A 68,549-nucleotide genomic window follows, 5' to 3' on the forward strand; every position below is an offset into this window, starting at 1 on the left:
GGCGCTCGATATATGGGAATGGAGAAGGGTAAGGATAAATAAAATATTATTATTATTATCATTATCATTATCTAACAGGCTAATGCTTAAATGTTAGACGTATTCAAGTTAGTTACATGAAGAAGACAAAAGACTATAACAATTGGCTTGGATGATTGCATACCTTTATTCCATAGAAAAATAAATTCCACAAATTTCAGGCAAGGATTATTTCAGCAGTATGGGGTAGCTGTATCGTAAAGCTTAATCTATATTGGACCAAAGATCTCACACAAATGAATCAACTATACATCTACTCGACAAATAAAATGAGTTTTGTCACGTTACCTTAACGATCGATCGTAATTTTCATCAATTGGAGGTGCCGTGGCCGAGTAGTCTAAGGCGCCTGGCTATACATGAAAATCCGGGGTTCGATCCCCGGCCGCGGCCGCTATGCCCGTGAGCAAGGCATTTAATCTACAATGCTCTTTTATCCTGCTGTCAAATAAATGGAAATGCTATATGCATTATTGGTAACTAGGTGTGAACTTGTTTTAAAACAAATAATAAAAAATAAATGGTGCCGTGGCCGAGTGGTCTAAGGCGTCTGGCTATACATAAAAAGTCCGGGGTTCTATCCCCGGCCGCGGCACCTATGCCCGTGAGCAAAGTATTTAATGTACAATGCTCTTTTATCCTGCTTTCAAATAAATGGAAATACTATATGCATTATTGGTAACTTGGTGTGCACTTGTTTAAAAATAAATAAATAATTGGTTTATCATCGTTTTAAAGTGTACCTCGGATATTCAATAATCATAATTAGACCTATTGAATGTCGAGTTCAACTTCGAACCGAAACGATGACACTTATCTTCCTGAGTTTACGAAGGGCTATACAAGAGATTTTCTTCTCTTTTTTTCACATCAGACTACTTCCAGGGCGCCGTTTCGTAAAGCTGTTCGTAAGTTAAGAGCGACTTTAAGAACGATTGGTGATCCTTTCTTGTGATGGTAAATGGTATAATAAATTGGCGATGGTTTAGCGCGTAAGAAAGGATCACCAGTCGTTCTTAAAGTCGCTCCTAACTTTTGAACAGCTTTATGTAATGGCACCCGGATCAATAACTGTATATAGAGGCGTACAAAAGGGTGGGACTTGGGGCCATCGACCCCCCCCCCCCTCCCCCCCCCAAAAAAAAAAAACATGACCAAGAAAGAAAAGGTTGAAAGAGAAGAACAGGAAAAAAAGGGGGAGAAATTTGATTTTTTTTTTTCTGAATATAATGTCAAAATCTATAACATAATCAAATTTGTATTTTGGAATGGTCAAAATATTTGCTCGCTCGTATCTTTTTAGAAAATCTGCCCCGTGTGCCATGTCTGGCTCCCGCGAAATTCTGATTCTTCATGCCACTGCTACAAAGAGTACCTTAAGATTATCTAACTTCCAGGAGAGCAAACACTATAAAGCAAAATAATACCGTTTTGAATACATGAATCGATAATCTGATAATGTATTAGAATATACAATGGATAGTAGAAAATACTCACGATGTTGGTACAGACATTATTTCTCATTTTCATGATGCGACATGCAGTAACCGATTACGACTCACATAGCTCCATGTAAAATTTAAATTAAAGAGCACCAAAATCAAATTAGTGTATGATATAAAGCAACATACACAAAGAAGATGGTTACAAAAAGTATGAGAGAAATAATCATTAATGCTCCATCCATCCATCCATCCTATTTTTTTTCTGCTCTGTTTTGTTATGTTCATCTTCTTGGAACGGAACTGCTTCATGTTCTCTGGGATTTAGGAAATCTTTTCCCGCCAAATCCACTTCATCCGGGCATTCCAGGATCGCGGCGTTGGGAACCTTGTAAATGAGAAACGATTTTCATTTTCTAGTTATATACTGCATTAATTGACATCACCTTTAATCAAATCACCTCATCCCCATCTCCAAACCATTTTCCCCACGAGCATGACGAGCGCCAATTAAGGATTTTAGAAAAAATAATGGTATTATAAGAGGTAGGCCTATGTTTGATACATTTTGCTAGTCAAAACATACCGTTTCCAATGCCATTTTCAAGTTGAACATCCATTTTTAGCCTTTCGATTGAGATTGGGGCGATTTTGAAGGCAATATTGTTTTTGTGCCTCCGATTCTTATTTTGGTTTTTGTTAACCCTACATGTTTGCTACACCAATTAACCTTGGCCCCTAGTTCCCCCCCCCCTCAACAAAAAACCTAACATCACCACCCCCCCCCCCGAAAAAAAAGAATCACTGAGCTTTTGATTTTTTGTCGCAAAGCCGTCTATTACAGGGGCCGCGGAACTGGGGGCTGAAGCCCCCCCCCCCCTAATTTTTTTTTTCAAAACCGTACGTGTACCAAACTTAAAATTGACCACCTGATTTTGGCCCACTTGCGTCATTTTGGGAAAACTGGGACCCGCTGCATAAAAGTTAGCAATATGGTAACTATGAATTTTAACTACCATTGTAACGATGATCAATGGCCAATCAGAATCAAGGATTCCATGCAAGTTACAATTGCATGGCAAGGTTACCATAATACTTTTATGCAACGGAGTTCTGGTCTGATCGTCGTCTCATGCTCAGGCGGTTGGCGTCTTAGATTGCATCTTCGCAAATTATCACAAATAAAAGCAGGTTTCCAGCACGATGCGAGAATTGAGGAGCGGCGCGCAAGTCATTTTGCGTCAATCTAAGCGCAAGTAATTTTGCGTCAATCTAAAAGAAGGAGTTAGCATGATTTATCGTTAGGGTAAAGATTGCGTGAGGCCTATATACTCACAATTTCCATTGGTGTATAAGAAGGATGGTGATGAACCCATAGGGGGTCATTATCCTTTCTGTTATAGCACATAATGAAAGACCAACGCCGTCTGTCACTGTTATTTGGACTGCTACAATGCAGAACATTGCAGTGAAAGAAAAGGGCGTCCCCAACTTTCAGTTCGACGTGCAAAAGGCCGAGTTTTTGCTTGGCGAACTCTACGCGTTCCATGTCGGCGCCTGTCTGGTCCTGGATTTTAACGTGGTCAACACGACCCATTTTGTGAGAGCCAGGGAGGATCTGTAACATGTTAAAAGAAAAGGACAGTATCAAGAAGTGTTCCATTTTTATTAATTTATTTATTCATCTATTAATTAATTTATTTATTCATTTATTTTTTAAGAGAGTAAGAAGGTCATAAGTGCCACATTATATTTTTCTTCACTATGGCATCGCCTTGTTTGATTATTTTGATTTTATTTTATAACTTGATTTAGGGAGGGAGGCAATCCTCATCAATTTAGTATTTTTTTCCTACCCATCAAAATAGTGACGCGATATTTGCTCCTGCCACATGTTGTTCCTACCTCAATATCTCAGAGGGCATAAAGTTTGAGTTAGGGTATTGTAATAGAGTTTTTGGTTCAGAATTACGTAAAGATGAGGATTAGGGTTTATTTAGTTTTGGAGGTTAGGTTTTATGTTTAGCTTAACGCACAGATTTTCAATTGGAGCAATTGTCGCTGGAGTAAATGTCATGCAACCTCAATACCCTAGCTCTATTCATTGCAATCGATCTGTTATGCACTTGACCCCAACGGAAATAAAACAAAAGATATCGAGGCTAGGGGGTACGTGTTTCACAGAGATGACTTAAATCGCACTTAAATCCCGACCTGGGTCCCGTAACACAAAGGTTAGCGATTGATCGTACGCTTGATTTTTACGATTGATCGTACATTGTAGTCAATGGAATCAATCGTAGAAAAATGTTTTACGATCATTGCTAATTTTTGTGTTACGGGCCCCAGATCACGACGCATGTAACGCGCAATCTTATTGATCAATACGCAGTACTGCGCGTCCTCTTGGCATGATCCGCATGATCTGACAAATGCGGTCATGCATTTTATAACACATGAAACTAGGCATTTAAGGACGTTCCACAGTTATATTTGTGCGCATTATGATCTGCGCATAGTTTACACTCTGCGCGCTGACGTCACAATGGATGAACAGGTGATTAATTAGCTGCGGGTATGAGCTGATTTTTCTTATCTTCTGCACTTGAACTGCAGATCCGATGCGTTATTTTATGAAGCTAAAAAATTGAATTATTCCATGGACCATTCAAAAAAATATTTTCTACAATTTCAAAATACTTTACTCTGCATAGTATGAGGCGCCGAATGTACCAATATTATATAGAACAATTATTTGTTATATAATCATTATTTATTAAATAATAACTATTATTTATATATAATTTACATTTTATTTGTAAATAACTACTATTATATAAAATATCATTTCTAATTATTTATATATAATTCCAAGTAATACTTCATTATTTGTAAATAATAATAGTTCGACATTCCATTATTTATAAATAATGATTATTTGTTTTTCATTATTTATAAATAATGATTATTTGTTTTTCATTATTTATAAATAATGATTATATGTTTTTCATTATTTATAAATAATGATTATTTGTTTTTCATTATTTATAAATAATTTGTTGAGTTTTCCATTATTTATAAATAATGATTATTTGTTAAATAATGAAAACGTCTACTTCATTATTTATAAATAATTTTTTCGAATGCACCATTATTCTCATTATTTATAAATAATCATTATTTAATATTCGAGTTTTCCATTATTTATAAATAAAGATTATTTGTTGAATAATGAAATATCTACTTCATTATTTATAAATAATAATTTTGTTTCAATATCCCATTATTTATAAATAATCATTATTTATAAACAATTTTTACAGTTTGCCATTATATACAAATAATCATTATTTATATACAAATAACCATTATTTATTAAATAATGCCATTATTTATTAAATAATGGAAAACTCGCTATAACATGCAAATGTGGGACCGCCCATGATATGAATATTCATGATGCGATTTCCTTTACGTGATTTTTCTTCACAAATTTTTGTCCATTTCCTCTTCATAATGACATTTCTTGAAGCAATTTTCTAGGGATATGGTCTGATTGTAATATTCTTCATTTTCTATATAACTTCGTCTTCGTAGAAATATCAAAAAGTGTAATTTTATACGATTTTTCCTACAGTTCACAATCCCCATAGGCGCGCGTGTACGGTAGGGACAACCGGTGAATCGACGGAGTGCTCTTCATCGAAATACTACGTTGGTTGGTCCCCGGAAGTGGCGGGCGGAATTTAGCCCGAATCCTCGATGGAAGTCGATCAAGTGCATATGAGCTGAGAGAGTGAAATATCAGTGTACTTGTACAGGCCCTTCTACTTTTTATAAATATTTCTTGTTGCTTTTTTTGTTAAGTTAATTTTTCCTGGTGTAGAGATAAGTTTCAGTTCTAATAATGCACTTCAAATACATTTTGGAGTGTCTGTTTGAGGCGTTTGGGGCGATTTCACCCTGGCCCCAAAATGTCCGGGGGCATGATATGACCCCTAAATTTTTTTAAACTTATTTTTCTATTGAAAATTATCACAAAATTCACCAAAAGTGTGCACGAAAGCCTTCGTATTTCACTTTTAAAACTCCAAAAAGTGCCCAAATGACGAGCTTGGTCGCTTCGCTGTGTCGCTTTCAACCTGAGAACGTTTACGCGTCTGCTTCCCCCCCCCCTCCTCCGAAAGAAATTCTGTATACGGCCATGCTCTAAAGAGCCTGGCACATTGATTTATGTATACTTTCATTTTCATTATTTTTATCTCATTATCAACATGGCCTTACGCAGAATTTTTTCCAGGGGGGCCGGGGCCGGAGCATGACGCGCGTAAACTTTCTCATAAAAATCTTGAAAAAGCGAAGCGACCAAGCTTGTCATTTGAGCTTGGTCGCGTCGCTGTCTCGCTTTCAAGATTTTTTTGAGAAACTTTACGCGCGTCCTAGCTGCTCCCCCCCCCCCCGGTAAAAATTCTGTGTAAGGCCATGATGATAATGTGATAAAAATAATGAAAATGAAAAGTACATATAAATCAATGTGCCATATGCTCTTTTGAGCATGGCCGTTCACAGAATTTCTTTCGGGGGTGGGGGCAGACGCGTGTAAACGTTCTCAAGTTGAAAGCGAGACAGCGAAGCGACCAAGCTTGTCATTTGGGCTTGGTCCCGTGGCTGTCTCGCTTTCAAGATTTTTTTGAGAAAGTTTACGCGCGTCATGCTCCGGCCCCGGCCCCCCTGGAAAAAATTCTGCGTAAGGCCATGTTGATAATGAGATAAAAATAATGAAAATGAAAGTATACATAAATCAATGTGCCAGGCTCTTTAGAGCATGGCCGTATACAGAATTTCTTTCGGAGGAGGGGGGGGGGAAGCAGACGCGTAAACGTTCTCAGGTTGAAAGCGACACAGCGAAGCGACCAAGCTCGTCATTTGGGCACTTTTTGGAGTTTTAAAAGTGAAATACGAAGGCTTTCGTGCACACTTTTGGTGAATTTTGTGATAATTTTCAATAGAAAAATAAGTTTTAAAAAATTTAGGGGTCATATCATGCCCCCGGACATTTTGGGGCCAGGGTGAAATCGCCCCAAACGCCTCAAACAGACACTCCAAAATGTATTTGAAGTGCATTATTAGAACTGAAACTTATCTCTACACCAGGAAAAATTAACTTAACAAAAAAAGCAACAAGAAATATTTATAAAAAGTAGAAGGGCCTGTACAAGTACACTGATATTTCACTCTCTCAGCTCATATGCACTTGATCGACTTCCATCGAGGATTCGGGCTAAATTCCGCCCGCCACTTCCGGGGACCAACCAACGTAGTATTTCGATGAAGAGCACTCCGTCGATTCACCGGTTGTCCCTACCGTACACGCGCGCCTATGGGGATTGTGAACTGTAGGAAAAATCGTATAAAATTACACTTTTTGATATTTCTACGAAGACGAAGTTATATAGAAAATGAAGAATATTACAATCAGACCATATCCCTAGAAAATTGCTTCAAGAAATGTCATTATGAAGAGGAAATGGACAAAAATTTGTGAAGAAAAATCACGTAAAGGAAATCGCATCATGAATATTCATATCATGGGCGGTCCCACATTTGCATGTTATAGCGAGTTTTCCATTATTTAATAAATAATGGCATTATTTAATAAATAATGGCATTATTTAATAAATAATGGCATTATTTAATAAATAATGGTTATTTGTATATAAATAATGATTATTTGTATATAATGGCAAACTGTAAAAATTGTTTATAAATAATGATTATTTATAAATAATGGGATATTGAAACAAAATTATTATTTATAAATAATGAAGTAGATATTTCATTATTCAACAAATAATCTTTATTTATAAATAATGGAAAACTCGAATATTAAATAATGATTATTTATAAATAATGAGAATAATGGTGCATTCGAAAAAATTATTTATAAATAATGAAGTAGACGTTTTCATTATTTAACAAATAATCATTATTTATAAATAATGGAAAACTCAACAAATTATTTATAAATAATGAAAAACAAATAATCATTATTTATAAATAATGAAAAACATATAATCATTATTTATAAATAATGAAAAACAAATAATCATTATTTATAAATAATGAAAAACAAATAATCATTATTTATAAATAATGGAATGTCGAACTATTATTATTTACAAATAATGAAGTATTACTTGGAATTATATATAAATAATTAGAAATGATATTTTATATAATAGTAGTTATTTACAAATAAAATGTAAATTATATATAAATAATAGTTATTATTTAATAAATAATGATTATATAACAAATAATTGTTCTATATAATATTGGTACATTCGGCGCCTCATAGCAGTGCTGCCAAGAATCACGAATATTAGCCCGAGTTTGAATAAATGGTAGAGTGGTTTTGATTTTTTTTTCACATAGATACTAAGCATTCGGCCCATTTTTGGTGTTTTAAAAAGCACATTTGCTCTAATAAAAATGCTGATAGTTTAAAAACAAGCACATGAACCCCTATTTTTTAATGTTTGTACCTCTTAGGTATACCTTCCTCTACAACTCTACAAATTTTTGTGAAAATGACATGGATTTTGAATAAAGTGCAGCATTTATTGTACGTTTGTAGTTTGTTACTGAAATTTTACATTTTTTAGATTGGGATTTTGTTATCTTTTACGCCACTTTTAAGAACTGACAGTGCTGTTAAACTTAAAATTGCAAACAAATAGCACTATTAATAGATTCTCCATTCTAACGATACAATTATTAACTCTCTTGCGAAATTTGATGACTTTTTCATGTATTTTGAATGAGTAATGGAGGTTTAAACTCATTATAGTAATCTTGGGCGGTCTAAAAATGCCAAATTCTTTTGAATGCGCAATTCTTAAGAACATCAATTTGGGTGAACTTTGAAGTTCTATAGCAAAAAATCAAGCACATGGACCTATGTTAATTTTTGCATATTTCGAATATTAAGGTTCTAAAGTATCTATTTGCAAAGTTTGGTGAAAATGACATGGATTTCACTTTAACTGTGGAACGTCCTTAAGTCATACTTAAATCTTTGTGAACCCCCCCCCCCCCCCGGTGTCATTACCTGAAGGCAACCATTTTCTTTGTCGCATTTATCGAAAGCAATGAAGACAGATCCCATGTTGGGATAGAGACATCCATTATTATACCATATCTGTACGAAGGAGAGTATTTCAAACATAATAACGAACATTTATTCTTATTCAAATTCAGGGTTTCCGGTTTCATTTAAAAAGCCATCAATTACTAACAAATTATTTCATGACAACCTGCTCTACTACAATATAACAAATACTGAAATAATATTAGTAATGGAGATATGAAACCGGACCAAGACTGGCAGCGAATGAGATGTAGCTGGTGTATGTGAGAGAGGGAAATGAAAGAGGTGGGGAAGAGCCACTGAGAGATATAGGTTACGAAGAGAGAAGGAGGAGGAAAGAAAACAGGGTAGAAAATGGGAGAAGAATGGTTTGACAGATGAAGAGGAAGAAGAAGAGATAGAGTTACAGAATAGTATGTATGACTGTAAACATAATTATATTATTATTCATTATATATAATATAATTATAGGCCGCCCCCCCCTATATAAATATATATATCATCGGCTTCTACACATCTAAGGATATATATATATATATAACAGATTAATTTACACTCTGGAGGAGTGACAACCTGACAAATTGACCAAACCTTGTTTTCGATATAATTTTATACACTGTTTTTTTATGGCTTCTTGTCAAGTCGAAGGTGCCGATTCCAAATCTGAATGATATGCCACTCTGGTAACAAAATTATCCTTGACCATTTTAAATTGGCAAAATCCTTTATTTGCAAATTACTCATGGAAATCACAAAATGACACACACTTTGACAATAAAATACCTGTAATTGTGAAGCAGGAGTGAAATAACGTCTGAAAACTTGATATTTTACAAAATATTTATATTCTTGATATTCAAAATGGTCACGATAGACCCCTGTATACTCTTTTATCATGTTTATATACAATATGAATGGGGAAAATAATTTTTCAAAGGAGAGGGCACTAAATAATTTTCTACTAGAGTGGGCACCATATTGAATGCAATTGTGATTTATATATGAGTAAATATTGCCTGAAAACATGATTTTAATAAGATATATAACTTCTTCTGCAATGTAGGTGATAAATACTGTATTTTGAAATTCAAGATGGCCGCCATGGGCCCTAACAGTATTATGTACAATGTGAATGGGGACAAATAATTTTGATAGAATTTGGTTTTGCTTGGCTATGAAATTAATCATAATTTTTTTTAATGAGTGACAATAATTGTTATATATTGATAATGATGTCATACATGATGTCATACCATGACTCACAATTGTAGCTGCTAGCTGCGCAGGCGCAATGCGGAATAAACTTGCTTTGGAATCATATACCAAGAGTATCAGACGTGTGCTTATTTATGTGCCTTAATTACTAATTACTGTAGATTAATTAGGAGTACATAACAACAAATCTGGCGACGAGGATTAACTTTTGTGTTTGTTCTTCACTTTGGGAAAGTTCGAGTACCTGAGGATGGCTACTTTTGGAACAATTGGTGAATTTCGGGAAGACGAAGGGAGTTGGTCCGAGTACATTGAGCGTATGGGACACTACTTCGACGCCAATAACATCATTGATGAGGGGAGGAAAAGATCCATTTTACTTAGTGTTTGTGGAGCCTCAACCTACAAGTTAATGTCAAGTTTGGCGGCACCAAGGAAACCAGGTGAAGTTGAGTTCAAGGAACTTGTGAAATTAATGACTGATCATCGAGATCCAAAGCCATCGGTGATCTTCCAACGATTCAAGTTTAACAGCAGGTCGAGGAGACCAGATGAATCGTTGTCAACTTACATTGCTGAACTGCGACGATTGGCTAATGAATGTAAGTTTGGTACTATTTTAGAGGAGATGTTGAGAGATAGGATTGTGTGTGGAGTGGCGGATGATAGAATACAAAGGAGATTATTGGCTGAACCAACTCTAACTTTCGAAAAAGCTAAAGATATTGCATTAGCAATGGAATTAGCTGATAAAAATACAGCCGATCTCAGAGATCAGAACAAAGGCGAGATGGTGAACAAAATCGCTCATGGTGTTCGTCATCGTAAGTCGTCACAACGTCCTAATTCCAAGAAACATTCCTCATGTGGTCGCTGCGGAAAGGGACAGCATCAAGGAGAGGCTTGTCCAGCAAAAGACGGAGAGTGTTTCCACTGCGGGAAAAAGGGACATTTTGCCGTGGTATGCAGAGCCAAAGGAGAGAGGAAGGACCAGAGAAAAGTTTTCCAGCAGCAAGGGAAACGGACCGCCTCCAATAAATCTCGCACTCTGCAGATCGAAACAAGAGAGGATGATGAAAGCGAAAGCTACGGGTTGTATACACACTCGACGAAAGCTTCCAAACCTCCTCCGATTATGACTCAGCTAACAGTGAAAGGGAAACCTATAAACTTCCAAGTGGACACGGGCTCGGCAGTAACGCTCATCAATGAGAAAACGTGGCTCTCTCAGTGGAGTGACAAAGAGAGGCCTAAGCTGAGCGAACCAAAAACGCGGCTTCGTACATACACCGAGCATTTAGTTGAAATTATCGGAGAATGTGAAGTCGCCGTATCCAAGGGCAACAAGGAGGAACGCTTGCCTTTGATAGTTGCGAGAGGCAGAGGGCCGAATATCATGGGACGAGATTGGCTGCACGAAATAAAGTTGGACTGGAGGGAGATAAACTTGGTCAGGGTCAATGACGCAGTAGACAGAGTGTTTTCAGACTACGCGGGACTGTTCACACGAGAACTTGGAAAGTTGAAAGGTGTAGAAGTAGATCTGGATATTGACCCCGATGCATCACCTAAGTTTTTGAAGGCCCATCCAGTTCCATTTTCGCTTCGAAGTCGTCTGGATCAAGAGCTGGATCGCCTTCTAGCAGATGACATAATTGAACCAGTTCAATATTCAAACTGGGCAGCTCCAGTGGTCCCAGTTGTCAAAGGAGATGGATCCATTCGAATTTGTGGGGATTATAAAACCACGATTAACACAGCAGCTCGATCGGATACCTATCCGATTCCGAGAGTAGAAGAGCTATTTGCAAGGCTTGCAAATGGAAAGAAATTCACAAAACTGGATCTTTCTCATGCCTATCAGCAGCTAGTCCTGTCTGAGAAATCCAGGGAGTTCGTCACCATCAACACGCATAGAGGGTTATTTCGATACAAGAGACTGCCTTTTGGAGTTTCGACTGCGCCCTCGGTGTTTCAGCGGACAATGGAGTCATTGCTGGCCGGTATACCAGGTGTGGCTGTCTACCTAGATGATCTTCTCATCACAGGAGAGTCAACAGATGCCCACATGAAGAACCTGAGAGCAGTCCTGGATGTTCTTCTGAAAGCTGGACTAAGACTGAAGAAAGAGAAATGTGTGTTTCTCAAGGACGAGGTTGATTACCTCGGACACACAATCACTGCCAAAGGTCTTCGTCCCACGGGGGACAAGGTGCAAGCTATAACAAATGCGCCCGAACCAAAGAGCGTAAAGGAACTCCGGTCGTTCCTGGGTTTGCTAAATTATTATGGTAAATTTCTACCCGACCTTGCATCGAATCTAGAACCTCTTCATCGGTTGTTGAGGAAAGACGCAAGATGGCAGTGGGGTAAAGAGCAAAAACAGGCTTTCGTAAGAGCCAAAAAGTTGCTTAATTCAACTCGAGTGCTAGCCCACTACAATCCGGAAGAGCGACTGATACTAGCTTGCGACGCTAGTCCGTACGGTATCGGAGCCGTACTCGCACATAGATTTTCGGATGGGACCGAAAAACCCATCGGTTTCGCGTCGCGAACACTGAATGTTGCGGAACGCAGATATTCGCAATTAGATAAGGAAGGTCTAGCGATCGTATTTGGCGTGAAACGGTTTCACCAATATCTGTATGGCCGTAAATTCGAAATAATTACGGATCATAAACCGTTACTTGGTCTTTTTGGAGAGAGGAAAGCCATTCCACAGATGGCTTCTCCACGCGTCCAACGCTGGGCGATTACACTTGCGGCATACGAATATGAAATAAAGTATAAAGCGGGAGAGAAAAATTCAAATGCTGATGCACTCAGTAGATTACCGCTAGAATCAACCATTCCGGATCCTCCGATCCCGGGAGATATCATACTTCTCATGGATACGTTAGATAGGACAGGGGGGTGAAACTCCGCTTCTGCATCCGGTCAGAATTGAAGAAAATTTTGGAGGGTCAAAAGTGCACACTGCTCCCATTTTTCGTGTACAAGTCTATGGACACCGCCACTGTTTTGGTACACCAGCGAAATGGAGGCGTGGTCATGGAACGTCCTTCGCGCATAGCGTAAAAATATGTAAATTAGCATTTTGTCACTAATTAGCATAATGCGCGACCTGATTGAATATCGTGGTGTCTGTAATTACATCATGTCAGATCATTCGTTCTTTTTTTTCCTCCTCAGAGTATTATTATTCATCTATTTTAATGATTTATTTGTTATTGCCTACCACGATTTTTACTGCATCTTTGCTTTGTTTTAGCTGCAAATGGCCAGGATCTTTGCTAAAAAAATATTACAGAAGAGGTTCCCAAAGAAAATGTTGCCATGAGAAATAATTAGCCCTCCCCCGTCATGAACAGTAAGGTCTAACAATTGCTTCTTTAAAAAAACAACTGATTTTTCACTAACTGCCCCCCCCCCATCTCCTGCCCACTTCTCTCTCTCTCTCTCTCTTTCTGTCTGTCTCAGAAACTGACACAACTATATGGATACAAGCAAATAATTCTCCTGTCATTTTACTTCCTTTCCCACTCTTATCCTTATTTCTCTTGAATAATATTTTATTTTATTGACTGCTGTTTGATCTCATGTAACAGTGGCATCATCTCATTTTAATACTCAGTGCAACATCTTGTGCCATTTGTGCATAACAGCTCAGAAGCAATATATCATCACAATTCATTGATAAATGAAAATTACCAAGATAAAAAAATTCAATTCAAAATTAACATGTTTATTAAGGAATCCATTTTCTAAAACATTGACATAAACATAAAAATAATGATTAGCGTCTACCAAGCATTAAATTGTATTTTAAAAATAAAGGCAAAGCATAGCTAAAAAAAGGGCTGTTACTGGGTGGGGGTAGTATGGTGTGGGTAAATGTACAAAAATAGGATTAAGTACATTTTTCTGCATTGTACAATGTTTGTTAAAAAGATTTCAGTCAAAGGATCTCGATGAGCCTATAGTTAATATTCCATAAAAGAGCATAACAATCTTTTGATATTTGTTTATTTTTTCCACAAAAGTTTGTCAATTAAAAAAAAGAAGGTAAATTCCTTTCAAATTTGCTGACAAGAAATAGACTACTGATGTGAGAGCACTCCTCATAAGGGGGGGGGGGGGCACAATGCCAGAATCTACCTAAAGAGTGCCTTCCCCAATAAATACATTAGCGAATCATTAACAAAATTTGATTTTGTCTACTGTCACTGTGGTTAGAATTCAATCTATTTTTAAAATATAGTCTATTTATACATTATTACAGTGGTAACCCATTTCACATTTTGTTAAAGTAAGATAACCATAAATGCAACTTAATAACCCTACATAATTTATAAAGACTTGTAATCATGGTCACTTTGCCCCCAGCCTTTATTAGGTAACATAAAAAACCCTTAATTTCTTGCTCAGCCATGTTACCATAATTGTCATAATGACAAGATTACAATAGTAATAACTTGTTTATGAAATGAGGTCCAGCAGTGATACTAACATTATTTCTTAATCTTCTGATCACCTATATTATCATTTCGCTATGCATGATTTTTATTTCAAAATACAATATTTTTTGTCTTATATATTTACAACCTTAAGTATGTCACTAAAAGAAGACTTATTCTGATATTGAATAGGCCTTTAAACTGGAAAATATTTATTTTCATAAAAACTACTAAGAACTAGTAGAAGTATGAAATATCAATAAAAGGTGATACATTTGCCCGTTGGAAAAAGATTTCTTACTTGTATTTTGTGTAAAATTTTATACCAAAACTTGTATACTTCAATGTCATTGCCCGGTTATGCAGGGGCCGTGGAAGCGGGGGGGGGGGAGCCCCCACTTTTTTCCAAAGCCATGTACAAGAACGTAAAAATGACCATACGATTGTGATTTTTTGCATGGTTAGCCCCCCACTTTGAAAATCGTTCCGAGGCCCCTGTGATGAACCTGAACTTGTACTGCACTCTTTTCTACAGATGTGTAGTTTAAGTTACGTTACATTCAATGCTTTATTAATATATTTATTTCAAATTAATTCAATTTTAATGTGTAATTGAAATGAAGTAACTACTTTTTATTTACTTGGCCTTCATATCTCTTCTTGGCACTTGTTGTGATACCAGTACTTAAACAGCTTGGGAAGTGGGAAACCTGCATGGTATAAAAGAGAAAAGAAAATAAGCTGTAAATTATTTTTACTCATCTAGTCCAGTTTATCAAAAAAAGATGTAAACTCTATTTTATACTCTTCAGTGATAAAACAAGATTAGCACATGCAGTCACTTTCATTTCACATCCAGATAAATTCATATATCAATATAACTATCTACAGTTTGTTTTGATAATAAATTAATTCAAATATTTATTAGAATTTTGTGAAAACTGAATAATATCTTGCTTTTATTTGCAAATGCATGTATAGACAGGAGATATGGATAATTAGTATGCAGTGTTGAAAATGGAAATACTGGTGAATCTGAATTCAAACAAATATTAACTCACACATTACATGATATCGCATCATGTTTCAGCACAATTGGCCATAGCCGACCCCCCCCCCCCCCCCGGGGGAAAATTATTATTTTTTTTTTTTTTTTGGGGGGGGGAGGTGATGAGCTTAGATACAGTCAGCATACCTTGCAATTTTTCCATTTAGATATCCTGTTCCTCATTAGATTGTAACTACATGAACTAACACTTGCTGATCTGCATGGTTCTCAATTTTGTACTTCTGACTCAATGTGAACTGCTAAGAACTTGGTCCCATTGGATCTGCAATTAACAATTTAAAGTTGAGAGTTTTAGAGATAAATGAAATTACTCTTCTTAAAAAAATATTTTTGAAATTTCCAGCTGCCCATATATCCCAGGCCTATGTATGAATATTCCAAACTAGAACAAAAAAATTACCTGGACCCAAAACTTAATTCTCTATCACATAGAGACATAGGCCTACCTCACTCTGTTTATAAAAGTTAAATGATTCCAACCACATATTGCTACAGCTGTGTATAGCTGAATCAGGACCTGTCTATGCTGGGCCTGTATAACTAAAGAATCACATATCACATTTGAATGAAGTAAACACTAAGAACGTTTTCAGATTACCACCCCAGGCCATCCTGTTCAAATAGACTTGATTTAGGTCTAGGGCAGGCTACGCCATTTCATTCAAATCTAAGACTAAGTAACACTTAACACTAATAACAGACACTAATGCTAAATCAATTGTATTTCAACACTGATTATTCTGAAGTAAAACGTTCCTGAATAAAATAAACTGCTTAGAATTATACTTATTCATATGAAGATGAAATAGCGGGGATGGACTAGGCCTAAACTTCAAATTTCAAGCTTGAAGTTTGGGCCTAGTCCGTCCCCGCTATTTTCATACCCCATGACTACATCGACAATCTCGCTAGCCGGCTAGCACCGGCGATATCAAAGGCCGGATCCCGCTCTGACCATATCCTTGCATTGACCTAAATTTGAATAGGCCTAAAATCGACAGTTTGTCGTTACTAAAACAGGAGGTCGGAAACAAGTCCACATCTACCTCTGATAATTGTCTAATTACAATAAAACAGGTTTACTTATATTGGACCTACATGAAGCATTCCGATGAATGTCTATATCTACGACAAACTATATATCCCTAGAAACTCCATGATGATCACACTTTTCTTATTTGGAAGTCAGGCAAAGGAATGATTGAAATTGAGGTTTACATACCATTACCGGTACTAAAGCAAGACAGGATGAGCCCCGAACCCCGGCAAACACATTACAAATTTGCAAGTGAGATCAAATGATGAAAATGAGCGTAACTTACTTTTATTCCTATGGAATGTCATTAGATTAGTATTGATGTTCCCTCCAAGATTTTCTGCTCCAATGAAGTTAACTCAGAAACCATGATTTCGAACATCAATTCTATAAACAGATAATTAGTCTAGCTATTTCGTTTCAGAAACTTGAAATTCGCAGAGTCCAAAAGAACGACACTGTGCACAGATATCGTAGGGAGTTGTGGGACGGAAAAAAATGTTTAATGCATGAGGACATGAATAAAACATTAGCGTTTTATCCAATCATACAAGTGCATTATGCGTATTTTGACGTCATTCTCATGAATAAAACATTGACCCTCCAAAATCAACCTTCAAATTGTCCGCCGGCAGCCATGTTGGCTATGTACAAAACCTATGGGAAATAAAAACGCGCGGAAAGAGTTCCCTCTCTAGCTCCCTTCGGGAGCTTACGTATACGTAAGATCGTATCTCTGTGAGATAGGACCGGATAGGACACCGATAACGCCCTCGCGCGTCCGTTCTCTCACCGACACAGATCCGATCTTGTCGCGGGTCCGTAACTTCATCTTACAAGGATGGCCTACAGCAGATGAATTACAAGATAAGGCATTCGGTCCGTATTTGAATAGAAAAAATGAATTGAGTGTCCATGAGGGGGTAATATTGTGGGGAGCTCGCGCGGTGCTTCCTCTGAAATGTCGAGAAGCAATGATGGAAGAATTGCATGATGCACATCCAGGGATAGTGCGTATGAAGGCAATGGCGAGAAGTTGCGTATGGTGGCCACAGATTGACAAAAATTTGGAGCGTAAAGTAAAATCTTGCGAAAAATGTCAATCACACCAGCGACAACCGTCGAAAGCTCCACCCCATCAGTGGGAATATCCAAGTAAACCGTGGTCGCGAATTCATGTCGATTACGCAGGTCCAGTAGAAGGGAAAATGTTACTAGTAATAGTAGATGCGTATTCAAAATGGATAGATGTTCATATTACGAATAAATCGACTAGCGAAGCGACAATCGACAAATTGAGGGAAGTCTTTTCGGCACAAGGTCTTCCTCAAACGCTGGTTTCGGATAATGGGCCCTGTTTCACGAGTGAGGAATTCGCTATGTTCATGAAAATGAACGCAATCAATCACATTCGAGGTGCACCATATCACCCAGCCACTAATGGTCTCGCGGAAAGAGCAGTGCAAACTGTGAAAGGAGCCCTCAGAAAAATGAGTGGACCCCTTCAGACGAGATTAGCAAGGTTCTTGTTGAGTTACCGTACAACTCCACAAGCTACCACAAATCAGTCACCGGCAGAATTGCTCATGAACCGAAAGTTGCGTACTCGCATATCTTCTGTTCTGCCTGATGTGAACGCAACCGTTGAGAAGAAGCAATTCTCACAGACCGCTCACACTTCTCGCAAACTTCGCGAATTTAAGATAGGAGAAGAAGTCCTTGTGAGAAATTACGGGCGAGGTAACCAATGGCTACCCGGAAAAGTAGTCGAACGTAACGGTCCGGTATCCTATGTAGTAAATGTCAATGCCAATGGCTCGACACTGAGATGGAAACGTCATGTTGACCAACTGCGAAGTCGAATCTCGACTTCATCAACCTCGAACGACGACACCGTCCCGACACACGAAGATGACGTTATCATCCGTGATAACGAGAATGATGATCGCGATGTCAACGAAGATCAGATAGACATTCGCGCCGACCGTGAAGACGATCCTGAAGTCGAACACGATGACGGTATAAAGCATTATCCTAGACGAGAGCGGAGAAAACCAAACTATTATGGTTTTTCGTAATTTCGGATACAACAATAATTTTAATAGATCTTGTCTTGGATTATTAACTCACATATTTTTGGACCTTGTCAAAATTCCTGATTTAATTGTTTAGTTCAGTAAAACAAATTCTATTATTGAATTTATTAGTTTTAATTCTAACTTCAGTTCCTGACTGACGTATACCAGTTAATGTTTGATAATTATCAAAAGTTTCTCGAAGTTAAATTTGAATCTGGGAACTGATTTCAAAAGAAATTGTTAAATTTCAATATATAGTTTCATGACCAGTTGAATATTTACTGGTACAGTTATTGAGTTGCAAATTGAATTGGGATGTTGAAAAGGTATGTTTAATCTAAGGGGGGAGAGATGTTATATATTGATAATGATGTCATACATGATGTCATACCATGACTCACAATTGTAGCTGCTAGCTGCGCAGGCGCAATGCGGAATAAACTTGCTTTGGAATCATATACCAAGAGTATCAGACGTGTGCTTATTTATGTGCCTTAATTACTAATTACTGTAGATTAATTAGGAGTACATAACAATATTTTCATCATAGCTCACAAACACATGCATTTCATGGTGCCCACTCTTGTAAAAAGTTATAGTTTCCCCATTCGCATTGTACATGATACACTGTTAGGGCCTTTGTCGGCTGATTTGATTTTCAAAATGCAGTATTTATCACCAATATAATAAATAAAGCAAAAAAATTATATATCTCGTTAGAAATCATGTTGCCAGACAGTTTGTTCACACATCACAATATGGGCATTTTGTATCACAAGCAAAGCCAAATTTTTTCAAAATTATTTGTTCCCACTCAAATTGTTCATAATAATAGTAAGGGACGTATGGCAACCATTTGGAATATCAAAATACATCATTTATTACATGACATAAGTAATGATATATTTCGTTAGCAATCATGTTTTCAGACAGTACTTCACTCATAGATCACAGTTACATGCATTTTAGTGCTCACTCTTGTGAAATTATTTTTTTGCCCATTCATATTGTGCATAATAGAGTATACAGGAGTCTATGGCAGCCATTTTGAATACCAAGGAAATAATTATTTTGCCAAAAATTCCTGTTTTTAGACATTTACTTCTGGGTCACACAATACAGGCATTTTATAGTCAATGTGTGTGTGTAGTTTTGTGATTTCCATAGGTAATTTACATATTTTGGCGGCCATAATGGATTTTGCCAATTTGCGAAAAAATTTCAAGGTTTCGCTATAGTGTCATCATTCAGGCTTCATGGAATCAGCACCCTTGAATTGACAAGAAACCATCAAAATAAATTGCATATAATTATATATAAAAAACAGGGTCATGCCTCCTCTAGCCTGGAATACAATGTTATATCCAAAGGTAAATTACATATTTTGGCGGTCATATTGGATTTTGCCAATTTGCGAAATATGCTCAAGGTTTCGCGAGTGTCATCATTCAGGTTTCATGGAATCAGCACCCTTGAATTATCAAGAAACCATCAAAAATACATTGCATATAATTATTTTTTAAAACAAGGTCATGCCTCCTCTAGCCTGGAATACAATGTTATATCCCGAAGGTAATTTACATATTTTGGCGGCCATATTAGATTTTGCCAATTTGCGAAAAATGTTCAAGGTTTCGCGAGTATCAACATTCAGGTTTCATGGAATCAGCACCCTTGAATTGACAAGAAACCATCAAAAATACATTGCATATAAACTATATTAAAAAAGAAAGAAGGTCATGCCTCCTCTAGCCTGGACCTTATATATTTGCATAGTGATGAATCCAACATCTTAAGCAGTGTTAAGTGTTGGGTCGAACCAGCGGTAAATGCAACATTTTAAAAAGGTTTCCACTCATCCAATCTTTCAAAATGTTGTATTAACACATCGTTTTTTAGAGTGTAAATTTAATCATAAACAACCGATAAATGAAGAGCTCACTTGCAAAACGGGTTAGGTCCATTTTTCATCAAATTTGATTTTTTGGTCTCAATGTATAGATTTTTAGTAGCTCTATAAGATGATACCAAAGAAAAGTTGAAATTCCTATTTAAAAGTGATAAAAAATGGCACAGAAAAATCACTTTTTTTTCAAAAGGGGTTAGGTCCATTTCAGTTTAGTTGCAAAAAGGATTAGGTTCACACCGAATTTTTTTGGAAAAGAATATTAAAAAAAATATGAATAAAGGTAGATTTCTTTTATACCCAATTTTATGTTGTCATGGTAGGGAATCTTGAAAATTTAGTTTCGCATAAGAATATGCAATATAGGAGAATAAAAAAAATATTTTCTTGGAGTGGACCTAACCCCTTTTGCAAACAAACTGAAGAGCTCATTTGTCAAAAGGGGTTAGGTCCATTGTTCATAAATTTTATTGTTTTCTGTCTAAAAACCTCTAAGTTTTTAGTCGCTTTGATGAAAAAAAAAGAAAATTTGAAATGTACATGAAAACGTGAAAAAAGTGGCAAAGAAAAATCACTTTTTTAATCAAAATAGATTGGATTCATTTCAGTTTACTTGCAAAAGGGCTTAGGTCCACAATGATAATTTTTTAAGAATTTATAGAAAAAAAATTGAAGACAGGTAGATTTCTTTTATACCCAATTTTATGTTCACATGATAGGGTAGTACATCATGACAATTTAGTTTCTCATAAGAATATTGCAGTAAGGGAAAATAAAAAACATGGTTTTTCTCAGAATGGTCCAAAGTGGACCTAAGCCCTTTTGCAACTAAACTCTTCAAATACCGAATTTTACTTTTTCTCCGCTGTGGAATCGGCGTATATAAACATGTTATCCTTTTATTTTTTTTTACTTTACATCAGATGATGTTGTAAAAATTATTGAAAAATTACCCGTAGTCTTGGTGCCAATTAAATCGTCCTCCTGTTCAATTTCATTATCATCTTACTATGGTAGTGATAGACTTCACCCCTGAGGAGCTAGACCAGAAAGAATAGGCTGGAAGAATTAGCTTAGTGGGGGAGGGGATGGTCCATTGTTAAACTCTTCTTCTCCTCCTTCTTCTTTTTATTTTTCTTCCTTCTCTCCTTCTTCTCCCTCTCCTTCTTCTAATTCTTCTTCTTCTTCTTAATTCTTCTTCTTCATACTCTCTTTTTTTTTGTAAATACAATAATCACTTTTTACCCTTCAAACTACAGTTAAATAATGAAAAAAGACACACCCCATCCCGTATAGAAGAATTAAACATAACTCACTTTTCCCATAAACCCGCCGACTTTCTCTGACTTTGCGATCATACCAGTGATGTCATTTCCGGGATGACTCCAAATCACGTGGCCAAGATTACGCCCGCGGCCGTCCCCGACACCGTAAAGGCCCGTTTACACCGCATCCGGCACGGCGACCGTGCACGGCATTCCGGCACGGCATACGGCACGCCGTGCTGTTTTCCAGTTTCCACTGCCCCACGGCACGGCAATAAAGCCGTGCACGGATCCCGTCCAGCAGGCAAAAACCGTCCAATGTACCCATGAAAACCCAAGGCAAAGAAGCCTGCTTCAGGCGTGGCAAGAAGTAATTTGTAAGGATTTTCGTGTATCTATGTCCTATGTATAAATTAATCTTGTCTTGAATTCCACCAAGAAGCATCAATCTGACGGACTGCTCATTGGACAGACACAAATATTCTTTGTTATTCACTCATATCTATACGGGAATTGATCGTTCTATTTAAATGTAATTGAATTTTGTCATGATTAATCTTTTTATTTTACACTTTGCTTTCCATACTTCACTTCCCATTTCTATGCCATTGTCACCTGTTCATCTCATTCCTTAGTTTATCTCATTCCTTACTCCTTAGTTTATATATCAGATTCTAATGCCATTACAACTCCACATGTTTCTATTGTCTTCTCATTTATATTCAGAACATTCTTCTTCATTCATGACCTCGTGCTCATTGGTTCACCTTTCACCCTTAGTTCTTCCACTTTTCTTGATTCTTCTATTCTCTCTGTTTCTATTATATAGTTAAATTGGTTATACGAAATTATTTCTGAACATATTTGAATACGGTATATTATTTGTTTAAAGGTCAAATCCACCCAAGAATACTGTTAATTTGAATAAATAGAAAAAAGTCAAACTAGCATGATTCATGCAGAATCGGATATAAGAAAGTTATGACATTTTAAAGTTTCGCTTATTTTCACAAAAGAGTGATATGCACACCTCAGTGATATGTAAATGAGACAGTTGATGTCCCTTACTATTTCTTTTTTTTTATTGTTTGAAAAATACAATATTTCATTTATTTGACAATAATGACCAACTTGACTAAACCAATGCTAATTCTACATGTTCAGGGAGGAATTAATTGTTGTTTCTCTTGACAATGAGAAGAAAATTACATTTCATATTTCATATAAATAAAATACAAAATAAATAGTGAGCGAGTGACGTTATCAGTCTCCTCATTTGCATACCGATCAGGATGTGTATATAACTGTTTTGTGAAAATTAAGCGAAACTTTAAAATGTCATAACTTTCTTATTTTACATCTGAAATTGATGATATTTTCAGTGTTATGCTTGTTGGATATTTCTCTTTTATTCAAATCAACTTTTTTGTTGGGGTGGACTTGTTTTTTTAAAGCAATGCCAAGTGAGGTCTGGCCCAATAAATAAGAGCAACACTGGACTTCATTTTGTCGACATCTTTATTTTGAGTTTAGTTCAGCTCCAAATATATTTTAGGTTCTTCAGCAATCTACATTATATTTGTTGTTGAAAAAAAAGTGATGCTCATTAATTTATTACAGAAAAAAATAATACGAGATATATAAACAACAAAAAATGCATGGGGCGTCAAAAAATTTCTTGAAGATGAATGTATTCTTTTTATTTCACAATCAACTTTCTTTTGTCAGTATTCTTCATGTCCAGGGGTCCATTTCAAAAGTACATTAACATTATGGCAACTACCATGGAAACCACAATTATAATTGGATGTTGCGCCATATTAAAGACAAAGTTATGATAGTTGTACCTCTCTATGAAACAGGCAACAGGAGTGTCATTGCCATTCTGTTTAGAGATGAAATTTTGTTTCTAACATTTTGTCATATTTCAAACAATCCTAGATCTCTGTTTCCAAAATAAAACATTAGTCCAGAAACGTTCCGTCCAGTACCCATCATTTTTATTTTCACAGTAACTGGTTTCATGTATTGATATTTGATAGTGCATTACTAGTGATCATGTTAATACATGTATTTGCATGAACCAAATTTCTGTGATGTGCAAAATGCTCAACTTCTCTTATCTGTGAACAAATCCTGAATTTAAATTCAAGTATAATTTAAGAAATAAATATATTTTTAATAAATGGTGAACATGCTCAGACGATATTTTCCAGATCTACAAAAGAGGAAGATCATAATCCTTCACAATCGTAATTTCTGCAAATTGAGACTGACTTGCAACTGTAACAATGGGAGATGTACATTGGCGGTGGAAGCCAAAAAATAAAAAAAAGGTTATCAACTAAAAAATTAGGGGGGGGACCTGTCCCCGCTTCCGCTGCCTATGGAGATGTCAAAGTGAAAAATTCAAGTGGAAATTAGAATAACACATTTAATGGTGTCGTTGTTTATAATACGATATCAGTCATTAAAAATGTAGATTTCCTGCAAATGATTTATTTCATATGGATTTATCATAAGTAATTCAGATGTAATCATATATACACCGCTTTTAATTTGTTGGTGATGCTGCATGTCTGACTTGCATCTTTTATGTTACAATCGAAAGAGTATTGAGTGATGTCAGAGCATAGAGCTATTAGCTCCATGGTCAGAGGGAATAAGATATCAGCTCTCTTTTTAGCGGTGGAGCATAGCAAGTTAGAGCACTTTCCGTTAACTTTTTTTTTAATCTACGAAACATATTTGGATTCTTAAATTGTGAGATGTTTATAACATCAATAAGAATCGACTTGGAGTTAGATGACACAAAAACTTTAATTCCTATAGTAGTATGTTCAATGTTCAGACGACCGAAATTTAACCTCATAGCAATGGAGCTGGCATTGAGGTAACTTTTACAGTGTGGGACAATGGGGAACAAGCTGGAGAAAAATTTATCTACAGTTATGTTGTCACCATGACTATCAGCGCTTTGAAAATACTGCAACATTGTGTCCTCGATTTGAAGTGAAGTTGGGACTTGAAGACTGGACTGATGCGGACGTGCCTGAGGATGATGACGAGGAAGACTGACCCACGTTGTGGACAGATGTCACCCACCATTCTCCTGCTCAGTTTCTTCCTGCTTGGTACAGGCTTCTCCTGGTGTGTCCACATCAAACACAGGATCCAAGATTGAACTTGTTCTGCTGACAGAAAAATCATATGTTCAAATTTATTTCATATGTTTTACTCATAATAATGAATACTAAAAAAATCGACTCTCATGTACCAAGTCGATACAGTTTGTCTGTTCTTTACTTCGATATTCGAAACATCTTTAGTTTTATTTTATTATATTATATTTTTTTAAGGGTAATTTTCTGAAGGCAAATGGCTCTCACTTCAAGGAAATGCAACACCCATTAACCTGTACTATTTTACACAGGTAGTCAAGTACAAATATGATAAATCATATTGAATGAAAATGTGGATGTATAATTACAGGAAACGGGTTAATGTAAACATGAGAGAATGAGCCAATCATCAATGTATAATTCAAAATGATTTGTATAGTTTGTATGAGAGCGCTCATATCCACCCTGCAGAGTGCACAAAGTGCAAATTAAAACCATAGCTGTAGCCCGACCGTTTCCTGTCAGAACCCAGAAACTAAACTTGGGTTAAGTGAAGCACAATATCAGAATTCATATTTATAAAATACATTTCTTTGCATGAATTCAAATTGATATACACATATTCTCTCTTCCCTGGGATAAGAAAACAAAATATTGAATATCTTACTCTCGATTATGTATGTGGGGAAGTAGGAATTCCATTGCCTCACTGTACTTGTATTTACGTGCTGCATTTGAGGGAGCTCCGTCACCACTCTTCCTCTCCATTTCTGTCGTTTTTTAGGAAGTTGTCCCTCAACTCGCTACGTCACCTTAAAATAATGAAAAAACAACACGAAATCTAATTCCTATAACCTCTGAAAATTTTCATTTCTGTTTATGACTCATTTCAAGCCCTGCCCACCCCCCCCCCCCGAAATATTTCAATGTGAAATTGGACAACATGCTTTTGATAGTAAAGAATTTTGCCTCCATTTTTTTTGCTTGTAAAAGTGACGTGATATTTATATTACGTATTTGTGAGGAGGGGTTGGTATATATTTTTTGGTCCACATCACAAAGCAAGGTCTCTTTCTGCATTTACATACCCTTGCTCTTGTGTCTCATTTAATTTGTTATTTTTTTTAAACACCAGACTATTTTACACATGTGCAAACAATTTCAAAAATGGCCATAATGACCAAAACTTACCATTGGTATTCATTGAATTACAACAACCAGAAGTTAGCTACAGTTGTTAGATTGTGAACTTGATTTGCTTTCAAACATCCACATACAAATATAACTCTTTTACATTGTTCAATATTTTTCTTCAAATTGATAGTGAAAAAATCGTGAAGTTTGAAAAAAATTAATATGACGTAAAATGATACCAACCTGAGATTACAAGCTGACGCCCAATGTCATGTCATACATCATTTTTTTACTTCTGTATCCTTGAACAGCTCCAATCTCTTGTCATACAGGAATGGATTTTCCTACACTTCTAGGATAAGGGCTTCCTCCATGTTGGTTATCTGTCATGCAACACATTCCATATAAATTTTGTTAGCAAATAATAATAATAAAGGTTTAAAGAATTGCAAAAGCGATTAGTGAAAGGCCAGTGCCCAATCTGCAATTTCTTACATTTACATTGTAACTGGCAGGCTTGCTGATCAGGGTCCAATTTTTATAATGCACAAATAGAAATTCTCCTAATTGAAATGATTTTGCTTAGTTGTAGAGAAAAGTGATCGTCTAGAAATTCCTTCAAGAGCTTGAAATAATAATGTTTTATCATTTGAAAAGTACATGTAAACATAGGGTCATGTTAAGAAAAAAAAAGATAGAGGCACAATTTTTTGCCTCCATGAGAGCCTATAAGCTAAGCCATATGTTTTTTTAGGGATGAAATGTTTGTTGAATAAAATGTCAGCAAATTATGTCTTCTCTGTATAGTATACGTACCCAATCACTTCAGCCCCACCCCCCAAAAAAAAAAAAAAAAAAACCAAATAAGAAATAAACCAATGAAAAAAGAATGAAATTACACAAATAAAGCAATCAATTTTTGGAACAGAAATGTGCAGATTTAAAAGTTATGCCAGCACACAAAGAACATATTTCATATTGAAAAAGGGTCACTTTTGTTCTGGGGGATTTCTATTTCGGGCAAACCAGTGCCAACCCAAACCCCTTCCCATCGCCCCACGATTGAGCTGCCCCTGGATAAAGGAAAGTGCGCTCATTTTAAAATCCTTTACATAATAACAGACTGACAATTTTTGACAAACTAGAAACAATAACTTTTTTTAATGCAAGTTCTCTCCAAAAATATAGTAGCCTAAATTTAGTGACTAAGCCTAGACTCTATATTTCAATGAAAACAATGTCTAACGTTAATTAGCTAAGCCTAAATATGACGTCATATGGGGAGGATTTAGAGTCTAGGTTTTTACATTATTTATTCGTAGGCCTAGTCTTTTCCAGAGAGTTTGTGGGAAATAACTAAGTTAGCCTTACTCCTTAGCCTTCCACCATTTGTTTCGATCTAGAACAGATCGACCAGAGGGTCCCACAAAAATATGGTCAAACTGAGCAATCGGTCTAACTTCTTTCAGTTCAGGCTACCCAAGTTTCACCACTCCAGATCCCCTCTTATTAATTCCTTGCCACCCTCCTATCTGCCACTCTTGCTGCTGACAAAACGACTCAGTGCCTAGCTCTCATCTATTAATTATAGACCCTACTACTAAAACTAAAGTACTACTACTAGGCTAGGCTAGTCTATATCTTAATATAAATAATTCATCCCGGAATTCATCATATTCGTTCAGAGGTCTAACTTACATGTACTAGTGTTACTAACGTTAGACCTATGTGTAGACTCTAGACTACTGAGGCCTAACGTTAGACCAACAACGTACAGGTCTAACTTTTGTTAACGTTAGTTATAGGTCTACCTAACGTTAGATCTAACTATAACTTAGTAACGTTAGGCCTAATGTTACTGTTAGTTAGACTCTACTAAGTTTAAGTTAAAGATAAATGCCAGTTGTGGTAACGATTTCAAAATGAGTTCGTACAGTCTACAGAATCCAATGAAATGACCACCAAAGTGTCTGTTTGTATAAATAAAAAATATGTGCCAAAGGATTCCGGAAGAAAATGTGTAATTGCTGAGAAATTCGCAAATAAGCACGGGATTTGGGTCAAGCGTCGGGCCGACATTCAAAGCAATAATTTTTAATAGTACACTGTCCCACGTGCGCTTATCTGTGTTGGTGATCTTCAGTATGAACATTTTTCAGCGTAGATTTCAAGATTTCACAAAGTTCAGTTCATGTAACTGTACCAGATCTAGATCCTCGATTATATAGTGACAATTAAGCTCGGTTTTACACACTTTCTCGTGAAATCAGTGTTTCCTGCAACTACTTTCATTTATCTTTAAGTCCTAACTTTTTTTATTTAGTACTATTTAGTATTAGTAGGCCTAGGCCTAATTACGTCAGGCCAGTCTAATTGATTATCGAGTCTAACATTAGGTCTATAACGTTAGATCTAGATGTAACTTAGGCTAGGATAAACATCTAGCCTATCTAAATTAGATAGGAGCCTATATCTTGTTAGAACTTAGAGTTAGACCGAGTCTAAGCCTAGGCTAAGGCTAAGCTAACTTACGTTAGATCTTCGTTAGATCATAACGTTAGGCCCTATCCCAGGCCGGCCTTATATTATTTGGCCTTATTTCTTGTGCTCTACTTTCTGGGGCTCGGTTCTACAGTATGCGAAATGACACTTGTTCTTAATTAGTTGCTTACCAGACCAAGAATTGCAAGATCAAGTCCTCCTTCAGTCACCTCTCTTCAGCAGGTAATACACGTAGACCTACGTGTATGTGCGATTTTGCATTTAACACGTAAACTCCCATAGACTATCACCGCAGGCGATTTGTCGCTTGATCAGAAAATATGTGGGCAATGACGTAATTTATCTGGACTGTGATTGGCCAGAAGTTAAAAAACCGTGTGCCGTGCTCTGAAAATGGCTTGCTGATCGATCTGCAAATCCGGCAAATTACGCCGTGTTGTACAATACGGCACGGCACCGTTGAAGTGGAAACAGTTTCATAGGATTTAGTGGGGATCGATTTTTTTTGCCGTGCCGGATTGCCGTGGTGCCGTGCACGGTCGCCGTGCCGGATGCGGTGTAAACGGGCCTTAACGGTGTTTGAGGATGCCCTTGTTGTGTTCAATAGCTTTATGGAGTTTCTTTATCTCCGCATCACCAAGGAGCGATCTAGATGAATGTTTAAAAGGTATATGCATCGATCAGTATCATATAATGAGGCATAAGGCGAATGCTTTGATCGAGAAGACACTTAATTTGCGTCGTACGGGGCAAAACTACTTTTGCAAAGTCACAAGCGAGAGAAATTTTGACCTTAGTAAAATAAAAATGTATTTTTGTGAGAGGTCGTAGCGTAATATTTAGAAAATTACAAAACATTTCACCCTTTCATTTCCTTCTTTTTTCTGTCGATGATTTTTCCCCCTGAGGAAGGGACATGGGGGACCAGTTCCCCCTCTCTCCTTGATATATATGCCAGTGTTATGAACACTGTGTAGCAGCTTAATGCAACGTGAGTTAATGAGTTGCCAATTTGAGAGAAAGACAGCCTCTCATGTACTTGTAAAGGCTCAATATTTATTCAGAACATTTAATGATTATGATTGTCAAAATAATCAAGAATCGCAATTTCACATATTAAGTTTTTTTAATTGAAGTTTTTTTTACTTATTCAATGTGGAATTCAAATGACAAAATAATCTGGATTTGAATTCAAGATTGAAGAATTGAAATAGAGAAAACATATTACTCATAATAAAAATTCTCATACCTGACAATAACATAACCTTTCTCATCAAATGACCTCCTCACCTCTGGGGTCACGTCAAGACCTTCAACAAATTAATAATCTGCAAAACAATCAATAAACAATGAAAACAAGGCATTTTGAATGCCAAAATCATATTGCTAGTATTTATCATACTAGTTATCAAAAAGAGAAACTCAAAGGCCTCATAGCACCCCCACCTCCTTCCCTCTGAAATTGTTCAAGTTCAATGGAAAGTCGATTTCCCGTTCACTGATCTTCAAATACGTATCAAATATTCGCGACAGGCGAAATTGTCACTTCATGCAGTAAGCCTATTGGCGGTAATTTTTTAATGATGTTATTTTTCAACAACAAAAAATCAAAATCATTGATGAAACAGCTACAATTTGTTCTCCCAAAATACACTGGAGAAATATGAGCATGTATATAGGTATACATACAAGAAATTTATAAAATAATTACTGTTAGCAAAGGACCAAAGTTTTATTATCTTACCTGTTTTGATTTCCATGATTTAATAAAAATAAATGTCCCTCAGTCGAGTCTATATACACAGCTCTCCAGGAGCCGTCGGATAGGGCAAATGTTGTTTCTGCGTCTTACTAGGTCTACCTGCACCAATGTACCTCCATTGTCATTATTTTTATTATCGTATTGATTTCCCTATCAATATATTTATTGGCAAGTCTGACTAAAACTGTAACGATTGTTCTCGTTGTTAAAGTTGGTGGCGCTATCCATGAAAGTCCGATCTCATCGCCAGGCTTGCTTTGTATGAAGCTCAAGTGTGTTTAGTGATTCTGATATTTGCACGGGTTTGCACTATGATTTGATTGATTTGATTCATTTATTTCCACATTCCGATAACAAAAGTATATACGAGTGTAATCATTTTTTCTTAGCATAACATAACAATAAGCAAATGACATAATGAATAACATACAGTGGCAGATCCAGGGGGTGGCGCAGGGTGCGCGCGCCCCCCCCCCCCTAATATTTGAGGTATGGATCTACTTAGAGTCATCGTTTCTGTGCATTTCGTGAGTTTATATTTGCTATCGTTGTCGATTAGCTACGTCGTAGACAACTACGTAACGAACCATACCAGGGGCGGATATCCTATTAGCCCCTTTCTTATGCAAAGCACTGCCGCGAAATTAACAATGGAAGGCGCTCAAGCCGAATCCGGGACGCGAAATTATTTTTCCCACCGAGTTCTGGACCGACATATGAATATTCATGACTTGCGTCTTCGGATTGAGAGTACGCATGCGCGTGGACTTGGCCTCGACCAGTGCCGATCGTAAGCATTCACGTTGCTCAGAATGAATTAGCATCGTCAAATTACCGGTACCCTTACATAGTTACATAGGTCTTATAGGCTTAGATCTCTATATATATATATCCAATTCTTAAACACTTAATAAACTAGCTGCCATTAATGGCAAGACATGTGCTAGGGTAGGGCTAGCTTAGGCTAGCGCATTAACTTTACCTCAAATCTGGACCTGTCTAATTAATGCCTAGTACTAATCAGTGTTGTACAGTGCCTTGGTGCTCGGCCTTGGCCTTAAGGCGCCTTGATGCCTCGCTACTTTTTCAAAGCCTTGGCCTTGATAGGGCCTTGTCCTTGAGGATTTTGAGCCTTGAAATTTTAAGGCATTTTCAAGGCATTTTCAAGGCTTTTTCAAGGCATTTTCAAGGCCTTTTCAAGGCATTTTCAAGGCATTTTGTATTATGTACTTTCATTTGTTTTAAATAAGTAATTATAAATGTTTCAATTGTTTTTTTTTATATATATATTTAATAACACTAATGGTCAATACTACCAATCACCAGTAACAGTAGCAGCAGCAGTAGTAAGTGTACTAGCAGTGTCATCAATTGTAATTGTCACCATTATCAAGAAATTCAAACAAAGAATACATCAGTTATAAAAAATAGCATTATGTATTGGTAATGTGTTGTAATCATATGATGATAATGACAGTAAATAATAATGGTCATGATCAAGATAATAGTGCTTTGATGACAAGAATAATTTTTACATCTGACTGCAATTTTGACAACAATTTTCATACTTTAAACATAGCTAACTCTAAAGAACGATAACAAGGTTGATTTCTATTCCATTAGGATTTTCCTTGTATTATTTTCTTTGGCCAATAAGAATGTTTTAAGACTTAATGATATTCTGAAAAGATTTGGTAAACTTGAACACAGTCTCCAATTCTGTCATATCCAAATGGGTTATGTCAATGGCATGATGAGCCAGAAACTTTGAGGGGCCAAGCACGGCATATATAGAGCAAAATTTCTGTCAAAAAAAAAGAAGAAAGCGATTGAAGCGAGCGAGTGAACAAAATTTGTTCCCCTCTTTCTATAAAAAAAGCTAATTTTGCAATAGATTGTTTAAAAAATAATATCACATTTACTCCATCTTTTCCTTTCCCTTCCCCCCCCCCCTTGTCTAAGTTTATTCTTGGTGGTGGGACTTCTTCTTCTCTCTATCTCTCTTCTAAACTTTATATTTGTTTTGGGTCAGATTGACAAAACAAAGGGGAAAAATGTTTACTTCTTTTTAATCATATATCGTTCAACATTGAATCTCATTTTTCTACAGTTTCAAGGAAATAAACAACGTATTTGTTTTTGTGTCAATATGGTTTCAAGAAATAATAATTAACAAAAAATAATTTTATAATTAATAATTATTAATATTATCAATAAGTATTAATAATTAATGATTAATTAACTGTTTAATAAAAGTGGTTGTAAGCAGAAAAAAATATGAAAACTTACAAGAGTCCTAAAAATAACTCATTTTCAGTTTAAGCATTTGAAAATTTTAGCTTGCACTTTGTGCTCTCTTGCCCCCCCCCCCCCCCCAAAAAAAAATCCCTGTATGATTTTTTTTTCCAAATGAAATATGCCCTTTTAAAAAAAGAAATACCTTCTTTAATAATAAAACATAATACATTTTAGGTTCGAAAATCACAGATTTTGAATCGTGCTTGCATCAATTATTGTTTAGTACAGTACTGCTAATGGTTACAAAAATGTATAGAATGTTGCTTTATGGTTGAAATATCACAAATATTTGGCTCGCTTCCTGCACTCGCATCGATTATTGTACTCGTTCTCTTCCCGTTCACAAAAAAATGCTTAGAATGTCCAGTTTTCAGGTTGGAATATCACAAATTTTTGAGCTCGCGCTTTGCGCTCGCATCATTTTTTATTGGCGAGTTATGTATCTTATTTAAAATGCAGTAATTAACTGCTTAATTAACTGCTTCCTTTACTGGTCAGTATATAAAAAGAATTAGCGAGCGCAAAGTTATTTTTAAGTTAGATACACATCTTTTTCATGATTACAAAACCAGCTCAGAATAAAATAATTTCCATGTCTTATTACACGACATGTCAAGAAGTTTGAGCTGGTGATTCGCGCTGGCAACATCGCGCAAGGAAATTTCAACAATGATTAGCCCCATAATTGACCATAAATCAAGTTTTACAACATCAGAATTGATTTTTTTTTCAACATATGAATTTGTTGTGTTCACTTAACGCGCACCGTGGCAAATCCCCTATTCCGGCGTCAAAAACTTGACAAAATAGACCCATTTTCGGCTCTTTTAACTCATATCTCAAAAACCGCTCGAGATTTTTCACGGGTTCAAACGGTTTCTTAATCTTAGACTTGTTCTTCATCTCATGATATCTGTCATTTTATATTCTGATTAAAAAAACAACCGTGTTTTTTTTACTGAAAATACACAGTTTCTCGTGTTTTTGTGTGAGAGAAGCACTTTTTGCACTGTTTTGGGCTCGATCTTCTCTTACAGCGTCTGACTTTCGTATCAAAATGTCTCAGTTCAACGACTATCAGATAGACAGGTTGTAACTCTTTCTTGTGATATAAGGTTCAACCTAATTGGTTGAAAAAAACCGCCGTGTTTTTTAGGTCAAACTTTACAATCCAATGAACTTTTTTTGTATTTATCACGCATAATCTACGTTAATTGATTAGTCGCACTGCGCACGATTGTCTATTTTAGTATGCCTATCAACTCTTTATACTCTTTCCTCTCCTATCAAAAATTGAAAGGGGGTACAATATCCTCGTCCTAGATATAAGAAGAAGAGAACATTTCCTTTTCATTACATGTAAAATCATGCCCATTCTTGAAAAAAAAAATTCGTCACTTCTAGGTTAAACTTTACAATGCAATTAACTTTTTTGTTCTTATCATGCACAATATCCATTAATTGGTCGCACTGTGCTCGATTGGATTTTGGTATACGATGTTCAACCTGGCAGCAGCGCGTTTTGCGTTAGATTTGGAAATCCTCGTTCCCAGACAGGGATATGTAACATGTAAGCTTTTCATACATATAAAATTCATATTGATTGATTAATATTTAGCTCCGTCAATTTTCACGTTAAATCATGCTTGTCTCATTTTAAGAAGCCAAATCCAGGGATGAATAATGTGTGCATACCGTACCGGTGCATATACGTATACGTGCAGCGCATGAACGGTGTATACACCCGTATACACCACACAATACGCCGAATACCTTTCTATATGCAATAATCACGTACACACACAATGCGCGCAGTAGTAAACAACGCGTCGCTAAGACAACTGAACCTGAACTCGGGAGTACATCGAGGGAAGGAGTACAGAATCAGAGAAAATTATTCTCACTTTTTGGTCAGAAGAAAACATTTCCTTATATGTCTATATCTTAACATAAACAGAAGCTGCTCCGTTATCCTTATGTCGTACCACAGTCAATATCATAAACAAATTACAGTGATTCTATTTTGTCACAATATATAAACTTGATTAGGGCAATTTATGCACCCCCAAGAAGTAGTGTTTACGGCCCGGCCTATCTCTACCACACAGACCACACAGACTTCGCACAGTTCGGTCAAGGCGGTACGCGTATCATTAACTGCCAAATACAGCCGACCCAAGCTGAATAAAACCTTCATATTAGGTGAACAAAATAGGGGGTAACAAATTCATATGAACCGCTTGCTCGCTATGCTTTCTCGCTGAGAAGTAAAACCTAAAGCAAAATATCTATCTTATAATTAAAAATCACTTTAGAAAGCCTTTGCTCAACTTAATTTCTATAAAACACACAATTACTTCACGCAGTTCATAATCTCATTTTGAAAATACATGTATGTTTGCACAAAAAACTCATTTTGATAAATGGGTGCCTTTTTGGCGTTGACCCCCCCCCCCCCCATAGTAATTTTCTGCTGCCCCTGTCCCAGGGAGTGGAGAAAAACATACGTTAAGAATGCCAGGATCAGATGATCGTGGTAATAATAATTATTGCAATGTAAATCGCCTATAGAAAAATTATGGATTATGTGTACACAGGTAACTATATCATTATTTTAATATGTCTCTATATCATGAAATATTTTTGTTTTAAATGTACAAAGGTTAATTTTTTTCTCGCTCAGTCCCCTCGCTCACATACATTTTACCATGTGTGATGTCTGCCGCCTAAGTATTGTTAGTTCATTGTTCTGTATATCGTAAGTTTGAAATGCCTTGGCCTTGAGGTTTTCAGGCCTTGGCCTTGGGTTTCCATGCCTTGGCCTTGGGTATTAAAGCCTTGGCCTTGGAGGTTTGAGCCTTGACTACAACACTGAATAGCCGACTAATGCCATGGTCAACTTCGAACTGGTTAATTCCGAACTTCACGTTTAATTAGGTTTAGACAAATATTAGCTTATTTGCCATGGTTTAATATGTGACTGTCTGTTCCGTATACAAAACCAGTCCTAGATCTAAAAAAAAATTATCTTAGTTCTAGTCTAGTCTCTATATCTATAGACTCTGATCTACGCTGTATCAGCATGGAACCACTAGTGTACCAAGGGGGGTCTGACGAGTCACAACTGATTCAGGGGACGTGCTCCCTTTGAGAAGCCAAATTAATAATTTGTAATGTAAAAATGCAATGAAAAAGACGTATGTCCCCTTTTTTTTTTTTTTTTTGCTTGTAAATTTTTTTTTCAGCTAAGAAATCCATAATTTGGGGTGAAGACCCTTTTTTTTTAGGGGGGGGGGGCTTGTCACATTTTTTTCGCGGACGAAATATCCTCTAAAAAATTGCCCCCCTTTTGGAAAATCCTAGGTACACCAGTGCGTGCATGGAACGTATTCTAACGTCAGGCACAAATTAACGTCAGTGATCTTTATCCCCGTCTTCACCCAAAATTAAGGATTTCGTAGCTGAAAAAATCTTCACGTTCAAAAGAGGGGACATACGTCTTTTTTCGTTGCATTTTGACATTACAAATTATTAATTTGGCTTCTCAAGGGGGGGGGCACGTCCCCTGGATCAGTTGTGACTCGTCAGGGGGGCAGTCTGCCCCCCCCCCCTTTGGTACACTAGTGGTTCCATGCTGATAGCGCGTAGATCAGAGTCTAGATCTAGAGACTAGACTAGAACTAAGATATTTATTTTAGATCTAGGACTGGTTCTGTATACGGACTAGACATATTAAACCATGGTAAATAAGCTAATATTGGTCCAAACCTAATCAAACGTAAAGTTCGGAATTAGCAAGTTAGAAGTTAACCATGGCATTGGCTATTCCTATTAGTATTAGGCATTAGACAGGTCCAGATTTGAGGTAAAGTTAATGCGCTAGCCTAAGCTAGCCCTACCCTAGCACATGTCTTGCCATTAATGGCAGCTAGTTTGATAAGTGTTTAAGAATTGGATGTATATATAGATCTAAGCCTATAAGGCCTATGTAACTATATGTAAGGGTACCGGTAATTTGACGATGCTAATTCATTCTGAGCAACGTGAATGCTTACGATCGGCACTGGTCGAGGCCAAGTCCACGCGCATGCGTACTCTCAATCCGAAGACGCAAGTCATGAATATTCATATGTCGGTCCAGAACTCGGTGGGAAAAATAATTTCGCATCCGGGACAGCGATGCGCTACTCAGTCAACGAACTTTTACGATTACGTAATTATTGTCTCGTCAAAACAAATGCTACCGGAGTGGCGTTGCGTTGCCAAGGAGCTAGGTAATTGCCACCTTTCGCAATCATCAGGGACGCTAATATTAGGGTCCCCTAACATAAAAGTTGACGCTTAATCATACACTCGATTTTTAAGATTGATTGTACATTATAGTCAATAGAATCAAACGTAGAAAACTGCTCTACAATCAATGCTAAGATGTGTGTTACAGGGGGGTTACAGGCCCTACAGATCTGCTTTTCGTGTGCAAAATTCTTTCCCGCGACACCCGCGCGCCATACCTGCATGTATTACGACTGATGGCTGGAGATATTCGAAATGCAGGACCTAAAATAGAATATGACATGGATAAGAAAGTGGTTTTTCAAACAAATCGAGTACATTTTGAGTGAGGAAAAACTTACTAAATTAAGGCTTAGATATAAATCATTACAGTCCATCGAATCGATATTGCATTTAATGTGGATTATTGGTGGATCTCTGGCAATTGATTTCATGGGTCAGATCACCTCTCTAGCCGAACCCATTTCGCATATGTACACAGCGTATGCAATACGTTTTCATGCGGGTTTCTTTTGTTCACTCCTTCTACACAAACGATACGCCTCTAGCACACGATGTAAAGGGTATTATGTTTTACTTTCCCCAGAAATGGGGGTAAGATTCAAATTCCGGGGGGACCACTTCCATTGATGAGTGGATACCAGGCACGACCATGGGGTTTCGAAAAGTACCCTAAACAAGGGAAGCAAGTCTTTTCCAGATTATGAAAATGCATCTTTTAACAATTATTTGGCTTGTGAAACCCTACAAGTATTGGAAATATATCCCTTTTTTCAGTATTTTAATCATCGTTTTTGACACCTTTATAACGTTACATAGGCCTATACGTAACGTACTTACCCACTCTTTCCCTTTTTACGCGTCGTTGCGCCTGGTATCCACTCTTCAATGAAAGTGGGCCCCCCGGGCGGCCTCTCGAGCTCTGGGAGGAACCAAATGTGGATTTGTAAAGTCGTCCTAAATCGGATATATCGCTGTTACCATAGTAGCAACCAGAATTTTGCACACGAAACGCAAATGGAATGTTTCCGTGTTCCAGATGCGAAACGAAAAAAAAATCTCATGTCACACAATTTGCATTGCAGGACAGAGTTTTAAGACCATGACGACGGGCCCAAAAGTCTCTTCTAAAATCAACTAACGTCGTAAATAAGCGTTCGCGTTCTTCAAACGAAAGGTCGGGATTGAGAGGCGGAAACGGGGAAGGAGAGGTGGCCGGCACATTCGGCGCCCAATTAAACAAATCTTGGATTATTTTGATAGAGCCTGCTTTTTGACTCCCTATCGGAATATGGATCAGACAAATTTGATTGAAATTAGAAGAAACAAACAGAATAGAGATCGATCTAAGGTATCATTCCCTTATTATTATGAGTAACACGAGATCCTTGAACAATAAATTTGATGAGTTTGAGGCCTATGTGTCATCTACGAATGCTGATGTTTGTGTCGTGACCGAAACGTGGTTCATGGATAATGTACCTAATGACATGGTCTCCTTATATGACTATGATTTGTTTGTGAAGTCGAGGTCTGGTCGCAGAGGGGGCGGAGTAGCAATATATGCACGACAATCCCTGAAACCTGAACCAATATCACGTGTGATCGTCCCTGAAGACGTTGAGGTGGTGTGGCAATATACCATCCTCCTAATGCAACGACTGCGGATACATTGATCGACCATTTGCTGCACTCAATGGACACTATTGCCTCCGCACATCCCGAAGCAGGATTCATTCTGTTGGGGGACTGCAATGAGTTAGACATCTCGACGTTGACTGCAAACAGGGGGTTCCGACAAGTAGTCAGCGTACCAACGAGAGGTAACCAGATTCTGGATAAGATAGTAACCAACATATCAAGCTACTACAAATCACCGATAACACTACCCCCGTTAGGTTCAAGTGACCACCTCATCGTTTCCTGGTCTCCTACCCAATACTCACCAAAGCCTAATAGCAAACGGACTCAGATTGTAAGACCACTCAAAGACAGTGCAATTCGTGAATTTGGACTGATCCTTCAGAACTTTGATTGGTCTCCAGTTTACCAAGCCGAGAACACGAATGATAAGTGTGACAATTTTTATTCCGCACTTATGCCACTGATTGACGAGTATTTCCCATTAGTTGTTGTCAAAGGCCACGACAATGACAAGCCATGGATTACCACCAAGATCAAGGCTCTTATTGGTGCACGTCAGCAGGCTTTCGCTGCAGGGTCGAACAGATGGAAAGAACTGAGGAATAAGATAAACAGACTTATCCATAAGGCAAAATCGGAGTTCTACGTCGAACGAGTGCGCAGAATGAAGGAGAGCAACCCATCTCAGTGGCACATGAATATCAAATCAATGGCAGGAACTAAGCCCAAACCTCCTGTCATTAAGGTCGAAGGGATCAATGAGTCGGACACCACTGGTATTGCCAATAGGATTAATAGATTCTTCGTCAGCATAGCTGAAGACATCAGTAGACTTGATCTGACTGATCTCCCAGCCTATCTCCCTTCTCTACCCCTGCCTACCATTCAGCCTTGGGATATCTAACGGGAATTGCAACACCTCAACAGACGGAAGGCTCCCGGTCCGGATTGTGTCCCAGCTCGGATTATTTCCGAATTTGCACTGGAGCTGAGTCACCCCCTCACCGCTATTTTCAATGAATCTATTAGAGAGTCGGTGGTGCCACATAGTTGGAAGCGAGCAATTGTGGTACCCATCCCGAAAACGACAAACCCCACCATAAAAGACTTGAGACCAGTTTCGCTAACAGACCATTTCGCAAAGATCCTGGAGAAATTTATTGCGAAGTGGTTGGTGGGTGACATTGGCAATGCGATCGATAAGTCACAGTTCGGCAACAGGAAAGGCCATTCAACTGCACATTATTTGATAGATATACTAAACACAATTCATCAGAATGCCGATAAACCAAAAATGGTCTCAACCTTGGTGGCTACGGACTTCAGCAAAGCCTTCGACAGGATAGATCATGGGCTAGCTGTTAGGAAACTGCTTGATATGGGGGCATCTCCGTCCTTGGTGGCTTGGATCTCCAATTTCCTCTCCAACCGAAAGCAGAGTGTACGTTATCTGTCTCAACTCTCTGATTGGATGGAGATTTCGGCAGGTACTCCGCAAGGCACTCGACTTGGACCGATAATCTTTGTCTGCATGATCAACGACTTGTTCAAGGATAGCGACTACCAATATTGGAAATATGTCGACGACCTCTCCCTGCTTGAATGTAGGAAATCAACGGATCAATAAAAATCCAAGAAGATGTAAATGAACTGGAAAAATGGACCAAAGACAACTGCATGAAACTGAACCCTAAGAAATGTGTCGTAATGAACGTTCAGTTTATAAGAAACCCAACATGTGTCCCAAAAGTAATAATTGATGTTCAAGAACTAGGTGAAATCCATCTTGTTAAACTTTTAGGTGTGTTCGTACAAGATGACTTAAAATGGTCATACCATGTTACATAAATAGTCAAGGCAGCGAGCATGAGGCTACACATGATGCGGATCCTGAAAGGTTTTCGGCTACCAGTTGAGGATTTGAAAGTAGTATATTGTTCTTATGTGCGCCCGAAACTCGAATACTGCGCCCCGGTTTGGCATTCTGGCCTAACGCAGAAAGAAAAAAAAATGATTGAGAGAATTCAGAAACGTGCGTGTCGCCTCATGCTTGGCCAAAGGTACACCAGTTATGATGATGCCCTCACTGTTCTTCACCTCCCAACATTAGAAGAGAGAAGGGAAACGTTAACACTGAAACTAGCAAGTAACCTTACAAAAGAGACGTCCCCATTCCATCACTGGCTCCCTCCTACCAGAGCCATTAGCACCTCCCGTAACCTGCGGAATGCTGGGAAATACTCTGAAATTAAGTGCAAAACCCAGCGCTATAAAAAGAGCGCACTGCCATTCATTGTGAGGCTACTCAACTCAAAATCTGAATAACTGGCTAAATTATAATAATGATAACAAATAATACATTGTATGAATAATTGATTTTTTAGTTGGCAGTATGAAATGAAATGATTAGCATCAGAGTTACTTATTCTACTTATGATATAGATGCATATCATAAATTATGCTCAAATTATAAATCTTAATGCTCTTGGACACATTTTTTTTAAACACTTTTATACATTTCAAGCTGGATATCCCGCTAGTCTTTATCATGTTTGCCAAGGCAATATATCAGTGTTTTAACGATACAAAATATATTTCTATTGCCACCCATATTGTATAAATTATATGACCTTAAACTTTGTATCCTTAAGCCTATATACTTGCACCGAAAGATGCATGGCATATATATCACAAAGTAACCGTATTGAATTATATTATATTATGAAATCTTCATCTAGTAAAATCATTTGTTAAATCCTATTACCAATATCCATTTATTAAGATCAGAGTTTAGTTACCTATGTCTTATTTCAATATCTTATTTTTAACAACTATTGTGTGTGTATTGTTTGTATTAATCATTTTTGTAAATTGTACGCAATTCAGCCATAAGGCTGCTATGTGCAATGTTTTTTATACCGAAATAAATAAATAAATTAAAAAAAAACAGTAAGGAAAGACTATCCCCCAGCAAAGCACAATCATATCATCTTCCTTATCTTTTCTTTTAACTACCCTTTTCCCAACAACTTCGCCGGTTAAAAATAATCAGCAGTGCGCTGCCTGCATATAACTGGCGCCAATCAAGAATAATCAGCGCCACCTTAATCTAAATCGGAGCCGGACAAGAATAATCAGCGCAATTTGGATATAAATCGGCGCCAGTCGAGAAAAATCGGCACTGCCAGAGTCTTAACCGGCGCCGATCAAAGATAATCTGCGCCACCTAAATCTAAATCGGCACCAGATAAAAATAATCGGCGCCATCTGGTTATAAATCGGCGCCGGTACAGAAAAATCGACGCTGCCTGAGTTCTTAACCGGCGCCGATCAAGGATAATCAGCGCCACCTAAATCTAAATCGGGGCCGGACAAGAATAATCAGCGCCATCTAGCTGGTTATAAATCGGCGCTGCCTGAGTCTTAACCGGCGCCGATCAAGAATAATCAGTCAGCTCCACCTAAATCTAAATCGGCGCCGGGCAAGAATAAACGGCGCCATCTGGTTATAAATCGGCGCCGGTAAAGAAAAATCGGCGCTGCCTGAGTTCGTAACCGGCGCCGATCAAGGATAATCAGCGCCACCTATATCTAAATCGGGGCTGGTCAAGAATAATCAGCGCCATCTGGTTATAAATCGGCGCTGCCTGAGTCTTAACCGGCGCCGATCAAGAATAATCAGTCAGCTCCACCTAAATCTAAATCGGCGCCGGGCAAGAATAAACGGCGCCATCTGGTTATAAATCGGCGCCGGTAAAGAAAAATCGGCGCTGCCTGAGTTCGTAACCGGCGCCGATCAAGGATAATCAGCGCCACCTATATCTAAATCGGGGCTGGTCAAGAATAATCAGCGCCATCTGGTTATAAATCGGCGCTGCCTGAGTCTTAACCGGCGCCGATCAAGAATAATCAGCTCCACCTAAATCTAAATCGGCGCCGGACAAGAATAATCAGCACCACCTGGTTAAAAATCGGCGCCAGTCAAGAATAATCAGCGTCCCCTGGTTCCAATAAATAGGCGCGCCGGTAGAATAATGAAGAAGGGCCTAATGCCAACCAAATCTGTGCCGGTCAAGAATGATCAGCGGCACCTGGTTATACATTTTATTGTTGAATGGTCATAACAAAGCTTATCGCATGCCCTTACAGAGTGGACTGGGGCGGGGCAGTTGCCCACAGAATGACAGATGTCATGAAATCTTTAATTTATTTAAAAAATCCCAGAATCATACAAAAGCGTAGAGCAAATCCTTTAATTTTGATCTTATTTTCCAATGCTTTAATAAAAAGAAGGTCAGTCACTTTTCTTCTTTACACATTCCACATTGTGCCACCTCTATGGCCTTTAGTTTAAGACAGCTAGTATAGTGTTTTATGAAGATGATTCGATATTTTAGCCCAAAACTTTGCTAAAACCCGTTGCTAGTACCGGGAGTGTATAATTACGCAACCAGTCGTATATTGAGATTGAGCTACACAACTCGTTCTTTAATTAAAATCGTGCTTAAATTATCCGCTTCTCAGATTGGAATATAAAAATGTTCAGCTCGCGCTTCGCGCTCGCATCATTTCTGTAGCAAAACCCCATACTTTTCATGATTAAATAGGTGAATAGAATGTCCCCTTTTCAGGACTAAACGTCAAAAGAACTCCCGCTTCGATTTGCAATAATCTTTTGCTGGATATAATCTTGTTCTTTATTACAAACGTCCATTAAACTGTCATTTTTTTTCAGATCGAAATATCAAAATTTTAAGCTCGCGCTTCGCGCTCGCATCTATTGTTTTCTAGATACCCATCTTAATCATTGGTACCAAAAATGCATAAAATATCAAGCTTTCTGGTCAGAATATAAAGAAATTTCAGCTCGTCCTCGGCACTCGCATTGTCTGTGTAGTGAGATATGTATATCTTTCTCATGAGTTACTACAAACAGTCCTAAACAGGCACCTTTTTCCTGTTTTCAGGTCAGTATACTAAAAAATTTCAGCTCGCGCTTCGCGCTCGAGCTCGCATTAATTTGTTGGTGAGATATGTGTTTCTATCTCATGAGTCATATAAATATATATATATGCATATATGTGTGTGTGTTTGTTTGTTTTGTGTGATATCGAGCGCCTTTGGAAAGTTGATTCATGATTTTGCCCCCCAAATCTTAAAAAAAGGATCAACGCCCCTGTGTATATATTTATATACATATAGTAAAAAAAACTTGTATCTCTATTAATATACAAAAGTATTGGCCTCATCGCAATAAAAGGGTTAATACACGAGATTTTGAAGTCGCACATAACATGCATAATTTGTGTTACTTTTTGCTTGTTTCTTTCTTTAATAAGTTTTTCAATCTCTCTCTATAATTATGTTTTAGAAAGATTATATGTTTAAATTGATGTATATTTCTGTTATAATGAGATATGTTTAAGTGGACTTCAGGGAATGGTCGTACGCAGCAAGGGGGAAGGGGGGGGGCACATTCGCGATCTGCTGTTGTGAAAAACATTTTTTTTTTCCTTAACATTTCATGAAAACTATGAAAAATGTGCAAATGTGAGATGTGCACCAAATTTTCGAGTCTTGCCCCCCCCCCCCCCGGAAATATTATCTGCGTGTGGTCATGCAAAATGGCATGACTGGAAATCCTACATTTTGAAAAGAGCATTTGACAGGGTCAGACTTTACCCCTTTTTCAACATTTTCTTTTATGGCGCCGGTGAAGTGCAAAAATATGTGCGCCGCTCGGCATGCAGTGCGCCCCCCCCCCCTTTCGCCAAAAGCTGGATCCGCCTATGACATATGCATATATACGTTCTAACAATCTAATTGAAATATATTTATACCTGATAAATTTATTTTTTTTATTATTAAAACAAATAGCAGAAAAAAACATATATCGACATAATACATTTTTTAATGTGGGAGACCTCCATCTTAAGCTTAGAGCTTGAATTGATAAAGGCCTCAAAAGGAAAGGGGAAGGAAAACCAGACAAACAGTGTAATAAAACAGACTTATCTTTTATGGCACAAAATAATAGGAATATTACCAAAAATGTAGATAGGGAAAGAAAAATTCAAATGAGAAAGTCATGTTAATAAAAGTGATAGTGCAAGTGTGCGAGAGTGCAAGTGCGGGGGGCGGGGGGGGGGGTTGTAATATTTTAGGTATTATATTTTGACAGTGTATATCTCTTCAAAACAGCCTTGAATTAATCAAGTGTAGAGCATATCTTAATGTCAGGTGATAAATTATTCCATAAATCTGCACCGTAATGTCTAATTGATTTGTGTGCTATTATTAGTTTTGGATTTGTCAAATTAAATTTTTCAGAGTTTCGTGTGGGAAATGAGTGGATGGTGTTGTTGATTGTGAACATATTTTGAAAGGAAGGGGGACGTATCCCCTTGTTTTTTAACATGAAGATAGCAGCTTGGAGTGTATTTATATCTGAAATTTTTAATGTCCTTAATTAAAAAAAATAAAGGACTGGATCTAGCAAGATATTGTGATCCTGTACAAATACGAACTGCTCTTTTTTGTAACAAGAAAATCGAATTAAGTTCTGTATTACCGCAGTTACCCCAAACTATGTTGCAATATGATATGTGAGGGAGAACCAATACATTATAAAGAAGAAAAAGAGTTTTGGGAGGTAATAATAGTATTTTAATTTGGAAATCATCCCAACACCTCTGGATACGGAAGTGGTGATTTGGCGTAAATGATTATTCCACGATAAATTTTCATCAATAGTTACTCCTAAAAACTTTGAATGTTGTTTTTGTTGTAAGGTTACGCTGTCAATATTTATCGTTATTTCTTCGTTAACTGCATGGGTATATGTTTAAAGTGCATAAAATGTGTTTTGTTTGTCTTTAAAGACAATTTGTTGCATTTAAACCAAGTAGCCACTTCACATAATTCATCATTTAAAGTAGATACTACAACTTCAAGTTATGGGTGAGAATAAAAAATATTGGTATCATCTGCAAATAGGATAAAAGATAATAAGGGGGACGTTTTCGATACATCATCGACGTATAATAGGACAAGGAGCGGCCCCCAAATTGACCCCTGCGGCACACCACATTCTACAGATTTAAAGGTTGAATCTATTCCATTAAATGTAACATATTGTTGCCTGTTTGATAAATAATCTTCTATCCATCGATGTGCGTTGCCCCGTATTCCGTATAAATGTAGTTTATGAAGCAATATTTTGTGATTAAGTGTATTGAAAGCTTTGCTTAAGTCCAAAAATATTCCAATAACATAGCAATCGCTTTGGTGATTTTGTCATAAATATTTACTACAGTGTGTATCAAAAAAAAGTTTACACTTAAGAGAAAAAATCCTGTAAAACTATACATTTGTAATATCCTGAAGATTTTTCCACATTTTAACGTTGGTACAGATCCATTTAAGCAAATGACGATATAATTGTCGAAAAATATTTCCGCTTGAGTGAGCACCACTTACTTTTGATGTTAGTGAAAATGATTTGCGCAGAACTTTGAAATAGTTATGCGAATAAAAGTAGACCTTAATCATGAAGGACACGTAGAATTTAGCTATTAAAATTGATTTGAAGATATCTTTTACCTTTTTAAACTTGTTTCCTTGCCAAAAACACAAAGTATTAAGTGAAAAATGAAATTTAAACCCACTTTAAATGATACAAACTTAGTGAAAAAACGTTGGAGATGTATGATATAAACTTTTGTTAAGATTCAGTTATGTCCTCAGATCCAACTGGCACAAAAAGGGTAAAGGTTGTGCTTACTAAGTGTGGACATTTCAATTTGGGTGGCAAAATTGTTACAAAATGCTTGAATGTATCCGTTTATTTCAATTGACTAAAAGTGCAAGGGAAATGTATGAGAAATGTTTTGCAGGGTAAGTTTGATTTCGCCCTTTCCCCTTGACACAGCGTGAAAACGAGCATTTCTGTGCAAACAGATTTCTGCGAGCTTTACAAAAATGGACAGTGCTCACTCAAGTGTAATATTCTGTCAAAACTTTTACTTTCATTGGATAGATGAGACCCAAACCCAAGATTATATGTGAAAAAATTACCCACATGTTGTATATCTTTTTAATTCCCAGGGCTTTTTCAAAGTGTAAACTTTTTTTGATACGCACTGTAGTGCTAAGTCTATCGAGTGATTTTTTCTAAAACCGTATTGATTTGTATTTAATAAATTATGCAAGTTAAAAAAATTGTATAGTCTTGTGTATATTATTTTTATAAAGATTATTGATATGCTACAAAGAATAGAAATTGGGCGGTACAGATCCATTTAAGCAAATGACGATATAATTGTCGAAAAATATTTCCGCTTGAGTGAGCACCACTTACTTTTGATGTTAGTGAAAATGATTTGCGCAGAACTTTGAAATAGTTATGCGAATAAAAGTAGACCTTAATCATGAAGGACACGTAGAATTTAGCTATTAAAATTGATTTGAAGATATCTTTTACCTTTTTAAACTTGTTTCCTTGCCAAAAACACAAAGTATTAAGTGAAAAATGAAATTTAAACCCACTTTAAATGATACAAACTTAGTGAAAAAACGTTGGAGATGTATGATATAAACTTTTGTTAAGATTCAGTTATGTCCTCAGATCCAACTGGCACAAAAAGGGTAAAGGTTGTGCTTACTAAGTGTGGACATTTCAATTTGGGTGGCAAAATTGTTACAAAATGCTTGAATGTATCCGTTTATTTCAATTGACTAAAAGTGCAAGGGAAATGTATGAGAAATGTTTTGCAGGGTAAGTTTGATTTCGCCCTTTCCCCTTGACACAGCGTGAAAACGAGCATTTCTGTGCAAACAGATTTCTGCGAGCTTTACAAAAATGGACAGTGCTCACTCAAGTGTAATATTCTGTCAAAACTTTTACTTTCATTGGATAGATGAGACCCAAACCCAAGATTATATGTGAAAAAATTACCCACATGTTGTATATCTTTTTAATTCCCAGGGCTTTTTCAAAGTGTAAACTTTTTTTGATACGCACTGTAGTGCTAAGTCTATCGAGTGATTTTTTCTAAAACCGTATTGATTTGTATTTAATAAATTATGCAAGTTAAAAAAATTGTATAATCTTGTGTATATTATTTTTATAAAGATTATTGATATGCTACAAAGAATAGAAATTAGGCGGTAATTACTTATTTCATTAGGATCATCTTTTTGTAGATTGGGGTAACTTTTGCAATTTTGAGTAAATTCGGACAAATACCTGATGAAATAGACTGATTAAAAATATAAGTTAATGGATCAACAATAGCATGAATAATTTCTTTAAGCATGGATGAACTTATCCTATCATGTCCTTGTGACCTACTAAAGTTCAACGATTTTGTGATATTATTTCAGTAGGGTTGGTGGGATTGAGAAAAAGAGAATGTTCGAATGGCGTTGAAATGAAATCAGTAAAATGGGCGTTGTTGCGATTACCTATTTGATTTGCTAGTTGGAGGCCGATGTTACTAAAAAAAAAAGAATTAAAGGATGAAGCATAAATAGATTGATCTGGGATTTTATCACCGTGTAAAGTTAATTCGATCATCTTCAGGTAATGGAGTATTTTTTCCCAATAATATCATTTATAACCCGCCACGTGGCCTTAGAATTAGAACTAACTTTAGATAATTTGTCTGAATAATGAGAAGGTTGTTTTCATGAGAAAGATTAATTGTTTTCATTTCATTAATTGTTAGTGCCCAAGATGCTTTTCCACATAAGAAATTTGAAAATAAATGTCAGGTTTAAGTGTCTTTATTGTTGTTCACTCAAAATCCATTAGATTTGATTGTGTTTTGTTATTTTTATGAGAAAGGAAAACAAAATGATATGGTGACTGAAAAAAAATTGATCCATCCCATGAAAATGACACTTTGATCAATTAAAACAATATGAAGGCCTACTGGTGGAATAGGACTTAGTTTACATAAAACACAACCACACTGGAAATTGTTTTAAAAGATGTTTATATAAACATTATTTATTTAAAGTACATGTTTTCATTAGTAATGAAACATATCGGATCAAAATAGGAGAAAAAAAAATCTACATTTCAGATGGTGAACTTGTATGATAGAGATTTCAGGAGATATAGCCTATATGTCGGAACAAATCACATAAACATAATCATTTGTAATACAGTATGCTATTTTTTCCTTGTAGAATTGTAATGAACTATACATTACCAGTATTCTAGTCATTAGACCCCGAAAGAGTCCATTCTACTCAAAGTTGACCCAATTATTTCCAGGATGGCCAAGTTTAATCCAGTAAACTATTTTTGAACTAGATCACCGTAAGCCATGGCCACAAAAGCAACTAGTCGAAAAAAAAATGACCAGAATTTTGGTCATCATTAGACCCCAAGAGTACCAACATATTGTTGTCTAACTTTAAGTCAACATGGCTTATTATACATGACCCAAATTTAGTTTGGTCAAATAGAAAAATATTTCGACAAAATCATCATGCAGGTTCAGGGGCATGAAACTGACTAATCAAACTTACGACCAGGATTCTCTTCACCATTAGATCCAAAAAGTAAATTATGAGTCAAGCAAACTTACCAGGGCTAACGAACGATTTTAGTCAAAATTGTGTCATGAGACCACAAGAGAACCGACTATATATTCTAGTCACACTTGATCCAATCCTAGTCAGAATAGTCAAATTTCTGTCAACTATTTCCACCCACATAGTTACAACATTATTGTAAAATGACCAGACTTTTAATAATAATGCTGAACAAAGTTTTAATAGAAATCTTGATATTAATGTAGTCAGATCAATGATGGAACCCATTTGATCAGACAAGATAAAGCAGATTATATTTTAAATTTAACATTTTAATGAAAGCTCTCAATTTTGACGAGAATTAATTAGTCTATCAGAGTTTTTACTGTGCAATGTGCATGTACTCTACATTGTTTGATGCTAATCTTCATTTACTAGGCCTATCTGTTATGTCTTCAAATGCTCTAATGTGAGACCTAAAATATACAAGCTACTGTCATTCGATGAATATACTGGGTAATAATCTTTTTCAACACCAGACAAAATAAAAATTTCATTCCATACTTCGTGCTAGGTGTCATCTTTAGTCCAATATTCATGAAAAAGATAATGTACTAAAGAATATTCATTTATTCCTATTTTTTCAGTAGAAAACAGATTGATCTTTTAACAACTTATCAATGTATGATTGAAATGTTTTTTTTGGGGATGAATGAGTTACATATGGCACTCCATAAAAAAGTTGTCTAAATTTTATCAGGGTGAACTAAACCCTTTCTATGGGAACACCAACAAATTATTGTGAATCCTTGGATGACACATTATATAATTGAGGCAAGTAATATTAATAAACAGTTAATGGCACAGGGCAAAAAATAAAAAAAGACAATGAATATTTTACATAGTACTATGTACAAAAATAACACAAATCACTCACTTTAAGTCATATTGTAAACAATTATCAGCTGCTTAGGTTTTAAAACATTTGTTTTCTTAAAGTGCTAATGACTATTTTTTTCATCAGTCAGAACATACTCTTGGTTTAAAATTTTCTATTCAGTTGATTTTAAAAAGGAAGTATAGTAACACAAGCAAAACAAGTAAATTTCAACATGATTAGATGAAAAATGACAAAGTAACAGCATTTTTATGCTTGAATCAGAAACACATTGTTTTCTAATGGGTGGGCTGATGATGTCACAAACCTTTTTTCTTTATGATTTGTTTTGCTGTGTATTATAACATTTCAAGAAGGGAGGACAGCTCTGGAAAACTTTGATTGAATCTACACTTACCATTATTTTTTATTTAAATTTATTTCTAAAAATATATAGTTCCCAAAGCCGAAGCTGTAGTACATGTGATTTTTTCTGTGTCAAAGGAAAAAAGGCGATATATTATCACTTGAAACAAGAGTAAGAACCTTTAATGCACATGGAAAGAAAGTTGACTACTTCAAATCACAAGACAGATAATGTAAATAAGGCTTATGACATCATCAGCAAACTTACATTATTTGGATAAATATATATCACTATACAGTGAGTCCCAGAAAGAAACGAAACTGAGATTTATCATTTATTTATTAATCACAAATACAATATATAAATGACCTACCAATGTAAAGCTTAAAATCTCCTCCATGTGATATTACTTATATTATTCCTCATTCACGCATGAGTGAGCAAAGACAATTTGAAGAAAGGATACCAAAAACTCATTTGGCGGGGGTATCTGAATTTCAAAAAGAAAATCACATGCCTAAAAAGTTAAATATCTGCTCTTTTGATACCTTAATCACAAAAAATGGTCAAGAACTAAAAAAGTTATGTTATCTCGAAACAATGCTTGTATTTCCATAATTTCATGAAATGAACGTGTTTTCACCGGTTTCCCACAGACGCTATCGCATGGTTAAAAAAAAGACTTAATGCATGGCTGATCGTCAGTAAAGCAGAGTGTCGAGTTAGTTTGAACGCTAGCCTGTAAAACCTCTTCATTTCATGAAATTATTGAAATTCAAACCTTATTTCAAATAACCAGAACTTTGTTATTTCTTGACCATTTTCTGTAATTGAGGTATCAAATTAAAGAACAGATATTGAATTTTTTTAAAATGTGGTTTTCTTTTTGAAACCCAGATACAGCCCGCCAAATGACTTTTTGGTATCCCCTCTTCAAATTGTTTTTGCTCACTCATGCATGAATGAGAAATAATCTAAGTAATTTTAGATGAAAGAGATTCTAAGCTTTACAATGGTATGTCATTTGTCTATTATATTTGTGATTAAGTTATGATAAATCATCGATAAATCTCGATTTCGTTTTTTGTGGTACGCACTGTATACTGTATTAAGCTTTAAAATTTCCTAATTTGTGTTTACTAAGATTCCTCAAATTTTGATGAAGTTTTCAACTTCATTTGTCTACTTTCGCAGCATTCAATCAAACTAATTCATCGCCTTGATAACAAATGGAGCATTCCTATAATTTCTACCCTTCTACATGAAGCATACATATATTATATATATATATATATATATATATATATATATATATATATATATATACCTGTAATTGCACATGAAGATGTACACAAGTCATAATAATATTAAATTGGACATAGATTTGTAAATCATGCCAAATTCTCTCTGTAGAATGCTCAAAGGCACTTTTCAAGATATTGTAAAGGACATGTACCATCTTATACATTTGAAGAGATGCATGATTCATCATGATTTCATTCGTATTGCATTGAGTCTATTCTTAGAACTTTAATTACTGGTACATAAAATTATCTTTCCTTAGACAATATATTATTCTCCCCCTTAAATCTTTCTATCATTTTGTAATATTTATAAATGTTTCCTTTAGAACTTGACAATATGAATTCAAATTATTTACTTATTTACTACTATTCATCTTATTTAGTTCCCCTTCCCTATTGAACTTTTAACATGTGAAACATAATTTCTTGGTCAAAAACTTTGCAAAACTAGGTTTTCAAATTCTTGGAAGACCACCAAAATATATGATTAAACTTGTATACATGTATGGCAACATAATAATCAAACTGCTACCCCCCCCCCCCCCAGCAAACCCAAAGTTGTCATCAAATAATATTGTGAAATTTAAAGCCTGTCTAAAGTTTTTGCAAACATTCAGGGTTGTGAATGATATTGGATTATTCTGTCATTCAAATCCTTGAAAAGTAAAGTGACCACCGTCACCATCTTGTAAATTTTCAATGTAAATTTCCTGTGTGTAATTTAACTTTGCAATCACATAAAACTTATGCTGTATAACAGCTCCCTGTCTGAGATTTTATTAATATCTTTTAAAGGTCATTCAAATTATACTACCTTACATATATATATGTATTGTGTTAATATGGCAATACAAAAGACAACATCCATAAGTCTTTGTGTCACAGGCCAAATGCACCAGCCGCCCTCATGCATGTAGGGCAAACCTTAATTATTATTTTTCTTTGTTGCTTTTTAGACAGTCAATGACTTCCATTTTGCCCTAAACTTTCAGATAAAATATGGCAATATACTTTTTTCACATGAATTTGAAGACACAATCTCTCATTTTGTCATGTAATAATAATAATAACTAGATTTTAATTTGTCATACGGACAAATTAGGTGGTTTGTCGTATAGACAAACAGAATAAAATATTTAAACAAATATTAGATTGAAAGATAGAGAAACAGACATACATATTCAAACAGATACATATAAGATATATAGATGGATGGATGGAGAGATAAATGATTGATTGATTGATTGATAAAAAATTAACAACACTATCAACACATGCATGCCATATAAGTGTCAGACAGTTGATCTGGAAAAGTTACTATAATACAGTACAAATTACCCTAATGCAACTTTACAAAGGAACAGAATTATAAATTAGTAATTATCAGTAATAAATTAATAGGTTAACTACTAGTACTTCCCGGGATAACATCCCTACTCTTTACGAAAAGAGGAGTAGGTTTTTTAACGTGCAAATGGTGTGAGTCTCCTTTACACGGGACCGACGGCTTAGAGTCTCCTCCAAAAGACTAGACAATTGGAATAAAAATACCTTGCCCAAGGGTATACCTGTTGTGATTGGGATTCGAACAGTTTCCCACCTAAAATCTAATAAAGAGATTGATCTCCTTTAGGAAATTTACAATACATAATCGTCAGCGGCGTAACAGGGGTCGGTGGCCAGGGGGGGCAAGAGCCAAAAATTTCCCGGTCATATCATGGTATGAACAGGAGTAATGGTGTAATAAGGCGACTATTTTGAGAAGGTCAGATATTGTGTATTGGGCAAAATGTATCTTTAAAAAATTTGCGAGCGAGCGAGCAAAAATTTAGACCTCTTTGATACAAAAATCCAATTTTTTGATAGATTTTGACATGATATCCAGAGAATAATATATTTCACTCTTCTCTCTTTAAATTCCTTTTTTGTTGTATGTACGCCACTGTGAACAGGATTCTTTGCGGCAGTAGCGTGAAGTGTAAAAAAAACCGAGGGGCGCAGTATAGCAAATGTGCTTTATGTCAGTCCCGAGCGAGCGAAGCGAGCGAGAAAAAGAAATCACCTTTTCATGAGAATCTAACTTTAGCTCTTTTTTACATTATATTCAGTAAATAAAATCATATCCTACTCTTTTCTTTCGTCCTTTTTTGTTCTTATTTGTAGAACTTTTTGGGGCCATGGCCCGGCCAAACCTTCCATACGCAGTGCTGTGCGGTTGGGGCCCGGGGCGGAGCCTCCAGAACTTCTTGATATCAAAGCCATTTAAACCTCGCAGATTGCTGCTATATTTTAACCAAATCGCGGGCATATACAGAATATAGTACACAACACAGTTATTCAGCCCAGTTGCGTAATGAACCAAATATTTTTGGGAGCAAAACATGGCAATGTGGGAAAATTTGTAAAAAGTCGCCAGCGTGCAAAGCGAGCTGGAAGAAAAATGCCCATTGAAATTAATTTTTAATTATGTGATAGATTTTTCCATTACATTCAGAAAAAAACACCTTTCATTGTTTCCATTCATGTCATTAAACGTTGTCTCCTATAATTTATTTTACTTCCTCTTGGGTGTGGAACCAACCCCCCCCCCCGCCTGTATGCCAGTGATTGAATGTGATTGAACGGGGGGCGTTATAAAGCCATTTGTAGGTTATAAATGAAGAGCCCCTACTGCGTGGGGGTTTAGGGCAAAGCCCCGGTAGCTTATTTGCACAAAATTTAGCAAACTTATAGCACAATGTTGTATATTATCCATCTTTCTTCCCGCTCTTTAATTACAATCATCGGCAGCCCGGTCGTGTTACTTACTAGTATCATTTTTGTCCTTTTTTGTCCATTTTCTTTGTTTTACAATATAGCTTTTGACTAATTACATTCTACCTTCATTTCCCGCTATTGTTTGCCATTTTGTCATCTTTTAATTTATTTCCCACCGTGCTACTGCATTTACATAGGCCTATTTCGGAATGATTTGTTCATTCTCAAATGTTCTTCTTTCGTACATTTTCCCACTTTCCCTCCTTTTCCATGAAAACAAATATTTTTCTTCGTTTTCTTTTCACTTTTCCCTTTCCTTTTCCTCCTTTCCTTTTCCTTCCCCTTTCACTTTCTTTCTCCCTCCTTTTTTTCCTGTTTTTTTTTTATTTTCCCGGTAAAATCCGCCAGGGGGGGCAACTTGCCCCCCCTGCCCCCCGCCTGTTACGCCACTGATAATCGTAAAATATCTCTAAATAATGTCTTAAGGTCAGGAACATCATAAAAATTAGTACGAATATGTGCAACACCTAAAGCCATTTTCAAAGCTAATAACGATCTGGAAGATCTGGCAATCTAACTTGTCTTTGTATAGGACCACTTATACAAGCCGCACCTACTTTATTTTGGTGTTTTGATCCATCTGTATAGATTGCACGATAATTAGAGATAAATGATAGGTGGTTATATTAATAAAAAATAGACAGACAGACATATAGATAGATAGATAGATAGATAGAGAAAGGCAGATAGATGGATCGATAGATAGATAGATAGATAGATGGATCGATAGATAGATAGATATATATTTAATCAGATAGATTTATATATTAGACAGTGAGAAAGAGATCGATAGATATACTGTACAATGTAGGTAGATAGACAGACATACATGTATGGATAGATAGAATGAGAGAGAGAGAGAGAGAGAGATTCAAACAGATAGATATATACATGTATTAGACAGAGAGATAGATAGATATGTCATATAGGTAGATAGATCGTGCGCAAGATATTAAAAAACAAAATCATGTTCACCCACGGGCTTGAACCCCTGCCTGCATGATTGAATGAGATGCAAGTCTGACGCCTAACTGATTGAGCTAGAATATTTCCCATAGACTTTACACCTATGCAAAATACGAGAATCTCAAATCCAATTTTGCAAGTGAAATACGGGCATGATCCCAGCATCTGATCTGTAAATGAAGGCAACACATGCACTCGAAAGATTAGAATCTCAGCTACAACACACTAAAAGCTCAGGGATAACTGACAAGAAAAAATGGAGATATGGCTCATGAAAGAGAGGAATGTAGAATCTAGTATCGAGTATCTATTGAGGTATCAATTTGATCAGAATTATATCGATAATAGATACGCATAGAAAAAACAGCAAATTTATGCTGCATCACAATGTTACGCACGAACACACACACACATATGTGCGCGCACGCAAAATGTCGAAATGCTTCAAATGACCTGAAACGTACCCAAAATTTATTATAGGCCATTTTGAGAATTTTTTTAGCTTTGACGATACGCACGCGTCGTGACCTTTACATGACCTTTGATGACTTTGACAGATGCCCTTTGACCTAAAGTTTATTTGATGTAAATATGATTGACTATTGATGATCCTTTATGTTGATATGATCAAATTAAGAATTTTACAAAATGGCGCATAGATGACGTCATCATGACCAGATGACCGTGAAAAGCTTAGTATGCAGTCTCTTTGATAGACTCTAGATATGACAGAAAAATCAGCCAAATTGATTCGGCCAATTCGGAGAAAAGTTGGCAACAAACATAGGTGCTAAAAATAAATAAAGAAATAAAGAAAATTCTGATGAAATTAAGAGGTGATCTGTCAAAGACAGACCACTTAACAATAATAAAAAATTATACAATAATAATAACAATTATCATCATCATCATCATAAAAATAAAAGTAATAATAATAATGATAGCAATGATAATAATTATCATTATTATAATTATTAAAAAAATTATTCATAATTCTCTTAAGATATACATTATATGTACCTAAGCGCTCACATATTTATTAACGTTGGCAATTTCCAATCAGTCCTTCCCCAACAAAATGTATGAACATCCTCCACTCCCTGGGGAGTATTCCAGCCAGTCGCCACTGAGGCACACACTGTGCTAGACAAGCTACCATGATATTTGCATCCTACCAGGTACCCATACCTGGGTGGAGAGTGGCAAATTGTGGATTGACACCTTGCCAAAGGGCACTAGGCTGCAGATGAATTTGAACATAAAATGCTCTGATCATAGGGAGAGAGTTAGAACCAACAACACTGCTCTTCCACAATGTTTCAAGCTCAAATATATCAAAATAAACACAGATTTAAGCTCTTAAAGTGATTCCAAATATTGAAAAATATGATCAAGATTATAAATTTTAGAACAGAACATTTAAAAATATTCTGTTTTTAACTTGAGAAGTAATTTTAATTTGAGAATACACTTTACCACCTGGGCATAGATGACCACAAATTTTCATACAATGTTTAACATGAATATTTCAGAAATGTAAGCAAGCCTACCCCGCTATATTGCAGCTGGGATGCATCTTAAACTACATTAAATATATTCTATTTCTCATGAAAAAATGAAGGAAATTGGGTAGTGAGTAATATCCAGATGTACCCCCAAGATTTTCCCTCGTGGTGCTGTGTGTATTACTGTCCATAGGCAGCACCCCTAGGAATTCTGCAAGATGCAAAAGAATTGATAGATAATCCTAAATGACCTTCATTTTAATTTGTAAGGAAACCTCTTTTTTCTTTTCTTTTTTTTGGCTTTTCAAACTTCTCAGGACGACTTCCATTGTAGTGATAACCCTTTTTTTTCATTTCAATTTACATCAGCACCCCCACTAAAGAATCATTCACATGGCCCTCGAGTACTCCCCGTTAATCTTATAATTCTATATGCCTCTCTCTCTGAGCTTTCATCTTCAGTTTATAGAGAACGATGTTTACTTTCTCAGCCACATTCTTACATCCCTTGACGGCGAATACCCGGGATCCTTGTGGTCCGTCAAACTGTAACTCAGCAAGAACCTCATCTTCCAAGGCTGGAGTGGATCTGTACCCGTGCGATTCAAACTGGACTCCGATACATTGCCTGACGTGGTATGATTCCAGAGGGAGGAATGGCACATAATGGCTGACCAGATGAGAGCCGATGATTCGAGCCTTGTAAAAACCAGCTTCTAAATACGATAAGTCCAGAACCGAGTAAGAAAAAAAAACGAATAAAGCCTGATCTCTTTATGGTAACAGTTATCATTCAATTTATTTTAAGGAGAGTTGGTACTAAAGATTTCTAGCTACTTTGTCAGCAGAAATGAAAATATATGCAAATATGGTTTGTAAATATATATGCACTGACAAAAATGTGGTGCATTGTTGTAATTTACCACATGGAACTGTATGGTAATCAGAACATCAATGAAAAAGGGAATTTACTAACCAGAGTTTTGACTGATTTCATTTGAGATGATTCGCTCCAAATCACGTAAAATAATCTCTCGCCTTCCTTCCCCCCTCTCATACATGTCCCATACATGCTTGTTGATTGCTTGTGCAGCTAGATTACTGTTACAAAGAAAGAAATAGTAGTAAAAGTTATGACGGTAATTCAACAGATACCCCCAATTCAGCCAAAGTTCAATTACCCTAAATGACCTTTGACCTTGGTCATGTGACATGAAACTCATGCAGGATGTTATGTGATACTTGATTAACACTATGTCCAAGTTTCATGAACTAGGTCCACATACTTTTTAAGTTATGCTGTCATTTCAAAAAATTAACCTTAATTAAGATTTGGTGACGACGCTGCCGCCGCCGTCGGAAAAGCGGTGCCTATAGTCTAACTCTGCTATGAAGGTGAGACAATAAAAACTGGGAGCAGCTCAGGAAAATATGGCTATCAGAGTTGGCAACCTCAAATTATCTGAAAACAGGACTTTTCCTAATTCACATTGACAGCTCTTTACATATAGGCAAAGAAATAATGTGGTATTGTATGTCACTTTGATATGTAACTTTGAAATAATTTTTTTTTTCTGAGCTTTTCAAAAAAAAAAAAAATTATATAATATTGAGATTGTAACATGAATGTTCAGTAGCATCAACAATCTGGTAATAAGTTGGTATTAAGTTTCATCCATTTCAGAGTTTGTGAAATCTGCCTCTACCAACCTTCTAAATATAAAAATGGTTTTCCTGAAATCAATCCCATCGACTTTGGCATGGTGATCTAAGTAGCTCTTGATACTGTCTAGCAAGCCTGGTGGCATGTTGTCTACCTCATCAAATATGAACACATGATGGGGGCATGATGATACCTTGGATTTCAATAATGACACCAGCTCGTCCTGCAGAACAGGGAATTTAAAAAAGAGAAGAACGGAGTAAAATGGGAGGATGGAGAGAAAAGAAGGAGGGGGAAAACTGGAAAGTGGAGAGAAGAGAATGAAAATTTGAGAAAGGAAAGAGAGAGAGACGGACAGCGGCGTAACAGGGGTCGGTGGCCAGGGGGGGCAAGAGCCAAAAATTTCCCGGTCATACAGCATACCGTAACCTCGTACTAGTGTGAGTGGGTCATAATGGTATGAACAGGCGTATTATAATGGTGTAATGGGGCGACTATTTTGAGAGGGTCAGATATTGCGTATCGGGCAGAATTTATCTTTTTAAAACATGTTGCGAGCGAGCGAAGCGAGCGAGCAAAAATTTTGACATTTTTAAATACAAAAAAAAAATCAATTTTGTGATAGATTTTGACATGATATCCAGAGAATATATATTAATCTTCTTTCTTTCCATTCCTTTTGTTGTGAACAGGAATTTTTGCAGCAGTAGCGTGAAGAGTAAAGAAAACAGGGGCGCAGTATGGCGCATGTACTAAAAAGCTGCTTAATATAAATCCCGAGCGGGCGAAGCGAGCGAGAAAAAAAATCACCTTTTCATGATAATCTAACTTTGCTATATTTTTTGATATATTCAGTAAATAAAATCATAGTCCTACACTTTTTCTGTGCTTTTCCTTCCTCTTTTTTTTTGTTGCAGAACTTTTAGGGGCCATGGCCCAACCCTTCCATACTCACATACGGCAGTGCTATGTGGTTGGGGTCCTGGGCGGAGCCCCCGAAACTTCTTGATATCAAAGCCATTTAAACCCCGCAGATTGCCGCTATATGTTGCGGGTATATATATACAGGATATAGCTTTTACACAACACATTCATTCAACCCAGTTGCGTAATGAACCAAATATTGTGAGGGGTCAAAACATAGCGACGTGGGAAAATTGGTAAAAAGTCGCCAGCGAGCAAAGCGAGCTGGGAAAAAAATAATTGCCAATTGAAATTAAATTTCAATTCTGTGATAGATATTTCCATTATATTCAGCAAATAACATACTTCATTGTTTCCATTCGTTTCATTAATTTGTCTCCTATATTTCTTTTATTTCCCCTTGGGTGTGGAACCAAGACCCCCCACGCCTGTACGCCAGTGATTGAACGAAAAGCTTAATGTAGGAAGGGTCCCTACAGGGGGGTGTTATAGAGCCATTTGAATGTTAGGCCTTTAGATGAGGAGCCCCTACTGCATGGGGTCTGGGGCAAAGCTTTTTTGAATAAAATTTAGCAAGCTTACAGCAGAATGTTGTATGCATGCAGTCCGTCTTCCCGCTCTTTATTTTCAATCCTCGGCAGCCCGGTCGTGTTATTAAGTATTTTTTTTCTTGTTCTTTGTTTTCCAATTTAGCTTTTGACGAATTCTATCTTCATTTCCCGCTAATATTTGCCACTTTGTTATCTTTGAATTTATTTCCCATCATGCTATTGCTTTACCTAGGCCTATTTCGGAATGATTTGTTCTTTCTCAAATGTTCTTTCGTTCTTTTTCCTGCTTTCCTTCCTTTTCCATAAAAAATAATAAGTTCTTTGTTTTCTTTTGATTTTCCCTTTCCCTTTCCTCCTTTCCTTTTCCCTTTTCCTCCCCCTTCCCTTTCTTCCCCCTCCCTTTTTCTTTTTTTTCCCGTTTTTTTTTTATTTTCCCGGTAAAATCCGCCAGGGGGGGTAACTTGCCCCCCCTGCCCCCCCGCCTGTTACGCCACTGGAGACGGAGGGAAGGGAGAGATATAGCGTAAGACAATGCATAAGCAATGTTGTGTCTCGCCCACTTGTGAAAGTAACCAGAAATATTGACCTTGCCATGTGACCTCTGAACACAATAACATGCAGGTCTCCTATGTACAGCTACAACCTAAGTTTGGTTCAAAAGTGACTTACATGAGAAAAATCGAATTAAGATAATTCCCTTGGAAAGAGATGTCCTCTTCATAGGAATGGGGGCTTTACCAGCAGTTGAAGAGTAAATTCTTTCAGCAGCTTCGAAGCTATCCCAGGATGACTTCACAATTGTAAAGAACAAAGCCTAGCCCCTGATATAAACCTGACAAAATAGAACCCTATTCTTGAAAGAAATATCTCCATTTTCATGATTTTTGCTCTAGATGTCTGATTTGGATGATAAAAATATTGACTGGCTCTTCAGTTTCAAGGGACATCAAATATATTGCCCTTAAAATATCCATATTGCCCTCATCTAAAGACTCTGGCCAATATGATTCTGTTGCGGGAAATACCGGTATATTTGATGTTTCCCTCAAGGCCAGTCAATGTTATAAATATTGAATTGAATTAATGCATTACCTTGTAATACTGGAGTAAGTCTTTATGTGGATAGTCCTTGGTCGATATCTTCTGAGTCACAAAAGTGCTATCCATCCCATATGTGAACAGACTTTCGACAACCAGACGAGTGATGTGGTTCTTTCCGGTTCCAGCAGGTCCATGCAGGGATAAGACTAAGGGCTTCTGTGGATTACGATTGGTCACATGACCGTCAATAGCACCAAGGACGGTACTCTGCGCCAATGACTGGCCAAACAGATGTTGCTTGAAAGACCCGTCAAGAGCTAGAAAAATAATGAATATAGACATTGCTCAGTGTACATTTTTTGTTGTAGACCTTACCACCCCCCCCCCCTGCATACCACTGGCGGATCCGGGGGGGGGGGGGTTTGGCCGGGGGGCAAACCCGGTCTGTTTCCCCCCTTTTGAGGGGCACAATTAAAATTTGTAATGTAAAAATGCTGTTAATTCAGAAATGTTCTTATTTTTTGTTGAAAACCATTTTTTTTCTTTTTTGCTTGTAAAATTTTTCCTCAGGAAAATGTGCCCCCCCCCCTTTGGGAATTCCTGGATCCACCCTTGCTCCATACACACATATTTATATTAAGAAGACTATTACAGGCCTCCTTGTGATCAGAATGAAATTTCATACACATGTATTCAATTTAGTATACTCCTTGTGATTGTAATTAAAATCTAAATATGACATAATTATTGTGCAATATCACTCACTATTTTATAAAATAAGAATGATAATTGTAGGGTTGAGAAATTATAAGTTCATTTAAGGTTAGAAAATAATGAAGTTCAAAGTTGTAGCTCATATTAATCAATAATCAAACCAAGGGTGAAATTAAGTGAAACTAGGAGATGCAAAGAAATTAAACTGAAGTCAAAGAAAATCTGGTGTCGTGTCTGTGTTTGTGTTTATTAAAAATCACTTCTCTTCTTATACCATAGGCCTTTCTGGCCAACATCAAATTTGTAGCTATAAAAACATAACACTATTTGAATGAACCTAAATCTCACCAATGAAATTAAAGAAAATAGGAGAGCCAAGCTAAAATGTAGTAATCCAATTCATAATATAAATGAAGGTGATAAAAGATGTCTGGGTGATTATGTACCGGTAATAATGGCATTAGAAACTAAGGAGTCAGGAGAGGGATGGAGTGAGTGGAACACCGAGTAAAGAAGGAATGAAGATGACAAAAGAGAATCAGAGGAAAGGAATTCAATATGGAAAAGGATGAATGAAAACTGAATATAATTAAACTCAAGTAACCTAAGTTCACACTTCAAGGACAGTACTGAAAAGAAATGAAAATGAACTCAAGTCTAGACGGAACAGAAATGTAAAACAGCTGAAGAAAACACAAGTAAAAGAAAATGTACAAAATAGGAAAATTACAAAACAATCATCCCACATGATGATGATGATGATTTTGATGATGATGATGAATGTGAACAGAAAATATATGAGAATGAAAGGCTTATTAAAAAAATGCCTTTCTTTTCTTCTTTTCTTTTTTTATTGTTTTTGCTGAAGATTTAATATTACTGATATTTTCATTTAAGCTTATTCTAAATAGTTAATTGTCACTCCATGGTAAAGGACCCCAAGCCAAAAATGGGGAAAGAATACTGACCAGAAACATTTGGCTTATAACTCCACTCATGGAAGCAGCATTCAACTCCCGAGTAGCAGAGTGGGTTGAATGTATTCAAGTTTTTCTTAGCCCATAGCAGAATCCCTGCTTGAGTACTGAGTACACTGAAACACAGTGTGATGAAAAGCCCAATAAACTTTGCAGCATTCATCATTCAAATCTGAAAAAAGATAAATAAGTGAAAAACTAGAGTGGGTAAATTGAGTCCTTTCATTGCAGGCACTGGCAGTTTGAATTGAAATATAAAAAGACATGATTACATTTAGAGCTTAATGATCTTAAGAATACTAAAAAGATGAATCAGGGTTTAATACTTAAATGCATTTGAGCATTTCAAAGTAACTTCCATGTACTTTCATGAGTACATGTCATTACCCCTAATACTAGGTCTGTTTGTTTTCAGTACAATGAATTGATCTCGATTATAGGTCTAGACCGCAGAACTAAGGTCCCACAAGTATAACATATAAACACTTTAATAATTATGATCTATGTACAAAACTTAATTTAGAAGAAAAATATAGTGAACATACCAGAGGTCACAGTAAAAAATTGTTCATACCAAGGACAAAGACCCAGAAATATAGGAATTCTTTTTATGTTAGAATACGTAAGACATGGAATAGCCTAAATAATGAAGTTGTCACTGCCCCAAGTGTGCACAGTTTTGAAGCTGCCCTGGATAGATGCTGGAAAAATGAGCCAATAAAATATGACTACGAAAGCCCTGTTCCCGGAAGTGAGCCAGCCATCTTGAGGAGGAAAAACATAGAACTGAATACAGAGGCATAACATGCCTACATTCAGAAACTTCCCTAGGTATCTCTAGGTATGTCTGTGCAGTCCCCCTTGTCTGCGCACACGCGTATCTGCATAATTCTAGTGAAAGATATGCACCGACCCAAAACTTTACACCTGCAATACATAGACAGATATTCATTTTAAAAATCTTACTCAAAATGGTGGTAAAATAATGAATTTCGGGCGTTTCATGTGATTGCCTCAAAATGCAGTCTTTCTCATCAAAATCCCTGAATATGTGTGTAAAGTGAATGGGTGCACAAACATGGGGCACCATTTAATTGTTCAGTCTGAGCTATACCGTATGAGTTACCATATGAGCAACGTCTAGAGAGACTAAACCTTCACTTACTGTTTTATAGAAGACAAAGAGGAGATATGATTACTGTTTACAAACTGTTAAATGGAAAGTTTGGGATCTCGAGTGACACATTCTTCACACCAGCAATCCATTCAGCAACTAGAGGTCACAAGTTCAAGCTTTTCACAGGGCGATCTCAGTTGGAACTTAGGAGTATTTTTTTAGTCAGAGTAATATCTGAAGTAGTGGAAGCTAAATCAGTGGAAATGTTTAAACATCTGTTGGATAAATTTTGGTGGGGGAAAGATTTAAAACCTCCATTTCTCAACGCATGTAAAGTCTCACAAGACACAAGTTTAAACTGTCTAGATAATCGTCAATTACCAGAAGTAAAGACCAGAAAACCTACAGGAGAAGTCGTTCATTTCCGTACCTGATGTGATGTGATGACTGGCCGAGGTTTTTTACAAGGAAACAATATAAATTTCTCTCAAATTTTCTGAGATTTAATTTTGGCACACTTACTCATAAGAATATCAATATACGGTAGCCTTTATATTATAGGCAATGATAGGGAACATTATCAACTGAAAATTGTTGTGATAAAAAAAAAAAGATTAATTTCAAGTTAGATTGTTAGGTGCGCAGACATGGGCCCACGATCATAGATCTACAATGAATTGATCTCGATTCGATTCTCAACCGCCAAGGTGCCACCGCATAACTATTCAATTGTATTGCTAGCCCATCGCTCAGCTCCCGGTGCAGTTCCGTGGGGAATCCCCCATTCTCAAAATAGATCCTCGAGTCCTCTCGTCTCGCGCCGGCCATCACCAATTCGGCAATTTCCCCCATTTCAATTCTTAATAGTTTGCAGTTTTATATCAAATTCATGAACAATGACTTAAAATTTCCGAAGCTTTATGGATTTATCAAAGTTTTTATCATACTAACCGACCACAAAAAGGCACAAATACAAGAAATTCACAAACTTTAGTTTAGTCAGACGTGTCGACGAAGTTTTGTACCTGTCTGAGCTGACCTAGGCAAATACCACAGCGCAGCTAGCTGCTGGCATGGCGCGCGCATTGCCTGCGCTGCTGAACAAGATCGGATTGTGTACTATGGCAAGCAACTTGGCACTTTATTTATTTATTTATTTGTTTAATTATTTATTAATTTATCCATTTATTCATATTCCACAAATTTTCAAAGTACATTTCATAATAATTCATTTATAGTAGAAATATACATCATCTGTAGTTTTGAAACGTACCAATAAAATGAACAAAAAAAGTGGAGGGGCCGGCCTGCATGCTGAAAAGCAAAGCGTTTTTATAAGTGTAAACCTTGGTGTAAACCCATAGTATACATCTCTATGGTAGACCCCTATCGAAATTATATACAAGGGTATGAACAGGGGTATGAATATAGCAAAATAATCAGCAAAATCCTATCAATATTGATATAAACACTGAAACACGAATGTATATACACTATATATATTAAAGGTCAAGTCCACCCCAGGAAAATGTTGATTTAAATATAAATAGAAAAAAATCAAACTAGCATAATGCTGAAAATTTCATCAAAATCGGATGTAAAATAAGAAAGTTATGATATTTTAAAGTTAAGTTTCGCTTATTTTTCAAAAAAAACAGTGATATGCACAACTCAGTGACATGCAAATGAGACAGTCGATGATGTCCCTCATTCACTATTTCTTTTGTTTTTTATTGTTTGAATTAAACAATATTTCATTTTTTACAAATTTGACAATATTATGGAACTTGACTGAACCATATAGTATTAAACAATGCTAATTCCATATGTTCAGGGAGAAATTATTGTTGTTTCACTTGATAATGAGAAGAAAATTAGAATGTTTCATATTTCATATTATAAAATACAAAAGAAATAGTGAGTGGATGCATGGGCGGAAATCCCAGGGGGGACAGGGGGGACGTGTCCCCCCTACCAAAAATAGTAGGGGGGACACAATATCAAATGGCCCCCCTACTATTTTTGGTCTTTTATGATGGAAAAAAATGCATCATTCACATTCGAAATAATACATGTCTTTTGAACTAAATGACCTTACATTTTGGGTGAAAACTTTTTTTTTGCTTGTCAAATATTCCAGAGTGAATAAAATAAGATGAGGGGAAGACTTGGAAAATAAAAAGAATCTTTCATGTCACTATATAAAATTTTCGGTCGCGCTTCGCGCTCGCATTGCCTGTTAGGTGATTGTTCAATATGGATCTTAAATATCAAGTTTGGAAGTCAATATACATTACACATTTCACCTCGGAAATCGAACTTTCATTATTTTGTGTGATTTACAAACTGATTTTTAAAAGGTGCTCTGTTGAAATTATAGCTTTATGGTCTGAATATTGAAATTTTCTGCTCGTGCTGAGCGCTCGCAAATTTCGATTTATTAAGTACCTATTATTTTGCGCTCGCATTAATGGTTAAAAAAATATTTTAACTGATGCATTCTATTCAGAATTACAAAAGTGCTTGAAATGTCCAGTTTTCAGGCCATAATATCATCAGATCCCCCCCCCCCCCTCATTAGGCATTAATAAATAAGATATTAATTTAATGATTAAATTGTCCCTTTTGTTTCATCTCGCGCTTAGCAAGAGGGATAGTAAGATAGTCATCATTTTCATATGACATGTCCTAAGGATGTCCCAGTCCTATGTCAAAACTCAAATAATAATGAAAAATATCAGCTCTTTATTAAGTGCGATCCATATCCACCTCACGATTTTCCTACAAAGTGCTTGAAATAAATAGCTGAAATTAACTTCTTTTTTTTCAGATTGGAATATCATATAGTTTAAGCTCGCGCTTCGCGCTCGCTCTGATTTTTCATAATAAAAGATGTGTAGAATGCCTAGATTCTAGGTCTGAATATGAAACACGCCCGCGCATGTTTATTCAGATACTCAACTTGTTCTATATTTAAATCGTTATCCAGTTTCAGATCACAATATCAAAAACTCTGCTCGCGCTTTGTGCTCGCATTATTAATGTAGGAAGATCCCCTATTACTCATTCTTTTCATGATTTACAAAACATGAATAGAGTGTGCCGTTTTTAGGTCTAAATCTCGATTTTTTTTCCGCTCGCGCTTCGCGCTCGCATCAATTGTTTAATTATATACCTATCTGTTTGAATTACAAAAAGTGCTTAGAATTTTAATTCCTTAGGTAAAAATGTCAAAAAATTTCAACTCGCGCTTCGCACTCGCATTATTTAATTGTTGAAATATGTAACGTCTTCATGGCTAACTGCAAGCAGTCTTTAACAGGTACCTTTTCCATCAGATCATTTCTGCTCGCACTTCGCGTTCGTAGTACTTATTTATTTGCATACACATCTTTTTCGGGATAACAAACATTGCCCAGAATGTTAAAATTTTAGGAAAAAATACGTAAAATCCCCCCCCCCTAAAAAAAAAAAAAAAAATTGCTCGCGCTTCGCGCTCGCATTATATAAATATTGATTATGATATTATATATTTATGTTGATTTATAAGAATAAAGCTAAAAAGTGACCACGAAGACTACCCCTTTAATGAAACAAACAAAAATCATCATCGAGCGGCCAATCGGGGATTAAAATATGGCTGAACCCCCCCCCCTATTGGCGAAGGCTGGATCCGCCCCTGTGGTCCCCCCTACCTTTCGGGACAGATTTCCGCCCATGAGTGGATGATGTCATCAGTCTCCTCATACCGACTATAGGATGTGCATATAACTGTTGTGAAATTAAGTGAAACTTTAAAATGTCATAACTTTCTTATTTTACATCCGATTTTGATGAAATTTTCAGTGTTTTGTTTGTTGTTCAAATAAACTTTTTGTTGGGGTGGACTTGTCCTTTAACTTAGGCTTTCATGACTTTGCAGATTTATTCATTTTTATTTAATGTAGCTGGTACAAAAACTAGACGTTCATACCACCTATATGTATAATATGTAGCTGGTATACAACAAATGTTAAAACGGCCGCTCGGCCGCCGTAGGCATGGTAGGGGAAATGTCGGGGCCGGGGGGGGGTTACTCGAATTATGTGCCGCACCAAAAACGAACTGAAATCGAGGGCTCTGGTACTTATAGCTGCACTGTACTAGGTTTTTGAAAAAATTAACCCCTAGGGTTTCGAACTTATGAATGGGATGAAGTAATTTAATATTAAATGATAACAAAAATTAATTTCTGTATATACGTGGGCAATTTTTTAAATTCCTGTTTGTTCACTCAAAATAATGTTTCAATTGCTCACATCACTATTGCAACAAGCGATGTAATAGCAGGGATAAAATAGTCTATCGATGGCCTTTCAGCTACAAGAATTATCTCTCTGAAGGCAAATTAAAATATTGATAAAAACAATAACCTTATATATATACGCCTTATATATGCATATGCTTTCTAATCCTGCATATAGGCCTATATATACGTACTGGACTGGGGAATGGTTGGGGCGGGGCAGGTGACAATTAAATTAAAGTGACCCCCCCCCCCTCTCCCCGCCGGCGGCCGCCACTTTTGAGAATTTTAATTGTCAAGATTCAGATTAATATTGCTCATCAGAGTATATGAATGGTGACGGTTATTGAAAACATGTGTGTCCGACCTATCATCTTATTGTTGACAAGGCTTCCAAATTACGCAACTACTATTGGGACTACATAAAGGATCGAGACTATATAATTGCCATTTGATAACGGCCTATTCAGCAATCAGCAGTGAC

The 68,549-nt window shown here is 36.5% G+C and overlaps 2 protein-coding genes and 2 long non-coding RNA genes across 6 annotated transcripts; 1 reads left to right on the forward strand and 3 right to left on the reverse strand.

Moving 5' to 3' along the window:
* Window positions 1-13,904: 13,904 nt before the first annotated feature.
* LOC135156914 (uncharacterized) lies at window positions 13,905-16,835 on the reverse strand. Its single transcript, XR_010295969.1, has 3 exons — window positions 16,695-16,835; window positions 15,499-15,634; window positions 13,905-15,013 (listed from the first exon to the last, which is right to left on the reverse strand). It is a non-coding gene; the product is annotated as an uncharacterized LOC135156914 (long non-coding RNA).
* A 952-nt stretch (window positions 16,836-17,787) lies between these two features.
* On the forward strand, window positions 17,788-18,486 carry LOC129275708 (uncharacterized). The gene has a single exon (XM_054912203.2). The coding sequence runs from the start codon at window positions 17,788-17,790 to the stop codon at window positions 18,484-18,486; it is 699 nt and encodes a 232-aa protein (XP_054768178.2).
* A 6,218-nt stretch (window positions 18,487-24,704) lies between these two features.
* LOC129279199 (uncharacterized) lies at window positions 24,705-28,748 on the reverse strand. 2 transcript variants are annotated; one of them, XR_010295914.1, is made up of 4 exons: window positions 28,586-28,748; window positions 26,157-26,296; window positions 25,447-25,591; window positions 24,705-24,848 (listed from the first exon to the last, which is right to left on the reverse strand). It is a non-coding gene; the product is annotated as an uncharacterized LOC129279199 (long non-coding RNA). The 2 variants fall into 2 exon arrangements; XR_010295913.1 differs by having other exon boundaries at window positions 24,705-24,851; window positions 28,586-28,747.
* Window positions 28,749-56,661: 27,913 nt separating this feature from the next.
* LOC129277864 (torsin-1A-like) lies at window positions 56,662-64,853 on the reverse strand. 2 transcript variants are annotated; one of them, XM_064110212.1, is made up of 6 exons: window positions 64,732-64,832; window positions 62,655-62,835; window positions 61,024-61,289; window positions 58,504-58,679; window positions 57,770-57,894; window positions 56,662-57,509 (listed from the first exon to the last, which is right to left on the reverse strand). In XM_064110212.1, exons 2-6 carry the CDS (start codon window positions 62,827-62,829, stop codon window positions 57,214-57,216), a joined length of 1,038 nt encoding a protein of 345 aa, XP_063966282.1. In that variant the 5' UTR covers window positions 62,830-62,835; window positions 64,732-64,832; the 3' UTR covers window positions 56,662-57,213. The 2 variants fall into 2 exon arrangements, with proteins under 2 accessions (XP_063966282.1, XP_063966281.1); XM_064110211.1 differs by having other exon boundaries at window positions 57,092-57,509; window positions 64,806-64,853.
* Window positions 64,854-68,549: the final 3,696 nt, after the last annotated feature.

This window comes from Lytechinus pictus, chromosome 15 (assembly GCF_037042905.1).
Source record: "Lytechinus pictus isolate F3 Inbred chromosome 15, Lp3.0, whole genome shotgun sequence".
Taxonomy (NCBI): domain Eukaryota; kingdom Metazoa; phylum Echinodermata; class Echinoidea; order Temnopleuroida; family Toxopneustidae; genus Lytechinus; species Lytechinus pictus.

What these genes read in the sequence shown, in the direction of transcription:
- LOC129275708 (XM_054912203.2), top strand. Translation starts at nt 17,788, where the DNA reads ATGTTCATGAAAATGAACGCAATCAATCACATTCGAGGTGCACCATAT.
- LOC129277864 (XM_064110212.1), bottom strand. Translation starts at nt 62,829, where the DNA reads ATGATGAATGCTGCAAAGTTTATTGGGCTTTTCATCACACTGTGTTTC. An exon ending in TTATAAGCCAAATGTTTCTG is followed by an intron (nt 61,290 to 62,654) that starts GTCAGTATTCTT and finishes TTATTTTTCTAG; the next exon opens with CTCTTGACGGGTCTTTCAAG. An exon ending in TGAAATCAGTCAAAACTCTG is followed by an intron (nt 57,510 to 57,769) that starts GTTAGTAAATTC and finishes TATCGTATTTAG; the next exon opens with AAGCTGGTTTTTACAAGGCT.